The 72,089-nt window shown below is 35.7% G+C and overlaps 2 protein-coding genes across 2 annotated transcripts; both read right to left on the bottom strand.

Moving 5' to 3' along the window:
* Window positions 1-43,772: 43,772 nt before the first annotated feature.
* Window positions 43,773-48,761, bottom strand: LOC111909785 (disease resistance protein RUN1). The gene is made up of 7 exons (XM_042902084.2): window positions 47,643-48,761; window positions 47,147-47,470; window positions 46,133-47,062; window positions 45,430-46,042; window positions 45,010-45,024; window positions 44,307-44,374; window positions 43,773-44,212 (listed from the first exon to the last, which is right to left on the bottom strand). Exons 1-7 carry the CDS (start codon window positions 48,675-48,677, stop codon window positions 44,198-44,200), a joined length of 3,000 nt encoding a protein of 999 aa, XP_042758018.1. The 5' UTR covers window positions 48,678-48,761; the 3' UTR covers window positions 43,773-44,197.
* A 2,494-nt stretch (window positions 48,762-51,255) lies between these two features.
* LOC122195294 (disease resistance protein RPV1-like) lies at window positions 51,256-51,963 on the bottom strand. The gene is made up of 2 exons (XM_042896986.1): window positions 51,431-51,963; window positions 51,256-51,286 (listed from the first exon to the last, which is right to left on the bottom strand). Exons 1-2 carry the CDS (start codon window positions 51,961-51,963, stop codon window positions 51,256-51,258), a joined length of 564 nt encoding a protein of 187 aa, XP_042752920.1.
* Between the last annotated feature and the right edge of the window lie 20,126 nt (window positions 51,964-72,089).

Raw genomic sequence — 72,089 nt, 5'->3', positions numbered from 1 at the left:
CTCCCAGGTCAACCCTACTCGCCGAGCCACCCTGTTGACTCGTCGAGTTCATATGTTCAGAGTCCTTCTATTCGCGACTTGACTCGCCGAGTCTACCGATTACCGAGTCCTGACCTGTCCAACTCACCGAGTCTCCATTCGACTCACTGATTCGAGTCTCAACTCGAAGGGTTTGGGGTTTCACGACCTGACTCGCCGAGTCCAAGAACATACTCGCCGAGTCCAAGACAACCTTCAACAGACTCGCCGAGTTGTTCATCCAACTCGCCGAGTTCCTACCCAACTTCATCTGACTCGACGAGCTGTTCATCCCACTCGTCGAGTTCCTCCAAATCTTCATGCTACTCGCTGAGTCCACTCAAAGGACTCGCCGAGTCCATTCAGATCTCCATACATGCAGAGGACTTTTGAGTCATGCATGGACTCCAAACTGTAGATCTACCCTTCCCAAGCCCATTCCTCAGGTAAAGTTGCAAACTTTACGTGTAGAGAAGGAGATCTAGGCAAAATACACCATAAACTAGGGTTTAAGGCCAAGGGGCTCCAAAATCGACTCAAGGGCTGATACTTTATGCTTCTCCAGTCCATAACACACTTGGATCTGAAGTAGCAACTCCAGATCCGGCTTCTAACTCAAAATTATAACATTATGGCTAAAGAGCCCCAACAACCACACATAGATCTAGGTGTAAAAAGGGTCCAGGAACTAGTTTATTACCTCCAGATGCTCAGAATGAACTCACAATCCCAGATCTATAGTCCCTTCTTGCTCCTCCAAGCTTTAATGCACCTTCCAAGGCAACAAGTGGCTTAAATAGAGGATATGACGGCTAGGGTTTGGTATCCAGGGCTAAAGAGGCAATAAGATCGGACGATGTTTCTAAATGGGTGTTACAGTTTATATTTTTCTCACGGTTGACTATGTTTCTAAATGGGTTGAGGCCAAAGCCACAAGATCGGACGATGCCAAAATAATTATTGAGTTTTTGAAGTCTAATGTTTTTGTAAGGTTTGGTGTACCTAGGGCGTTGATTAGTGATCGAGGGACGCATTTTTGTAACAAGGTGATGGAGGCCTTGCTAAAAAATGTACAATGTGACCCATCGTGTCTCTACCGCCTACCACCCTGAAACGAATGGTCAAGCGGAGGTTTCGAATCATGAAGTGAAGTCTATTCTAGAGAAAACAGTGAATCCGGCAAGGAAGGATTGGAGTTTGAGGCTTAACGATGCCTTATGGGCCTATTGGTCCGCTTATAAGACCCCGATTGGAATGTCACCCTTCAGATTGGTTTTTGGAAAACCATGTCATCTTCCCGTCGAATTAGAGCATCGTGCATTTTGGGCAGTCAAGCAATGCAACTTCAACATTGACAAGGCGGGAAGACATAGGAAGCTTCAACTCCAAGAGCTAGAAGAATTGTGAAACGAGTCCTATGAAAACGCAAGGATTTATAAGGAGAAAACGAAGCTCTTCCACGACAAGTCCATCACCCGGAAGCATTTTGAACCGGGGCACAGGGTCTTACTATACCATTCATGATTGAAGTTATTTCCAGGAAAGCTAAGGTCAAGATGGATCATACCTATTGTTGTGATAAAGACCTTTGACCATGGGGCGGTAGAAATTCAAAGCGAAAAGACGGGACAAATTTTCAAAGGTAATGGGCGCCGGTTGAAGCCATTCTATAAAGGTTTCAGTGCTAATGCTCTTGAGATCATCCATTTGGATGTCCCAATGTGTTGAAGCAAGCCAGGAAGACGTCTCGCCAAAGACGTTAAAGAAGGGCATTTTTGGAAAGCATTGTGCTTTCATCTTTTTCTTTCAAATTCAAATAAATCGTTTTACAAAGCGTATTCAGGATTTTAAAAAAATAAATTTTTGAATGGTTTCACCCTTCATTCCCCATTTTATTCCAGCTTTTGTCGAGAATTTTGAAACTGGGCCTTACGGGGATCATTTTGAGCTAAAAATCAAGTTTTTTGGAAAAATCTCATTTTTGAAGTGCAGGAATGTCTCGCGGCCCACGTGGCTTGGAAGCATAAAGTTTGCGCGGCCCACGTAGATTAATGCTCAACCGTCATTCAGTACCTGCGGCTAGCCCACGACCCGAGTCCCACCCGCGTGAAAGATTAGGGAGTTCAGGAGCTTTTCAGCAACTAGACGCGGCCAACCCGCGGCCCGAGCCACGCCCGCATGGAGGTTGAGAAGCGATCGAAGTTTTTCGAGTGGATAGAAGCGACCATCCCGCGGCCCGAGCTGCACCCGCGTGGAGGTTCATAAGCGATCAAAATTTTTCGAGTGGCTAGACGCGACCAACCCGCGGCTCGCGCCTTGTCCGCGTGTGGTCGTTTGGCTGTGTTTTTCAGTTGTTGACTTTTATTGACTGAGTTTTAATGAGTTGACCAAACATTGACCGGGTTTGACCTTTCTTGACCATGGATTAAACATCTCCAGCCCTCATCTTCTTCATTCTAACCTAACAAATTCCACTATTTTCTCTCTAGAAGCTCAAGAACACCATAACCCAATTCTCACAAAAATCCATTTTCTCGGAGTTCTACCGGTCGGAATCTCGTGAAACCACCACCATTCTTCGCCATTTTTCATCCTCTACAAACCCCACCCAAATTCTGGTCCGATCTATGGCCGGAATTCCGGGCGCCACCACCACCTTCTTTCATGTTTTCCGGCCAACTCCGGCTACCATTGGAGATTTCGAGCACGGAGTTTTGTTTCTCTCATCGAGGGCCTTCTAACCATACCAATCTTTCTACAAAATCTCACGAAAAATTTCCGTCTAATTCCAGGTGTCGCCACTCTAGTCGTCGGAAAGTCATCTTGAAGCTCGTTTGTGGGGTTGTTTTAGCGATTAAAGCGTCAAATACGAAGCAAAATTGTAAGCTTGGGGTGTGTCTTGACGAAATCTTTTTGGTGGCACTAATTCATCCGGGGTGTGTCTTAACTTGATTATTTACATCCCAATTTCTGATTTGTTGTTGGTATTGTGTGCCTTTGGTGTGGCTTGAAAGTTATTATTAGTAAAATTTTGTCCCCAGTAAATGTCTAAACTTGCAAAAACGGGGATGGGAGCTACTTCCTCTAAGGGAGGGTCGAAAGGAAAATCCAAGGATCCCCCGTTTCATTTGTTGAAACGCGAGGACCGCAAAACATATGATTTTCTCGTTTCGAATAAGCGTCAAGTCAAGTCAACAAAATTCCTCCATATGGAATCTTTTGCTAGTCTTAGGGTACTCGATGGAGTCCAAGCGTTATTTAACAACATCGGGTGGGGTCAATTCCTCTATAACCGTGCCGCCACCTATGTTGAACCCACCTTGGAATTTCTTGCTACACTCAATCCCGAGGAGGAAGCTGAAACTATCACCATCCAAATGCTTCGCGAGAAACGGACCCTACCGCATCAGGTTGTGAATGCCCTGATGGGCACTCCAGTGGACAACCTATATTACCAACAAGACCCATGGCCCGGAAACTTCAAGGAGCATTACTTTTGGCATCAAATTACCAACGGGCCACAATATTCATCGTCTTCGTCAAAGGCCTCCTCCATAATTCACCCATGTTTGCGCCTAGCTCATGCATCAAGTTCTCACATGCACCATTTTTTCCCGCTCCGAAGTGGGACAAATTTCAAAGGCGGAATTATTTTTTCTTTGGTGCATGACTCGTGAGAACGGTCCGTGGACGGATTTTGCTTCCTTTTTCTTCACCAAATGTTACAACCTCACAACTATGGACACAGGAGACATTTTCATTGGGCGATTGACCACCTTCATTGTATCTCAGCCACCGCTTCAACTTCATCTCTCCACTCTTCCATTCGAGAAGGCTTCCGGCCCTTCTAGCCTTGACGACCACGCACTTCGCCGAATGCAACTCATCCGAGATTCGGTCGTTGGTCCCATGTTGATTCTTGACAACCAACCATACCTCGTTCTTCCCCACGAGTATATAGGGAGTTTTGAGCCAACCGACCCCGATCAATGGATCATTTCATCAGACTACCCTCCTCCTGTAGATGGTGAGGATGACCAGTTTCAGCCTCCACAGCAATACGTCGAGCCTCAATATCAGCCACAGTAGCAGGGGGGACACGAAGTCCCACCATATTTCCCCTGTACGTTCTTTCAAAAATTCGCCACAATGTTCTCCATGGTGCAGCGCATCGATACCCAAACGCAAGAGAACACCCGGGCCATCCAGGATGCGGTGACATGTGTTGATCAGCTGGAGCAGTCCTTCTGGTCCACTTCTCGCCAGGTCCAAAATATGTGGGACTACCACTATCGCCACGGACATTTCCCGCCGCCTGACCCTCCGATTTAGGTCCTTTCCGCCCTTTCCTTAAACATTGAGGACAATGCTTGTTCTTAAGCTTGGGGTGGGGCATTTCCCTTTCTTTTTAAATTTTCATGCATTTTTCTCTAGTTAGGTTTCATAACATATTAGTTTAAGTTAATTTTCATTCATTTTTTCATTTTTATAAAATTCCAAAAAGATTTTATTTTCTTCTTTTTCACCTTTTATATTTTTGCATAACATTTAGCTTAACGCATTAGCATTCATGCAGTTTTGTTGTTTGTTTATTCTCACCTCCTTGGAAACCTTGGAACAGGTTCACAGTTATTGTATCATTATTGGTCCATGATCTTGTTGTTATCTCACCCATCGAACCGGGACCATTGGCTGCAGTTTGGGATTTCATACTTGGGATCAGATGCTGGAAGCTTAAAGGGGTAAGTGATCATGGCCAGGTAGTTTCATGAAGAATTGTGCATACAATACTAACAACTGTAGGATATACTATAGAAATGGATGTTCTTAGCTTTGCGGTCACTACCGATGTGAGGATCACACTTGATCATGTTTGAACTATTAGGATGAAGCATTGGTGCTTGTCCCTGAGTAAAATCCATATCCAGTCTCTTTACATCACCATATCTTCTTGCGATTTTCTTAGAATTTTAGAGAGTCTTTTAGTCCACATTTAGACGTTTTCATCATCTTTGAAAAACCACAAGTTTGAAAAGGAGCTTACATTACATCTTTATGCTCCACACATGGTCATTTTCACACTTAGGCCATTCGGATTATATTACTACCCTTTCGGTTCCACTTACACACTTTTGGAAACCAAATTTTGAGTCAAAGGGTTTTCTTGTTAAAAATTTCGATTGTTAATACATTACCTTTGATTTTTTTCCTTTTAGACCTATAACTTTTTTTTGTTCATAAAACATCTAATTTTTTCCTGTTATTGTTACTTGTTATTTAAGACCCAACACGTAAATTAAGTTTTTTTTTTTTTTTTAAATAACTATATTTTGCACTTTTCCTGTTTAGACCTAAACTTTTTTCTTTTAAAATAAACTAATTTTTAACTTATTCCTTATTATTTAATTAATTGAGTCGGTTACCTTCTGTATCAAGACTAAAGGTGCACCATATACCAATTTTGAACCAGCTTTAGTTTTTTTCATATCTGTTTAAAACAAAACTGATTATGTCTATATTGGTTTCGGTTATGAATTTTTGGTTTTTTTGAAGTGAGATTACTTTTCAAAAACGACTTTTCGGTTAAAATCAATTCGGTTTAGTAATAGCTGGAAAAAAAGAATTCAAAAAACTTACGATAAAACAAAAAACATATGTTGTACATAGTTATTTATGTAATAAAATATAGTTTATACATATGTAACAAAATTTATATATTAATCAGCTTCTTTAATATGTTGGTAAAAAATTTCCAACTTATTATATCACTTTATAATAGATTTATTACTTTGTCTTTTATTCACTTGTTCCTTATTTTCAAAAAAAAAAAAAAGGGACATGAACAAAAAATATGATAATACAAAAAGGTTTAATGGAAAGGAAACATGTTTGTAACCAAATTGGATGATATGCGTATGAATTCTTTTTAAAAACCAAGATTAAAACGCATTATTTCTTTTTTAAAACCAAGTGTAAAAGGGTTTATTCCACTATATTACTTGGATGAGTTTCGTTTTCAAACTAGAAACATTTAATATTTATACAAATAATAAATAATGTTTACTAAAATCAAGACCATATTTTTTTGGGCCCGACATGGTGTTGTTGGTAAGTTAATAAATACCTGAATAAAAAAACCCGATCCACAAAATCTGATATCCGATTTTAAATTATCTAAAAATTCTGATATTCGAAATTTGGGTATTTTGATTTTCGAATTTTGATACGGATAGAGATTTTATAAAACTTCAGATATTTCAGATATTAGAATTTAGTATCCGAAAATTTTTGATATCTGAATTTTCGGATAAAAGAATCCACGATCTGGAAACTCGTTTTTCCAGACACAAGAATCCACTATCCGAAAATTTTTCGTATTCAAATTTTCGGATATATGGTTTTAAATATTTGTACCTGTGGAGTAGCACATCTCTTAATTCCTCAATACCCGCCCTCGATATAAATCGGTTTTTTATCTTTAGCCTTGGGACAAGGGTAACCGACTCAATTAATGAAATAAAAAGGAAGAAGTTAAAATTGAGTTTATGTCTCTTTTGATCACTTGTTCGGGTCTAAAATAATAAGTAACTAGAAAAAATTATGTCTCTTTTGAAACAAGTTTTAGGACAAAAAAGAAAAAAAAAATCCAAACATAAGGTCTTCAATGGAAACAACTCTTAATTAATTTATAAATTTTAATATTTCTAAAATAATTTTAATAATATATTGCTACTAATTTGTTGTAATGTTTGTTGCATATATATGTTCACGTATAGATGATTGTAACCATAAAATGTAATTGTCATGAATCCATTTAACCCAAAAATAATAAATGCAAGTTTATACATAATACAAATGAATTTAATATATTGCAATAGGGGTAGTTATAAATATCGTTGTATTATAAACTTTGACTTAATATTGTATTTAATTATTTAGTTATTAAAATCTTTTATAAGCCATAATATAATAAGCACTTTTTTTTCTAACTTGAACTTGTTATGAGGTATTTTTAATCCATAATTATTTGTGTATTTTACGAAATAAATTTAGTTTAGGATTCATAAATATGTCTGTGTAAAAATTAGCATAATGTAGGCAAACATTTATTTCGATGTTAAGATGTTAAAAATAAAATATTACTTTACATTTATTTTATAGTAACTTCTTTTTATAATAAATTCAATGGTTAAAATTAAAATCTTCAACATTAAACCAACAAGTTAAAACTCATTGAGTTGGTATGTTAATTAGGTCACAGAACTAAAATTAAAATCATTTTCTTAAATTTGAAATTCACTGATTCATTAATTAATTCATTATCTAAGCTTAAATTTTGAATACTGTTCATTGAGCCCAAATCTCTTGTCCAATACTGTTCATCAAGTTTGAGTCCAAAATATTAAACTGATAATGTTGATAAAGTCTCTTTGATATACATCGTCTTCATTTGTATTTCTTTCTCCATTTTTGTCCTTTGATTCGGAAATAAAAAAAATGTCAAAAATGGAATCAAATGTGGGGGTGTTTGGCTTAGCTTTTGAGAAGCCAAAAGATCTTTTAGAAAAAGATAGAAGCCAAAAGATGTTTGGCAAAACAATTTTAAAACCTACTTTTGGATTTTTGATAGAAGTAAAATCAACTTTTTTGAAAAGTTAGAAAAACCTGACTTTTTGCAACTTTTCCAAAAAGAACTTTTGACTCTTAAAAAGCTAAGCCAAACACCCCCGTGATTTCGATTTGGAAACTTGAAAAATCGCAACATTCACGTTCAATATTGACGGGTATCAGAATGTTGTTTTAATATTGATTTTGATTTTTCCGTTCATCTTATGTTTGAATCGGATGTTTGAAATCAAAAGTTTAAGAAATCGAAGGTTGTTGCTTGTAATTTCGAATTGAGTGGATGGATATTTGCAAATCAAAACTCGATTTGTGGTTCTTAGTCAAAATCAGATGGCCGATTCGATGGGTTTTGATGTTCAATGTGTATTCAGTCGAATTTACAAGTCAAAACATATGGTCAAGATTGAATGCGAAGGTCTGTTGATCTATGGTTGATAAATCGAATGGGTATTCGGTTGATTTGGATTTGAAGTTGAATTCGATTGTTGATTTTTTTGAGTTATTGAAAGCAAAGGATTGTTGTCAATGGTCGATAGTTCTTTATTGAGGGTTCATTATCTGTTAATAGCGAAGACTGTATTTGGGGTTATTTGATTTTGATGACTATTGATGAGATCATATGTGCTTTGTTGCGAAGTCTCTGAGATGAAAAGCAAAGGCTTGTAATCGTGATGTCGATGGTCATGATAGTTTTATGTCGATGGATGGTGGATTTGTTTTCAAAGGGTTATGGTTCGAAAGAGAAGGACTTGTGAATGATTATCGTTGGTGCTTCGGTAACGAATGGTTGGTTTCCAATAGACACTCGACTGCATTTGGTAGATTTCGAAGGTCATTAAGTTGATAGGATCGTTAGCGAAGGGCTGGAGTCGGTTGTTGACGGTTCGTTATCGAGGACCCGGATATGCTTCGTTGTCGAGAATCTTCCATGGTTCGTTGACGAGGTCTTGTAATTGAAAGCGAAGGGTTGAAGCCATTGTTGATGTCGAATGGTTACCTGGTAACATGAATAGGAGAAGAAAAGAATTGTTTGAAATCTCACCCCTGGTTTTTTAACGATTTGACAATTCATGCACATAGTCGAAATGGTGTAAAAAGTTTGTGAGGTGTGATGAAGTTTCTCAGTTAGTCCTTGCAGTTTTTACATCTTGGCAGAAATTACCCAAATTGGAAATTGGGCTAAGAAATGGAGAATTTTACGAGTTCAGTCCCTACAGTTAATGCGACTTAACGCTTTATACATAGTTTCGCAATTCGGGAGTGTTTCGCATTTTAGGCTGTTTTTGGCGTAGCGGTCCCTGCAGAATTTTGAAAGTGACAGTTTTTGCCCAGATTTTGAAAATTCTTGCAACTCTCACCAAAAAGTCGAAAATTTTCACAAAAAATTGGAAAATTTTCAAGACTTTTTGTGATTGTTTTTCCATGCAAGTTTTTCAAGGTTTCATTTTTCGCACACATCAAAGGGGAGTTATGTGAAGATTATTCATCGCGCGCTTCTCACCCTTAATGGGTTTTATAATCATTTTTTTACTACAAAAATGGGGAGAATGAAGAGTGGGTATTCGAAGCTTTGGGTATTCATTTGCGGGTTTGAAGACCGATATCATTTCGTGGGGGAGTTGGTCTTGATCGCGCGAACTCGTTGGATATTGAAGCAGGGACATCCAATATTAACTTTGAGGGGGAGAATGTTATGGTGCAAGTCACGCTTGGATGTATTTTGTGCTTATCCTATTGTATTTTGAATGATTTGTCTTTCCTATAAATAGGAAGTAAGTGACACTTGTTTATCTAATGCTCATTTTGGAGAAATTAGTTTCAGAGAGAGAAATAACAAGACCCATTTGTACTCTTTCTACCAAAAACTAATGAGAGCTTAAACCAAATTTTATATACTCCATGTCAGTGATGAAGCTTGAACATATATGTCACAACTAGGAATTTTGATGCTTTGTAAACATTGAACAATGATAACATGGTGATTAAAACTTGAAAGCATGTATGATGCTTAGTCAATGACAACAAAAATTTCATCAAACGCTCTATACAAACACTTCAAATAGCCAAATAAAGTTGGAAACCCTAAACATCCCGGTTTATGTCCATTTTGGACTAGGATTTCCTTATTGGGCCTAATAGACCAATACGCTTCCAATTTGACTATTTTGGGCTTAGGACCCTTAAATGAGCCCTAATTGGACCCACTTTCATTTATTTTAACATTTTGGGGCATAATGGGCCTAGAATGAAATAAAATGCCCTAATGGGCCAAAACAAAACTAAATAGCCTTAATGGGCTATAAAACTCATAATTTGATAAATTTTAGGACGTGAATTACTCTAAAAGGCCCAATGGGCCGAAAACCTACTTAATGGGCTCATGGTTTCGAACAAAATCAAGCAATGGCCCAAGATAAACTACTTCCTTCCTCCTAAGTCCAAGAATTCGGCCCAACTACAAAAGAAAGGGGGGGGGGGAGTTGACTTCTAAGGTTGCCACTTCACTAATACACCACATACTTCCATGCGTGAACCAACATGCATCTATAATGGTCACCTCAACTCTCTCTTTTCTTCTTTCTATTACTCTCGGCCGAGAACCCATCACACACACCCACACTCTTCCAAATTCTCTCAAACACTCACAAGAACACTCTTACATCTTCTCTCTAATTTTCGAGAATTAGAAGCATTCCAAGGAGGTTATTCTTCAAAAATCATCATCTTAGGTAAGTTGATGCTTGGATCCATAATCTAGACTCTTTGTTTTATCAAAAATCTCTTCTTAACTCATATAAACTCATGATCATCCTCCTAGAAACCTCTAAGATCGAAATCAACCAAAGAAAGCTTTCTAGGTCCGAAAATATCATCAAACTCTTCCATCTCTTCTTCAAATCGAAATCAACAAGCAAAGGTGAGTTCATACCCCTCTATTTTCGGTTTTCATATGTTTTATGGGGGAGAATACAAGTAAAATGTGTAGATCTACGTGTATGTCTATGTTATGTGTGATTTCATGTGTTTATATGGTAAATGTGTAACAAAAAGAATAGAAATTTCAAGAGCAATGGCTCTAAGAGGAAGATAAACATGATCAAAGTTATATTACACTAAAACAAGTCAAGAAAATTACCCTCTAAGATTAAAATATACATATTGCAAAATAAAACTCATTTTTGGACTTTAACCGTCAAACAAACAAAAGTTGGGTTGAAAAATTGCTATTCACGGTTTTCTCAAGGATTAACAGAGTCAAAACAGTAAAAATAAGTGTTTTTATGAATATCATACTCTTTTAAAGGTTAGAAATAAAATTTATGGCTTAATGGGCCAAAATTTGGGCTTTTCGGCCCAATGAGCCAAAACTTGCGAACATTACAACTTTCAAGGGGTTGAAATGATACACTTCTCAAAACAGGGGGTAAAAAGGGTGAATAAAACTAATTCAGGGGGTTAAAATGATGTATTTTCCAAACAAGGATGAAAAATGTAAACTTTTTGGATTTTGGGCCAAAATTGTAAAAATTGCGAAAAGTTTGGGATTAATTTGAAAAATTCATTTTTGGAGGGTCTGAAACTGCCAAAGAGCAAATTCCGAACCAAAAACATCATTTAAACAAGTCTAGGGGTCAAAAATGTCACGAAAATGGTTTAAGGGCCCAAAATATCTTTCTTTTTAAAATGAGGGACTAAAATTGACATTTTTTTAAGGGTTGAAAAGGGTCAAACCCAATATTTTGAAAATATTATTTTATTGTTCAGATATTTGAGTCAAAATAAAAATACCAAACTACAACTCATGAAAATGGAAAGATGAAAATATGTATAATTCCAAACATCGTTATAAATAACCGACCGGCCTCATGCCGATACGAAATTAATAATCGATCAATCAAACTTTCCAACAATTATACTATACCTAAAAAAAGTAAACATTCAAATCCTTGGGCTTGAAAGACTCAAAACATGCTTATTGGGCCTTCGTGACCCATTAACATAACTTTTGAGTCCAACGATAAAAATAAATGTTATTGGGCCTCCTGTGACCCGATTACATGTTTAAGGGACCCTCGATGGCTTTTAGGTGCTATTGGGCCTCGGTGGCCCATTAGCATTGCTAGTAAGGTCCAAATAAATCCTATGCGAGCTAGACCCTTGCATCCGTCGCATACTCGACAGCCTTAAATAACAAATGTGATTTGTAGGATCTCGTGGTCCTCTTCTTCTCGTCTGTTAGGCTCACCATCAATTCAAGTAAACAAATACAGGTCGATAATCAATAGTAATCAAATTCATTGGGATTTAGTGAGTAATAATAGGTGGCACCAACGAGTGTCAGTCGTAGTCTGTAGTTATAATCAAAGTCTCCTAGAGGGAGAGTGAGAGTTTGTGTATAGATCTATACGGGGGTGACTCCCCCACATCTCAGTTGTTCGCTACAGTTAGACTCAGCCAGTCTAGGGTCACAAAATCTTAAGATCAATTCCGGCGTTCACCAGAGTGCCAAGAGACGAACTACTCATTATCATGCATGGTTATAACGACTCACATAAATAAATCCAATGTTATTCGAGTAATCAAGGCAAATCAAAATCATTCGTTGTGATGGAATAACAATTCGAACAATTATACGATATTTTGTTATCGGAAAACATCGGGTTTTCCGGGGGAGTTCAACTTTTTCAATGGTGCTTTTAATACAAGTCTTTTCATTTATACACGTTTTGAAATCATCATGCATATATTTACGAATCATCACACTTTTATATAAACAATTGTCTTTTCAGAAAATATCGGATTTTCTGGGTTGTTTTCTTACAAACTATACAAAACATTTTCATATCAAACTTGCTTATGAACTCACCAACATTCCATATTTTGACCGTTTTCAAAATAACTTGTATTCTTAGGTAACAGGTAAGTCGAGGAGTAACACCAAGTATGTTAGGGTATTATGCTTTTGGAAAAACTATCAAACAATTTATATCAAGGATATGTAATGATTAAACAATGTACTTGATGTGAACAGTGTCAGTTGTAATGTATTGATGAATGGTGATGTTTATGTTATGATTCATGTATATTCATTGTGATGATATTCAATTTAAATCACGCAAGCCCTCGGACGTTTCCGCCGTCTGGTTCGAGGGTGTGATAGGTTGGTATCAGAGCACTGTTTATAGTGAACTAGCATATCTAATCACACATTTATATGCAACTATAAACCAAAGAAGGGGACAAAAACAACTCTGAACAAAACAAAACAAATAAAACACAACGATAAAACACCTCTACTTGTAAGATATAGGGAAAATAACATAGTACCAAATCAAATAAGATAATGTTGGCATCTCGGTTAAGTCGAGACTTTTCATAGTGGTATTAAGGGGGTGAATGTAGCCTGATCAACTACATTTCCTCTGAGGTACAACTATCACATGCCCCGAGGAAATCACGATGCTCGTTAAACTTAAAAACATACCCCTTGTCTACCAATAAGAGAACATCAACTCAAATTTATACAATAATTAAAACGTCTTAGGAGTAATAATAGTTTATTAATATACCTCCTCTCAGTCACTATGGAAGGGGAGCACCAGGGAATCCTGCGGGAGAAAATCTCTCTCCGGAAGCTGAGATTGCTGCTCTGCGGCAACAACTATTCTCCATGAAAGCACGAGCAGTGCAAGCTGAACAGGAAAGAGATGGAGTCATTGGAGAAATGATTGAGATGGCCCAATTGTTGGCACAACACTTTGGTATATGACCTCGCTGCCATCGTAGGATGCTCCTTAGAATGTTAGGTCCAACCTTACCTTACTAGTGCTATGATCTATGCTATGTACCATCGACTCTATGTTTAAGTGATTACACTACTCATAGATTCGTTACGTTGCCGAACTCACACCACTTATGTATGCTCTTTGGAGCAAATTTTCATGTATCAAAGTATGGATATTATTAGTGAAAAGTACATGTATTCTATCGTGATGTTGTGTGTTGTGTATCCATGATTGTATGTCAACATATGAAACAACTTAAGTACATGCACTACACCTAGTTTATGATGGGTTTTATTTATAAGAACATCCTATGTGCTCATACAAACCCTAATGCTTGGATCTAGGTTTCTCTATTGTACATGAAATTTATCCAAGACTATAAACCCTAATTCTAGCATACAATTAATCATATTAACATAAGAATGAGTTTAAGATATTACCTTGATTGTTATGTAGCAATAACAATCACAAATCCTCCTTGTAATGACTTTAGAAAGCTTAGAGTCACAAGTGTCACTCCTCTAATGGTTCACAAACACCAACAGCAAGAGGATGAAGAGGAGAGGTAAAGGAGGCTGCCCAAAAACGTCTACAAACCCTAGAAGGAGTCTTGTTCACGTTTTTGAGGCATAATGACTCTATATATAGTGAGGCTATTAGGGTTATCTAACAAGGAAACCCTAATTTGGATGCTTAAGCCCTAAGCAACCCATGGACTCCTTTCCTTAAGGCCTTGGACGATTTCTAATGGGTATCCCCATAGAATTCGTCCACTCCTTAATATAAGGCAATCCATAGCCCAAATTGCAATTATCTTATAATTACAATTCCAGTCCCTTAAGTTTAATTAATCTCTTTTAGTCACAAAATTAATTACCAATTAATTCTTGACTAATATTAATTAAACAATATGATTTCTCCTTTAATATATTATTCCCATAATATATTAATAAATCATATTTAATCCTTTCTCTCCATAATTCATCCTATCAAGTTGCTTTGGTGAAGGCAACCCAAAAGGACCATGCACCATCGGGTCAAGTACATGTCAAACTAGTTATGGACTTAGACACTAATCCAACAGTCTCCCACTTGGATAAGTCTAATAACTATTCTGCATATGACTTCAGATCCTGATCTGCAATCGTAGCTTTCCAAAGTCGCTGTCAACTCTGATCCTATCAGATACGCGTGTCCTTTAGATAAGGGATCATATATTCCTCCATTCTAGATATCGTATAAGATATGATTTCTAATCATTCTTTCTGTACTATATCTCGAATTTCGATTTATGATGACTGACTAATTGAACAAATCAAATTAGCCCTAGCCCGGCCGAGCATTTACGTTTGTCATCACTAAATCATCGAGGGGCCCAAAGATATCACTTTTATCCTACTTTGGATAAAAGGAACGGATAAACTTTGATTCAATGCTCGCTTCCACTCACTCACCGAATCACACACAACAATATGTTTTATGACACCAAGTTACTGGTGCGTTTACATATTATCAATGTGCAACCGATTTGCAAGATACAGCTCACACATCTCGGTTTCAAGAATATAAGATATTATCGTCTCACCAATCACTTGTGATACAATTCATGGAGTGATCCAACTGAGCGTGGGTTTAATCCAATGCTCAAATCATATTCATAAGCACTCATGAACGTTGCAGCAAACATTTGCTTATGTCTAATACTCTTTACACAATCCACACACCAATTCATGACAGTCTTTATTCATACCTACTTCCAACATATGAACGACTGTGGCCCGTTCGAATAATTTGACTGTTCTAAACCAATTAAATTATTCAAGAAGTCAAAACATGCAAAGTGAAACACAATAATAATACTAATCCCATATGGCCTCAAACCTTTGAGCATAAATAAAACACCTTTTAATTATCACCATATCAATTACTCATTATTTGTTGTTTCGGGTAATCAACTTCTTACTTGAGTTATTACACTTGTCCCATGCTCTTATCATGCACACAATGTTTACTTATGGTTCTTACTTTGTGAAATAGATCAAATGAACACATTTCCAATCATACTCATTTCACAACTCCAAATCCTTTTTCATACGTGAAAGAATATCAAGTTCTTGCCACTTATAGAATATGTTAGATTCTAACATTTTATGCACTGATCCTTTTCGTAATGTCATAGCACAAAAAGTCACAAAGACTATTGCCAACGATATTACAAAGTCCTCTATCAGAGATTGTTACAATACAATTCCTTAGATGTGATTTCTCTCTCTCAAAGTACATTCCTTTGAACATCCTTTTGCATAAAAGTTTTTAATCTAGACATAGATTTTCAATATTCAATTCCCATTATGAACACGTTTTTCCATATTTTCCATATGACAACTCATTCTTAATAGAATCTTATCTATTTATAATAATGTCGATATGGTCCATCCATTACTATACTTCCAACTACTCACAAGCGACCAATCCTCGACGAACTTTGGATTGTCCTTTGATAGTTGTTTAATTATCTTAGTCAAAACCGATTCTTGTCCTTTTTCCCTCTAAATGCGCTAGACATTTGGAAAATTTTTAGAATGGTCAAATATTATAGCAATTGCAATCGATCCTATACCCGAAGTGTATGGGACACGATGCATAATGTCTTACATAAAGATTTGATACTTTATCAATCTTCTGCCATAATATTTTATGTGCTACGTTCTCAAAATTCGAACTATGAAGAGGAATGTCGTAATCATAATCGAAATTTGTGAACACACTATGTTTCCTTGACTAAATTGTTAACATTCCACAACCTAATCCTTTAGATTTGAAATGAAGCATAATATTCTCTCCCTTAATTATAGCAAAACAACTTTTCAACTATTGCGACTTTGCAAAGTATAACTCTGGTTTTCTATAATTAATATTGCTAACTTGCAATACCGGCCTTAATAATCATAACATTTATGCTCCCACTATCATGATGATTATTATAAACATAACACTTATGCTCCCACTAGATTTGACATGTATTCAGAAAACAACTTAACTTACAGAAAAACAATACCTATTGAATTTCTTAAGTTCATGTTTCTAATACTTAATGCTTTTATAATCCTTTATCAAGCCTTCTTAATCTCATACACCTTTATCCAAGATAGCTCATATGTGTCTTAAACAATTAAGACTAATTGCCAAATCTCACAATTCGAATCATGGAAATGGATACCGTAACCATAATCGAATTCGGGAATTCAATTACACAATCACTATCTTCTTAAAATCTTTCTTAGTGAAAGCATTTCCTCACAATCACTTTCTTGAAGGAGGGAATCTTATGACACTTAGATTTTAATGCTGTATGTGTTCCTATCTATGTGAATTTGTCAAAACCAAAGTTTACGACAAATTCAAACTCATATGGACCGAACTTTCTTAATCTTGATTTCTTGCCTTATGGTAGCACGGCTGCCCACCATGTCTTCCAAGTAGTCAAACAGCTCACCTTTTCCTATCAATGTACCATTCATTGATCAAGGTGCTTGCCTTTTATGCGTTCAAATGAGAACTCATAGAACTCACATGCATAATTGACTCAATTGGAATAGCACAGAAACAAAATATTGTCAACACGATAGGTTGTAAACATCAACTCGTGTGCTAGTGATAATTGATAAGGTTTATTTTGATTTGTTCTTGAAACCTTTCAAGAACATTAAGACTCCCACTGACTCCTTGACATATAAGATTCTCTTGTCAATAAACATTTCTTGACAAACAAATATTCAAGAGTTAGTGTAGTCCAAAACACTTCATAAATTGGTCCTAGTTGGTCTTTGTCTTATCCAAGACATCACAACTTTCCTCATTTGATGAATGTTATAAACCTTCTTTATACTTACCACTCAATGTCACAATCTTGTTTTGGAACGAAGTATGATTGACTTCTTGATTTAACCATTTCTTCAATTCTTGATTCCTCTTCTTGAATATACAATTGTACTAAGACTCACTTAAAGGATCAATTGAGATATGGTTCTTAATCATTAAGACCTATCATAAAGCATAAAAGGTACTCTCCCTTCTTCTTAGAATGGATAAAATTTTATCTTTCTGCCTACTTGATTCTTCTTATTCGTTCTGCTATTGATTTAAATCTTTTCAATCAATTCAGAATTACACTTAATATTATAAGTATAATCATATTTACTAAACCTTTAGTAAATCATGACGAATATCTTGGTTACTCTTATGGTGGACTTGATCAATACGCAACTTTGTGTACTTGATCTCCTAGTCCTTCACTTGACACTTTGTCAATGAATTAGTCTAATTTCCAAATATGAAGTTTCTCATTCATCGTGCAACTAGGTTGCATGATTCCAAGTTTCTGTCTAATTGAAACTTGGGCGATGAGAGACTCTCCTTATTTGGTAAATTTTCGACATTTCCATAATTAAGAATCAAATCCATTATTGCTAATAATCAATTTTTTATACATGCCATTGCAAGGATAAATAAATAATATAAAATCAAAATTTATTTTATTGCGGAAAAATATGTCCTTACAATGCAATTCATTGAAAAACTATGCTAATACATATTTCTTAGCAATCTAATTCTAACTCTAAGTAGTAGCTCAAGAATCTAATCTTCAAGTAATGCGATCGAAATGCATTTCTTCATGGTTAGATTCTGCTAACTTCTTCTTTTCTTCGATCCTACAAAACATCAATTGTAATCTTATCACATTATGTATTAAGAATCTATAATAGGAGCTTAAAAGAGTTAGTCAATGGATTTTACCTAAAGTAGAGCCGTACGTTTTGACTCTCCCATCTCTTAGATCTCTTAGGTAAATAGGGCAGCTTCGTCTCCAGTGCCCCTTCTCTTGGAAATAAAAACAAATTGACTCTTTTGGAACAGGACATGGAACTACTTCAGACATTGCCTTTCTCTTATGATCAAACCTTTCGATCATAGCATGTCTTTCATTGCCATTGTCTATATCCATAGAGGTCTTGAAGGCAGATTCACCAATCAACTTTGCTTTTCTATTGCGCCAAACCATTGCTGATTCAGCAGCAATAAGCATATAGGTGAGATCTATAGGGATCACGTCGCAGTTCATCATATAGTACTCTCTTACGAACTTACTATACGAGTTAGGAAGTGACTGAAGAACCCAATCAACAACCATCTCCTCACAGACAACGGATCCCAACATTCTTAACCTATCAATGTGTGACTTCATCCCTAGGACGTGTGCACACACCGACTTTTCCTCTTCATGTTTGCTTGCCAAAAGGGCTTGAGTGAGCTTGAAATTTTCAAGCCTTCGAACTTGTGAGTTAAGGAGAATAATTGGAGGAGGTGGAGGAAGTGAAGCATGATTTCTTGTTCCTCGATCGAATCGTGGAATATCATCTTCATGTGGAAAGCTTGTTCCATGGGATTTGGGAAGACCATAGTTGTCGAACTTTGACATCTATGGGAGAAACAAATTCAAGTTAGTTGATCGATTGAGTCCTTAGTAAATCACCCAAATGATATACTAAGGCTAGGACCCAACGCAATACGCTACAACCTAGAAAAGGGATGTCGTAACCTAGTTGCAGAATATTTGAAGGTAAGTGAATGACGATTCACTAATTTCCACCACGAAAAACGAAAAGGAAATTTAAGTTTTAAATTTATGAAAACTCCTAGATCCTTTGAGATTCATTGAACATTTCTATGGCATGTTTAAATCTCGATATGCCCCTCTTGTTTGTGACTGGGATGCCGAGGATCACAAAGCGGGTGTGAATAACCATGCAAACTTACATGGTGCCCTCACATGTTACGGTCACCTATTCGATGTGCCGGTAAACCACACACGCTCCACCGAAATATGACAAACATTGAGTCACCCTTTGCTACCATTGCTTAGAGCCATTTATTGTGCCGATAAACCACACACGCTCCACTAACGTCTTTGCAAGGGCACAAAGTGTAATTTCATGGAATTGCATCAATTCACTTTTGCCTAAGTAACTAAGATTGGGAATTTGTAAAACATTTAGTTACTTTTGTACTTCATTATACTTATAATGGAAGGTTTTGTCCTATCCTACCCGTTCGGCTAACGACCCTCCACTATTCAAGAGTGCGGTGGGTAAGAGTGGATACCCATTCAATCGCCATTTTATAGGCAATTTCCTTAAACACCCCTTATAGACCAGCTTCGTGAATGAGGCCTACTAACGGTAAGACTGACTTTTACTCATACATATATATAATGTTAGACTTTTAATGTTATATATAGTATAGCGTGTATTTTACACTTTTAAAATACTAGGTGGTCAAATTTAACAATTATACTTTTAACTCAATTAAATTGTAAACCAAAAATTTATGGATTTATTAAACCTCTTTTAATTATACACCTTAATTAATTAATAAAACCATAAGGGTGTGATTTGAATCTTTTCAAAACATGACTAGGGTTTTAGAATTTATCATTCCTAAATTAAACCTTTTAATCAACTTTTAAATTCCAAAACTTGAGGGCAAGTTTTGAAACATTTCAAAACATTTAGGATTAGAATTTAAATATACATCAAAATTAAACTTTTAATCAAAATTTAAATTCCAAAACTTGAGGGCAAGTTTTGAAACCTTTTTCAAAACATTAGGGTTTCAACTATTTAAATTTCAAAACTAAACTTTTTGAGTTCAAATTTAAACTATAAAACTTAAAGGGGAAAAATTGAAACTTTTCATAACACAAGGATCAAATAACAAATAATATAAATTAGACAATTAATTTCATCATTATCTATATTTGACCTAATTTCAATTTCTTGCAAAATAAGTTACCCAATTAATACAAATAATCAACTTAAATCATATAAGGAAGTAAATATTTTATTAATTGATAAATATCTTTAATTAGATCAAGAATATACTCATATATATCATAAAATCGGATTTATATTGATCTAATATGATAAAGGCAAGTATCCATGAGAAAAACAACAAGAAATCCTGAAATCCCCTTTTTCTGACGCTCGAACTCGCCGAGTACCCATATGGACTTGCCGAGTAGGGGGCTACTCGCCGAGTCCACAATGGGACTCTCCGAGTCCATCAGCCAGTTCCACAAAAATCGAATTTTTTCAACTTGAACAAACATACAAGGCATCAATAAAATAGAAACCAATCTAGGCTCTGATACCACTGATGGGTTTTATTTATAAGAACATCCTATGTGCTCATACAAACCCTAATGCTTGGATCTAGGTTTCTCTATTGTACATGCAATTTATCCAAGAGTATAAACCCTAATTCTAGCATACAAGTAATCATATTAACATAAGAGTGGGTTTAAGATATTACCTTGATTGTTATGTAGCAATAACAATCAGAAATCCTCCTTGTAATGACTTTAGAAAGCTTAGAGTCACAAGTGTCACTCCTCTAATGGTTCACAAACACCAAGAGCAAGAGGATGAAGAGGAGAGGTAAAGGAGGCTGCCCAAAAACGTCTACAAACCCTAGAAGGAGTCTTGTTCACGTTTTTGAGGCATAAGGACTCTATATATAGTGAGGCTATTAAGGTTATCTAACAAGGAAACCCTAATTTGGATGCTTAAGCCTTAAGCAACCCATGGACTCCTTTCCTTAAGGCCTTGGACGATTTCTAATGGGTATCCCCATAGAATTCGTCCACTCCTTAATATAAGGCAATCCATAGCCCAAATTGCAATTATCTTATAATTACAATTCCAGTCCATTAAGTTTAATTAATCTCTTTTAGTCACAAAATTAATTACCAATTAATTATTGACTAATATTAATTAAACAATATGATTTCTCTTTTAATATATTATTCCCATAATATATTAATAAATCATATTTAATCCTTTCTCTCCATACTTCATCCTATCAAGTTGCTTTGGTGAAGGCAACCCAAAAGGACCATGCACCATCGGGTCAAGTACATATCAAAATAGTTATGGACTTAGACACTAATCCAACAGTTTATAGGACCATAAACATGCAGAAATCATAGACACTCAACGTCTTTCTGTTCCATGACAGAAAGATGCCTCAATGACCAACCCGTGGAAACCCTGGACCAACCCCACCCGAGGTCAACTCAACTGCATTCCATGTAGCTGTATTTGTTGTGGTCACCGCAACCATGGCACAAATCCACCAAGGGAGCAATGGGGGAGGCAATGGACAAGGATTTGGAAGTTCGAACAATGGAATAAATCAAGGCCATACCAAGACATGCTCCTACAAATATTTCACCAATGCCAAGCCACGAACCTTTACCCTAAAAAGATGGATTGAGAAAGTGGAATCAATGTTCAAGATATGTGAATGCCCTGAGGAGATGAAGGTGAAGTTTGCCGCATGCACGTTCGTGGATGAAGCTCTCACCTGGTGGAACGGACATGTAGAAGCCATGACTCTCCCTGTAGCCAACTCTATGCTGTGGGAGGAGTTGAAAGAAATGATGATGGCTGAGTACTGCTCACGAGGCGAGATTCAGAAGTTGGCGCAAGAGTTGTGTAACCTTACTGTCCGAAACTCCGATATTGACGCATACATATCAAGGTTTAGCGAACTGTCTCTGTTGTGCCCTGGCATGATTACTTCAGAGGGAAAGAAAATCGAACGATTCATCTGGGGATTAACCTCCCCACTCCAAGGAAATGTGATAGCTGAAAATCCTAAAACCTTCGACAGTGCCAAGAGATTGGCCAAGAAGCTGTACGACCACAACAACAAAAAGGGCGAGAAGTCGGGAGAAACCGATAACAAGAAGGAGAGACAACAAGAAGGGAAAGAATAAAAAGAGGAAGGGGCAACAAGGCCCAGATTCATCGAAGAAGCAACAAACAGTGACAGTTAATGTTGTAACCACCTAATTTTCCTCCACACCACATGCGCCAATCTCAGCTACTCCAAGTGCTCCTAGGCAGTATTCTGGAAATCTCCCAAAGTGCAACAAGTGCAATCTCCATCATAATGGTGAATGCAGGGAGATGCATTGTACCAGTTTGCAATCAAAAGGGTCACACGGAAAAATATTGCAGGACCTATCCTCCCAGAACCAGCAGCAACGAAACAATAACAACAACAACAACCGCAACAACAACAACACCAAAAACAACGAAAACAATGCAGGACCAAGCCACACCTGCTATGGATGTGGAAAGACTGGGCATTTCCGTCGAAACTGCCCAACAACAATAACCCTAGGAATGGAGGAACAGGAAGAGTGCTGACCATGGGTCAGGGAGAAGCAGTTCAGGATCCCACTGTTGTCACCGGTACGTTTCTCCTAAACCACACTTATGCATGCATCCTATTTGATACCAGAGCAGAACGAAGCTTCGTGAGCAATAAATTTAAAAACTAGTTATAACAACAACCTTAAAAGCTTAATGAAACCTTTACGGTGGAAATGGCCAATGGGAAAACAGAATCCACTTGGGAAATCTACATCGGATGTACCCTAACATTGAAACAACATATCTTTCAAATAAACTTAATGCCTGTTTCCATTAGGAGTTTTGATGTGATTATTGGCATGGATTGGTTAAGCCCCCACCATGCTGAAATTATGTGTCACGAGAAGGCAGTTCGCCTCCACCTTCCAAATCACGAAACCCTGATTATATACGGAGACAAACCCAGTACGAACCTTCGTCTTATCTTGTGCATTGAGGCACAGAAGTATCTACGAAAGAAAGAGTTGATGTTTCTAGCTCATATAGTGGATAAATCCAAGGAAGAGGTCAATATTCGAGACTATCTAGTAGCTTGCGAGTTCCCGGATTTCTTTCCTGAAGATCTTTCGGGGATACCCCCAGAAAAACAAGTCGAGTTCTGAATTGATCTTGTACTAGGAGCTACACCCATCGCCAAATTGCCCTACATATTGGCTCCTGTGGAGATGCAAGAGCTGTCCAGCCAACTCAGTGAGCTTTTGGACAAAGGATTCATCCGACCCAGTTTCTCACCCTGGGGAGCTCCAATTATCTTTGTTAAGAAGAAAGATGGATCCTTTAGGATGTGTATCGACTACAGGGAACTAAATAAGCTCACTATCAAAAATCGCAATCTTCTTCCGTGAATCGACGATCTATTTGACCAACTCCAAGGTGCAAGCTATTTCTCTAAGATAGATCTGCAATCCGGATACCACCATCTCAAGGTCTGGGAAGAGGATATCCCCAAAACCGCTTTCCGAACTCGTTATGGACATTCCGAATTTGTTGTAATGTCCTTCGGTCTAACGAATGCCCCTGCCGCATTCATAGACCTAATGAATTGAATATGTCGACCATTCCTCGACAACTTTGTCATCAATTTCATTGACGACATTCTAGTTTATTCTCAAAGCGAAGAGGAGCATGACCAACATCTCCGGCAAATCCTGGAAACCCTGAGAACCGAAAAGCTATATGCAAAACTTTCTAAATGTGAGTTCTAGCTCCGTAGTGTGAACTTTTTGGGTCATGTTGTTAGTCAAGAATGGATACACGTGGATCCTTCTAAAGTCAAAGCCATTGAAGGATGGGCGATCCCAACGACACCCACATAAATTTGTCAATTTTTAGGTCTCGCAGGCTATTACAGGAGTTTCATCCAAAACTTCTGTAAGACAGCGAAGCCACTTACCTTGCTTACACAGAAGGGTGTACCCATTGAATGGACAGATAAACAAGAGGTTGCATTCCGAACTCTGAAGCAAGCACTCTGCAGTGCACCGGTACTATCGCTCTCAGAGGGAACAAAGGACTTCGTAGTTTATTGCGATGCGTCGAATCATGGCTTAGGTTGTGTACTTATGCAGCGTGGGAAGGTGATAGCTTATGCGTCCCGACAACTAAAGACATATGAGGTGAATTATACCACCCATGATCTCGAATTGGGAGCTGTGGTCTATGCCTTGAAAATATGGAGGCACTACCTTTATGGTACAAAGTGCACCATTTTCACTGACCACAAGAGTCTCCAACATATTTTAAATAAAAAAGAGTTGAACATGAGGCAACAAAGATGGGTTGAACTGCTAAACAATTATGAGTGCAATATCAAGTATCACCCAGGGAAGCTAATGTTGTAGTTGATGCCTTGAGTACGAAGGAATACTCAAATCGCTGTGTGAAAACTCTCTCCATAACCATTCAATCCCACTTTACCTCGCAAATCAGAGCAACTTAGTCCGATGCCATGAAGACAGAAAACAAAACAAATGAAGTATTATGTGGAATGGAAAAGAATTTCGAAACGAAGGAGGACGGAACATATTATTTCACGAACTGCATTTGGATCCCTAAACATGGGGGATTCAGAGAAGTAGTCATGAATGAAGCCCACAATACACGATACTCCATCCATCCAGGTTCTGATGAAATGTACTTGGATATCAAGCAACATTATTGGTGGCCTAACATGAAGGCAGAAATTGCCACTTATGTGAGCAAGTGCCTCACGTGTGCTAAAGTAAAGGTGGAATATCAGAAGCCCTCGGGATTACTACAACAACCAGTAATTCCCGAGTTGAAATGGGAAAGGATTACTATGGACTTTGTGACCAAATTACCCAAGTCAACAGATGGATTGGATGCCATATGGGTAATAGTCGACAGATTGACGAAATCCGCTCACTTCTTGCCAATAAAAGAATCCTACAAGATAGAGAGGTTGACCAGGATATACGTCAAAGAGGTGGTGAGACTTCATTGAGTGCCAATATCTATCATCTCCGACCGAGATAGTAGATTCACTTCGTGTTTTTAGCAATCACTTCAAAAGGCTATGGGAACATATCTCGACATGAGCACTGCTTATCATCCACAAACGGATGGTCAAAGTGAGCGAACCTTTCAAAACCTTGAAGACATGCTTCGCGCGTGTGTGATAGACTTTGGAAAGACGTGGGATACCCACTTGCCTTTAGTCGAATTCTCATACAACAACAGTTATCACTCAAGCATCAAAGTTGCTCTTTTCGAAGCACTATACGAGTGTAATTGCAGATCACCGTTGTGTTGGGCTGAGGTAGGTGATACTCAGTTAACAGGAAGACAAACATCAAGAAATGCATTAACGGGACCAGAGATCATACGCAAAACAATGGGGAAAATAGTTTAAATCAGAGGTCGACTACAAGCATCTCGAGACCGACAGAAGAGCTACACTGATAAATGGCGAAAGCCCTTGGAATTTCAAGTCGGGGATCGGGTGTTGTTAAAAATCTCTCCCTGGAAAGGGGTGATTCATTTTGGGAAACGGGGAAAAATAAACTCACGATACATTGGACCCTTCGACATTCTTGCCCGAATCAGTCCAGTGGCTTATAGACTGCTGCTATCTGCCGAGCTCAGCAGTGTACACCCCGTGTTCCATGTTTCCAATTTGAGAAAGTTTTTACCCGACGAAACCCTCATCGTTCCACGTGAAGAAATCAAAATCAACGAGAATCTCCTGTTCGTCGAAGAACATGTCGAAATCATGGACAGGGAGGTGAAGCGTACTAAGAAAAGTCGCATTCTGATTGTGAAAGTCCGGTGGAACGTGAAGCGTGGACCAGAATTTACATGGGAACGCGAAGACCAAATGAAGCAGAAGTACGCTCACCTATTCTCGCATCCTTGAATTCAGCTTCAAAAAGAATTTTGGAACGAAATTCCCTCTAACGGGGGGATAATGTCACAACTAGGAATTTTGATGCTTTGTAAACATTGAACAATGATAACATGGTGATTAAAACTTGAAAGAATGTATGATTCTTAATCAATGACAACAAAAATTTCATCAAACGCTCTATACAAGCACTTCAAATAGCCAAATAAAGTTGGAAACCCTAAAAATCCAGGTTTAAGTCTATTTTGGAGTAGGATTTCCTTATTAGGCCTAATGGACCAATAAGCTTCCAATTTGACTATTTTGGGCTTAGTACCCTTAAATGGGCCCTAATTGGACCTAATTTCATTTATTTTAACATTTTGGGGCATAATGGGCCTAGAATGAAATAAAATACCCTAATAGGCCATAACAAAACTAAAGAGCCCTAATGGGCCATAAAACTCATACTCTGATAAATATTGGGCCGTGAATTACTCTAAAAGACCCAACGAGCCGAAAACCTACTTAATGGGCTCATGGTTTCGAACAAAATCAAGCAATGGCCCAAGATAAACTACTTCCTTCCTCCTAAGTCCAAGAATTCGGCCCAACTACAAAAGAAAGGGGGAGGAGTTGACTTTTAAGGTTGCCACCTCACTAATACACCACATATTCCATGCATGGACCAACATGCATCTATAATGGTTACCTCAACTCTCTCTTCTTCTTTCTATTACTCTCGACCGAGAACCCATCACACACACCCACACTCTTCCAAATTCTCTCAAACACTAACAAGAACACTCTTACATCTTCTCTCTAATTTTGGAGAATTAGAATCATTCCAAGGAGGTTATTCCTCAAAAATCATCATCTTAGGTAAGTTGATGCTTGGATCAACCCAAGAAAGCTTGCTAGGGCCGAAAATAGCATCAAACTCTTCCATATCTTCTTATCGAAACCAACAAGCAAAGGTGACTTCATACCCCTCTATTTTCAGTTTTCATGTGTTTTATGGGGGAGAAGACAAGTAAAATGTGTAGATCTATGTGTATGTGTATGTTATGTGCGATTTCATGTGTTTATGTGGTAAATGTGTAACAAAAAGAATAGAAATTTCGAGATTTATGGCTCTAAGAGGAAGATAAACATGATCTAAGTTATATTACACTAAACCAAGTCAAGAAAATTACCCTCTAAGATTAAAATATACATATTGCAACATAAAACTCATTTTTGGACTTTAACTGTCAAACAAACAAAAGTTGGGTTGAAAAATTGCTATTCACGGTTTTCTCAAGGATTAAAAGAGTTAGAACAGTAAAAAATAAGTGTTTTTATGAATATAATACTCTTTTAAAGGTTAGAAATAAAATTTATGGCTTAATGGGCCAAATTTTGGGCTTTTCGGCCCAATAAGCCAAAACTTGCGAAAATTACAACATTCAAGGGGTTGAAATGATAAATTTCTCAAAATAGGGGGTAAAAAGGGTGAATAAAGCTAATTCAGGGGGTTAAAATGATGTATTTTCCAAACAAGGATAAAAATGTAAACTTTTCGGATTTTGGGCCAAAAATATAAAAATTGCGAAAAGTTTGGGCTTAAACTGAAAATTTCATTTCTGGAAGGGCTGTAACTGTCAAAGAGAAAATTCCAAATCAAAAACATCATTTAAACAAGTCTAGGGGTCAAAAATGTCACGAAAATGGTTTAGGGGCCCAAAATGTCTTTCTTTTTAAAATGAGGGACTAAAATTGACATTTTTTTAAGGGCATAAAAAGGTCAAACCCTATATTTTGAACCAATTATTTTATAATTAAGATATTTGAGTCAAAATAAACATACCAAACTACAACTCATGAAAATGGAAAGATGAAAATACGTATAATTCCAAACATCGTTATAAATAATTGACCGGCCTCATGCCGATACGGAATTAATAATCGATCAATCAAACTTTCCAACAATTATACTATACCTAAAACAAGTAAACATTCAAATCCTTAGGCTTGAAAGTCTCAAAACATGCTTATTGGGCCTTCGTGACCCATTAACATAACTTTTGAGTCCAACAATAAAAATAAATGTTATTGGGCCTCCTGTGACCCGATTACATGTTTAAGGGACCCTCGATGGCTTTTAGGTGCTATTGGGCCTCGGTGGCCCATTAGCATTGCTAGTAACATGCAAATAAATCCTATGCGAGCTAGACCCACGTGTCCGTCACATACTCGACAGCCTTAAATAACAAACATGATTTGTAGGATCTCGTGGTCCTCTTCTTCTCGTCTGTTAGGCTCACCATCAATTCAAGTAAACAAATACAGGTCGATAATCAATAGTAATCAAATTCATTGGGATTTAGTGAGTAATAACGGGTGGCACCAACGAGTGTCAGTCGTAGTCTGTAGTTATAATCAAAGTCTCCTGGAGGGAGAGCGAGAGTTTGTGTATAGATCTATACGGGGGTGACTCCCCCACACCTCAGTTGTTCGCTACAGCTAGACTCGGCCAGTCTAGGATGACAAAATCTTAAGATCAATTCCTATGTTCACCAGAGTGCCGAGAGACGAACTAGTCATTATCATGCATGGTTATAACGACTCACATAAATAAATCCAATATTATTCGAGTAATCAAGGCAAATCAAAATCATTCGTTGTGATGGAATAACAATTCGAACAATTATACGATATTTTGTTATCGGAAAACATCGGGGTTTCCGGGGGAGATCAGCTTTTTCAATGGTGCTTTTAATACAAAGCTTTTCATTTATACACGTTTTGAAATCATCATGCATATATTTACGAATCATCACACTTTTATATAAACAATTGTCTTTTCAGAAAACATCGGATTTTCTGGGTTGTTTTCTTACAAACTATACAAAACATTTTCATATCAAACCTGCTTATGAACTCACCAACATTCCATATGTTGACCGTTTTCAAAATAATTTGTATTCTCAGGTAACAGGTAAGTCGAGGAGTAACACCAAGTATGTTAGGGTATAATGCTTTTGGAAAAACTATCAAACAATTTATATCAAGGATATGTAATGATTAAACAATGTACTTGATGTGAACAATGTCAGTTGTAATGTATTGATGCATGGTGATGTTTATGTTATGATTCATGTATATTCATTGTGATGATATTCAATTTAAGTCAGCAAGCCCTAGGACATTCCCGCCGTCTGGTTCGGGGTGTGACAATATAATTTGAGGCGGGGGGGGGGGGGGGAGTAAAAAAATCTAAAATTAAAGTTATTACAAAAAAAATAAATTTTTTTCAACATTTAAACACCAAAATACCTAAAGTTACTGTTCTTACACATAAAAAACCAAATTTGTTTAGCAATTAAACACCAAAAATACCTATAAAAAGAATTACAACTCAGCCCGATGAACTTTAAGGTCTTTAAAATCATCAAATACCGACTTTGAATCAATGTTTTCAGCAATTTCCCTTTCTATGTAAACCACCAAAATATTTGCGAGTAAGCCATCTAACATCTTATTTCGAAGGCGGTTCTTGAATATTTTTCATTGTAGAAAATCCTCTCTCTGTTGCTGTGGTAGAAACTGGAATTGTCAAGATTAACCGAACCACTCTATCAATCAAATAATATGTCTCACGTTTCCGAGTTTCCACAAGTCCTTTGTATAGGTCAGAAATAGTTGATACACCACTTAGCCTGGGATTCTTTGTCATATCAATATTAAAAATCTTCAATTGATTTCATAATTGAATTCTCTCTTGCTCTGTAAAATCTTCAGAATAATACTTCTCAACAAGAAGACAAATATAATCAATATTAATCACTTTAGGTTGTTCTTTTGAAACTAAAGTAGAACTAATACGTAACAACTCCCTCGCCTGATCATTGAATCTACTATTCAACTTATGTAATTGTTTGTCCAATGTGGATGTAAACAAATTTACTCGATAAAAATGTTCAAAAGTAACATGATTATCTGTTTTTTGAGGCCGATATCAAGTAGAAGTATATGGAGCATTCATATCTGGCATATCTATTTGATGTTTCTCACAAAAAACTATACCTGTGCAAGTAAAGATTCCCATCCGTTGTTTCTGAAATCATTTAGAACCTCCTTTGTTGATGAAACTAACTCCATGGCATTAAGAATATCTTGGGATTTCTTTTGTAGAGCTTGAGAAAGTATATCAGTTTTCCCATTAGTTCCTTCATCAAGAGAAGAATAAACGCAAACTCAAATGAATTCAGGTAACAATAAGCTGCATCAGCATCTCGGCATTGAAAATAATTAGCAGATACGTCATGACTTATTCCTTGTAGCACAACACGACTACAATCAAACTTGCTAAGCTAACTACAAATGGAACGAAGATGAGAACCCCAACGTGTATCACCAGCTCATGTTAATATCCCAACTTTATTCAATCCTTTGCCTGATACAATTTCAACAAGTTCCAAAAAATGCTCAATCTCAGTTGCCTTTTCCTTTTGTAACTCATCATGACACTTACTAGAAGCACAAACCACATTAATTATAAAATTAAGTTTGAAAAAAATTAGTGCATAGGAATAATTTCTCTTGAAGCAGCCACCAATGCTAGTTGTAATCTTTGAGCAAAGCAGTGAAAATAATACGCATAAGGACAATCCTTAAGAACAAGTGACTGTAATCCATTCCATTCCCCTCTCATATTACTAGCACCATCATACTCTTGGCCATGGATTTTACTAACATCAAACTGATAGTGTAAAAGTTGTCTCCACATATTTGTTTTCAAGGTTAATGATAAGGTATCCTTGACATGAACCAAATCTAAGAATCTTTACAGTATGATCCCTTCTGCATCAACAAATCTCAAAACTATGGTCATTTGCTCTTTTTTAGACTCATCCTATGACTCATCAACCATGACACAAAAGTATGGATCCCCCACTTCACTACAAATATGTTTTCAAGCTTTATTTGCAATAATACTAAGAATTTCTTTTTGAATTTCTCCAGAAGTACACTTTGAATTATAAGGAGCTTTCTCCAATATAACATTTGCAACTTCATCATTATAGGATGCTAGAAGTTTTAGTAATTGGAGAAAATTACCACGATTTTTGGAATTTGGACTTTCATCATTTCCTCGTAAAGCATAAGCTTGGAATGTCAACCAATGAACGTTGTCAATCGAAGCTTTTAATCGTAAACGATTCTTCAATATATGCGCGTCATTTTGCTTCATTATGATATTTTCAATGTGTGCTTCTTGGTTCATCAAGTTTTCAGCGAATGCAACTGCATTTCTATGTTGTGAACAACCAATGTGCTTCAAGAATGCACAATTTTTCCCATTATTAACTTTATTCCAATTGTTAAATCCTTTAACAACATCATAATCATGACACACACTTGGTTTATCGTTAAATATATATAAAAAATAAAATAATAAGTTGAGTGTGTTGTTGGAGAATATTCTAACTAATTAGGGAAAATTTTGAACCAATAATATTGGAATCTACGAGGGTGTTTCTTTGAACCTTTAGCTTGATACTCTTTAAGACGTATTTGGGAAGGTCCTAAAGTCATATAGGTTTGTCTTACTTCTTCTCTTAATTTAATCGGATAATCCCACATTTCTTTTCGTTTAGTAGGATCTCTTTCTAGTTGCTTAAGATCAACCTGATTAGGATTTGATTGTGTGGCTTCAAAAATGTCATTCTCTTGTTGATTTTCATGTTGTTGTGGTTATGGCTCACTTGTTGAAGCTTTTTGACGTTTATTATTTTCATTAAGTGTTTCTTCATCATCACCCATTCTTTTGAAAAAAGAATGAATGGTATTCATCTTGCCCATCGTAACACCCAAAATCAGGAAGGCCAAGAAAGGAAAGGAACCCCTAAGTTTAAAGGCCGACTCGTCGAGTCCAAGGAGAAACTCGGAGAGTCCGAGCGGGATCCGGGTCGAGGAGTAAGTGACCGACTCGGCGAGTCGGATAAGGGGACTCAGCGAGTCTGGTCTGAACAAGGAAAATCCTAATCCCGAGAGTTCTATCCTATATAAAGGGTGTTATGTCCCTTCCTCAGCCTCCATATCATCCTAGAGAGCCTGTGAACCCTAGATTTTGTGTGAGCTTCCATCATTTGAGAGAAATAGCTTTGGAGGAAGGATCTTTTGAAAGGAACTTGAAGATCAAGAGGTTTGCTTCAAGGGAGAGGTGTAGATCCGAGATCTACTTCAGTTTGTGTTCATCTTGGAGGTAATAAGCTGCTATCTTCCCTCCTTCGCATCTAGATCTATTTTTGTTATGAGATTTTGGGGTTTTACGGTTGTTTGAGACCCAATTCGGGTTTGGGGCTTAGTTATGTTGTTGCCACTTCAAATCTAGTGTTGGGATGGTCCAATATGTCATAAAGCATCATATTTAAGTAGTTGGTGAAGCCCTTTTGTCCTAAAACCTAGCCCTAATGTGTTTTGAGCCTAGATCTCTTTAGTGATACGTAAAATTTGCAACTTTACATAAGGATTGAGCTTTGGAAGTATGGATCTATAATTTGGAGCCCCTGCATGGCTCGAAAAGCCTCTGAATGGATTCAGAACAGGAGCGACTCGGCGAGTTACATGGTTGGACTCAGCGAGTTGGATGATATTGGGTAGGAACTCAGCGAGTTGGAAGAACAACTCGGCGAGTCTGTTGAAGATTGCCTTGGACTCGGCGAGTCTGTTCTTGGACTCGACGATTCAAGTCGCGAAACCCCGAACCCTTTGAGTTGAGACTCGAATCAGTGAGTCCAGTGGAGACTCGGTGAGTTGGACAGGGCAGGACTCGGAAATCGGTGGACTCGGCGAGTCGTGGACTGACTCGGCGAGTCAAGTCGCGAACGGAAGGACTGCATATGAACTCGGCGAGTCAGTAGGCAGACTCGGCGAGTAGGGTTGACCTGGAAGGTTGACTTTGACCAGGACCTTGGCTTTGACCAGGGTTGATTTAGTTGACTTTCGGGGGACAGTTAGACTAAGTGTTGCATTGGTATTGGTAGCTCGGGGAGCTAGTGGAGCAGGAGTTCAAAGAGTTGTCGGGCAGTAACTAGAGGGGTTATCAGCAAGTTCAGCAAGTGCAAGTGAGTTTCCCTTTGTGTAAATGGGTCTAAGGCCATAATGCCGGCCCATGTAGTTATAAGTAGAAGACCAGGGGGTTAGCCCTAGGCACAGTATGCTAGAATGATATTTAGGATGAGGTCCAATGATAGCGAGTAGGTGCCTAAGGAATGGTTTATATGATAGTTTATACGTGTTGTCTATGTGATACTTGTATGTGCCTGGTAGGGAGGTGAGTGTGGGCGAGGTCTCGCATCTCACCAATAGCAGAGTGTGGATGGTGTTCCACATCTCATTAGCAGCAGATCAGGGGCAAGTCCCAAGTTAGCGAAAGAGTAAAGGTGGGTTGGGCCCGTATCTCACTACCAATAGGAGCATGGACGGGGTTCCATGACTCATTAGTAGCAGGACAAGGGCGAGGCCCAGGATAGGCGAGGCCTTAGGACAAGATCCGTAGTATGTGTTTAGCTTATGTGTTGTGATATTTTTATGTGCTATTATATGTTAGCGGGCGAGGCCCTGTGATAGGCGAGGCCTAAGTGAAACGGATCTATATCCGAGCGAGGCTTGAAACCAGGCGAGGCCTAGAGCGGCGGGGCCATTGTAGCGGGCGAGGCCCGAGGTAGGGGGCGAGGCTCAGATTAGCGGGCGTGGCCTAGTATGTGCAGTATGTGGTTATGCATGGTATGTGCTTAGTTGAGGAACTCACTAAGTTTCGTGCTTACGATTTTAAGTTTTGGTTTCAGGTATTTCCGGTAGCGGAGGGACGAGCTCGGGGTGATCGCATGACACACACCATAGATTAGTCAGCCTGTGAATGTTTTACTCTGATTATGTTTTGGATTGATGATTATGCTTTAAGTAATGTTTTATTAAAAAAAATTTTAGTCTTGAATTTTGGGACGTTACACCCATAGTTGTATCTATAAAAAACAATGTATAAACAAACAATTCATTCACAATCAGCCAACTAACTTAAATTTATGCAAAAGAAAATATATAACATTGTGTGAAATCCTAATTACTTGATTCTCAAATTCCAACAACAAGAAAATGGAGGAACAAGTCACATTAATCAATAATCTCATCTCATTTAGACAAACAACAAGCAATTGGAGGAACAAACAGTGCACAGTCAACACTAAAATCATTTAACTGTGTGAAACTCCCATAACAAGCAATTAAGCATATAAGCAAATGGAGAAAAGAGGAAATTTAGAAATACAGAATTACAAGTTAGAAAAGAAAGAAGATAAAAACGGAGGCAAGAAAGTGAAAAGCATGCTTAATTTTTTGATTTTTCTTCCGTGAACAATATTACAATTTTCTGCTGCCGAATGCGCCCTACTGTGTTACGTTTGCTAGTGGAGATAGGAGGCCGAAGGGTCAAGGGTGACCCGTGGTGGCGATTATGGCATCTAGCGTGAGGCTCTGAGGCATCCGACGAGGCTACGACTACTAACAAGCAATGACGAACAGATTGGGGTTCGATTCACCATTCAGTCGTTCTCGTAATCTCGTTCACGTCTTTCCGATTGGGCACAAGGGGCCACAACCCAATTTTCAGAATTCTAGCCTATATCTAGAAAAATTTAACTTATTGGACTACTTCTGACCCAAAATTCAGGGCGGGGGGGGGGGGGGGGAGGGGAAGACCCTCCTGGCCCTATTAAAGATGTGTCCCTGCTCTATGTGTTCATGGTTTGTATGATGATTCACTAGATCTTATCAATTCCGCATATGTCGTTATAATCAACACCACCAAAAAAATTTAGTCGTATATGTATACTTTGTAGTTCTAACAATTATATATAGAATAAAATAAAACATTTCATGTTAGTGTTTGTGGTTTGATACCAACTTTTTTTACCATAATATTAATGTGATATATATATATATATATATATATATATATATATATATATATATATGTGTGTGTGTGTGTGTGTGTGTGTAGGAGTGTATATATAGTTAGTTAGTTATTTTTCAAACATTGATGTACATGCGTGCACTTCAGAAATTTTTATATTCCCATATTTAAAAAAACATTTTGTTTAAAAAAATAGAGTATTAATATCTTCACGGGTGTCTTAATGCGATGTAAACAAAAATATTAAAAATATCTTCAATATTGTTTTTGATAATGTTATTGAGTTTTACATATCTTTGGATTAATAGTCAAGTGTAAATCAAACAACCAGTTAAAATTAGCTACGTAAGATGTCCTTAATTAAGTGATACCCAAATTAAACACCTATGAGAAACCCGTGCAATATATCAAATAATTAAAGCAATGTACTCTTGATCTATTACATAGAGTAAAGAGTTTTTACATTAATGTATTTTATCAAGTAAAATATCAAACAAAACATTGTTATTTGCATGAAGTTAAAAACACATTAATTATGATGATTATTTATTTAAATCACACACACACACACACACACACACATATATATATATATATATATATATATATATATATATATATAATATTATATATATAATGTACCCAAAGAAACTATACTCATTATTCAATCTTAAAATCCATACACATGATCATATCGGCAACAATATATTGTAGAATATAGAAACTTTATAATTCATTGGATGATTATCCAATAATTATGTTAATTAGTATTTTGTGGCACAATATTAATCTCGTTTACATTGGCTCCTACAACCTTGTCTGGTTTTGCCACACATGTTTTTCCTTCCACAACAACAATATAATCTTTGTTGGCGTTGCTTACACGTCAAAGTGCTTACACGTCAAAGTGCATGTTGCAGGTTTTAAAATCCCAATACTTTTGTTGTCTTTGACTTCATTTTTGGTATCTATAAATCCAAAATCCACAATATTTCTTTAAGTATGAAAGATAGAAAATGTAAGCATATGATGATAGGTGATAGAAAGTTACATTGAGAAGACACAAGCAACATGAGAAAGCTTATACAAAAATGAAATATATGTGATTGAAGAGCTTGACCATTGTGTGGATTGCTTAGGATACATTTCCTTGTTTTGTGTATGAAGAAGATTCATTTGACCACAATTGATACCAACATTTGGGATTATGAACTAATTAATTAATGGGTTATTTCCAAAAAAAATCATTTGATTTTTATTCTTTTTAGGCCTAGAACTTTTTTTTTGTTCGAAGTAGACCCAAATGTTTCCTGTTAGTTGTTATTTCAGGACCCAACAGTTGGCCAACACAAAAATAGAGTTTTGTTTTCTTCTTTTTTTTCATTAAAGGCTATATTTTGCGAAAAAAATTTATGACTAAATTTTTTCTTTTAAATCAAACTTAATTTTCACTTATTCATTATTTTTTTTATTAATTGAGTCAGTTGTTGTAACATCCATAAAAAATCATCCCAAATTTAAACTTTTCAAAACATTTCAAAATCAATGATCATTACAAAAGTTGTTTCCAAAATAGTATAATATCAGAGTATTATATTACAGAAACAAAGTCATAAAATGTGAGGAGTTCCCCCAAAATATTGATATATAACAAATAATACACATACCAAATAATACCTGAAACCAAAACTGAAACTATAAGCCCGAAGCTTAGTGAGTTCCCCCAAAATACTGATACAAAAAAATAATACACATAATAACAACATGTGATGGGGCCATAGCTCTACAGACCGGATTACCCTGGGCCCACAGTGTGATTCTAGCTTGCCTTCCGGGCCCACAACTCACATCTGGCTTGCCTCTGAGCCCACAACATAAGTTTGGTTTGCTTTCAACCCTACAACTTATGACTGGTTTTCCCCCTCTAGTCCTAAGACTGAAATCTAACTGATCAGCCCTCATTGCAAGTTTAGCATGCTCCCTTGGTCCTCAGATGGAATGCTGCAAGACCCTCGAGCCCTTAGTATGAGTCTTGCATACCACTCGGTCCTCAACTCGTATCTACTATGCTAATGAGTCCTTAGTATGAGTCTTGTATGCTTTCCCGTCCCTCAACTCATATCTGGCATACCCCAGAGTTTGTTGGTCACCGCACGAAGCAGTACAACCTCATCCCTTCCCACACAACATGTCTACATATAGAGCTAAATGCACATACGGATAGTCAAACAGTGACACAGGTAGTCCTACAGATCTACCAAACTGGGATAACAAATCAGCATGTATAACTATCTCATACTCCACACATCATTTAACTATTGGGATATCAAATCCAATGTGCCGACATTCGTGCCTTCGACCCCTTAGTATAGTCAGGATAACTCACCTCACAAATGTCGAACTATATTGATAAGATCAAACTATTGAATCACAGCCACAAACTCCACCACCTATATTCACCATAAAACCACTTCCATAAGTTCATAATTTAATAAAATACCCCAGGAATTCAAACCGGTTAACCCTTGGTCAAAGTCAAAGTCAACAGTTCATGTTGACCGGACTCGTCGAGTGCAGCTAGCCACTCATCGAGTTACATCAGAACTCAAAAGTCACACAAAACCCTAATTGAATCGCCGATTTTCCTACCAAATCGTCAAGTCCATACGTGTCTAGATGTCGGGGAAAACCCTAACTAACTCGTCGAGTCCTTTTAGTGACTCGCCGAGTTCATGCAAAATCAAATATGGGAAACCCTCATCCGACTCGTCGAGTCAGCTAACCAACTCGTCGAGTTTGTGCAGTCCTTTACTTAGACATATGTTTTTAAGCCACCGCGAAGCTCCATATTGTAGATTAAATCTTCTAGGACATGGTTTCCACATAAAGTTGCAAACTTTATGTGCATGCATGGTCCTAAATGCCAAAACTAGACTAAGGGAAAGGTTAATTCAAAAGAAAAGGTCCATGCTTGCCAAATCTCATAACTTTATGGCTATAGCGACCAAGGGAAGTCGAGATCTGAAGTTACAACTTCAGATCTTATCCCAATACTCGAAATGTAACAACCCGATATTTCAAGTCAATGTAATCGTCTAAAGTCAAGTATTGTAACCTATTTTTGAAATAATAAAATTTAACATCAAAAAATGAAATGTTCAAACATCTTAATTAGGATGTATAAAGATAGATATCATAACAAGGTTTTCGGAAATATAAAGAACAATAAAATCCGAGTTATAACGAAGAAGTTATGACCCACCGAAGTTCCGAGTCAGAACCGGCATGACATTATGTGTCATAAAAAGTGAGTTTTCAATAGAATGCTTTTTAGGTGACACAACCTAAACGAGAATTGAAGATCTCGTCAATAGTAGTGCCACAGTAAAAATACAAACGAAAACGGATGTCGGATAAAAAAGTTATGAATTTTTAACGGACTTTTCTTGTCCCGTCCTGTTAAAAATATAACATTAAAAATAAAGTCAAAATTAGCCAACGGAGTCTAAACGATAGTTTTAGAGTATAATCTCACCTACGCGTGGATATAAAGAACGTCAGAAACAGAATTCGTATGCAAAAGATATGAATTTTTTAAATTCTGGGCACACACTTCGAAGCTTATCCAAAGGGGAACGCCCCGCATTCGCACACACATGGTCCGAAACCGACCACGTCACCCTGTGCTTCGAACGACAGCCACATTTCTCGCACATCGACACATCCGAAGTCCGGAAATCAATCAGAGGACACGTTTCATCGAACGCGCCGTGTACGAGGAAAGCCCTGCACTCCAGAACGCGTACCGCTCGTCGCTGGAACGCCCAGCGTAATCTGAGGATCTAACCAAGTATAAAAGTGAAGCGGGGTCTCTAGGTTTGGTTTACAATTTTCATCCTTTCTCTTATATTCCTCACTTTTAAGCCTCTCGAGAGTACCCCGACGCCCCGCTCACATATCCAAGTTCAGACGAAAGCCTGAAGCCCCGAAATTCTCGAAAAGCTAACTTCTTTCCAATCGAAGTGTTGCCCACGTGAAGCCCCTTTTTTCATCAAATCATCACTTTTACCAAGTGATTTCATACCCCTATTTTACATGTCTTTTCTACATTTTTAGGGGGGAGAATACAAGTAAACACACAGATAATTGTGTTAAAATATCAATCTTTTGCTATAATTTTCTTACAGTTGTTATAATTATTATATGAAAATATTAGCATGTAAAACATCTCATGATACCATTTTACCCTTTCGGGACAAAATAATGTTTATATATAAAAATATGATTTATTTTTATGTCTTTATAAACATCACAAAAATATTACATTCGAAGGGCACGGTACTGGTGCAACACCAACACTGCCACCACCACCTCCCCAATATGATCCCAACATATTGCAATCTGCTATCACTGCAACAGTAACAGTTGCACTGTCTGAAGTAAACCCTAACGGCGTAGGAAGGGATGAAAGTAATCAACCTACTAATACAACGCCGTTCCTACGATTGGACACCGCCACTTTACAAGCTACATTCATAGCTGCGGTGGCAGCCATTATGGCATATAAGAACTCTGTCAACTCAAGTACGAAAGGAAATGAAATAAAAAATCCTAATCAAAGAAACAATCGAAACCACCTACAAGTAACTACTTGTAAGAATACCCTGAGGTGCAAACCTAAGAACATGAAACGGAAACCCTGGAGCGAGAGGAGGAGCAAATCAACTCAAATAAACACCAAAAAGCAACCAACAATCCATACCCCCACATACCCTATTACCTCCGCACCGACAACACCATATCGTGGAAACATTCCGCACTGCAACAAGTGCAACTACCATCATAATGGAGTCTGCCAGATAAGGTCTTGCAATAAGTGAAACAAGAGAGGACACACCGTCAACCACTATAGGACCCCGTTCCAATACATCACTGCAACCACCAATGCCGGAACGAAGCGAACTTGCTATGCATGTGGTGAGACAGGACATTTCAAGCAAGATTGCCCAATAGGGAAGAATAACAAAGGAGTAGGAAGAGATTAAGCATCAAGATAGAAAGAAACAACCAGGAAAGCCATTAAGAATTTTGGTATGTCCCAAACAACAATAACTCTACTTCGAAGTTCACTACAATTTTTGCCAGTAAATTTTATATTTCTCTTTCAATCGAACAAAATCTCAAACTTTTAGTAAGACACCTTGTAAGTGAGTTATAAGGGTTGCGAGTATACTTTAAGGTTTTATTAATCAAGACCTTGTAGGTTGAGGGTGAGTGATTCCGCTTCATCTTTTGATCCCTGTCTAGTAGGTATATATTACGATAATTCATCATTATCTGAACGGCCGTCAGCTAATAGTCGCTTGACGACATACAAGATTCGTAATAGTAATGACAAGGATAAAACTAAAAACACACACGTAGGGTGCACTATTTCACTAATGAACTCTCTTCCCGATCGGCTTCACACCTATTAAGATAAGAAGTTCCTAAATAACTTCTAGAAATAGGTTGGCTTGGTCTTCACCACACCATTTGCATGTACTATGAAAAGACTCCTCGCATTAACCACCGGCTAATAAAACTCTTGTAATTGCACTCGATGAAATCGAGCTTAACGAAAACCTTAACCTTGTGGAAGAACCCGTCGAGATCATGGATAGGGAAATCAAACGAACTAAACAAAGTCGCATATCGATAGTGAAGGTCCGCTGAAATGCCAAGCGGGGACCTGAATTCACTTGGGAACGAGAAGATCAGATGCAACAAAAGTTCCCGCATTTCTTCCCTTGTCCATAAACACATATCTTGTAAATTAATTTCGGGACGAAATTCCCTCTAACGTGGGGATGATGTAACAACCCGTTATTTCAGATTATTGTAACGACTTAAAAGTCAACTTTTGTAATCTCTTTTATGAAATAATAAAAGTAGCGTCAAAAATAAGGTGTTCAAAAAGCTTAGTTTAAGTATACTAAATGATAGATATCGTAATAAGATTTCCAGAAATACCGGTAAAACGCTAATAAGCGTAAAATGCGAAGTTTCGATAAAATACTTTTCAGCCTTAGGTTTCTAAATAAATGTCATAGGAATCGTAAAACCATGAACGTACATAAAAAGAACGCCCAAAATCTGACTTCATATGAGGAAGTTACGATTTTTCGAAGTTTCAGAATAACAGTAGACAGCTAAAAACTCGAAATAGAGATCGAGCAATTTTTAGCCGACGCAACCTAAACGAAAGATGAAGATCTCAACAAAGGCATCGCAATGGTAAAAAGACTGACGAAAACGGACATCGGATGGAGAAGTTATGGATTTTTAACGGACTTTAATGGTCTCGGCCTATTAAAAATATATTATTAAAAATAAAGTCAAATCTAGCTGACAGAGTCTAATGAAAGTTGTAGAGTACAGTCTCACCTACGTGTGGATATAAAGAACATGAAAAACGGAGCTCGTACGCAAAAGTTACAGAATTTAGAAGCTGGAAATCCAAATTACGTCCAGCGTAACTTGGGTTACGCCCATCGTACTCAGACGCAGAGCCCCGTCCCATCGGCTAGTAGGCTAGCTAGACTCGAGTCGTAAGCGCTGACGACTCCGGAGTACGCCCAACATACCCAAGAGTGCGTCCAGCGTACGGGGGTGCTCCAGCACTGTAAATAGAGTGCATGAGCTCCAGATTTTGGCACCAATTCTCAATATCTCTCTCACTTTCACACTCTCTTGAGCTCCAGAAGCTATCCCAACACCCACGATTCCATACCTGAGCCCCGACGGAAGTTTTACGCTCCCGAGAATCCCGAAGAAGCAGCTTTCTCCAGTCGAAGTTCTGCTCGATTCTCGTCTCACCCTCTTCAAACTAATCAAGTGAGTACATACCCTCTTTTCTACCATTTTAAATGCTTTTGAATACTTTTACTATTATACGGGGGAGAACACAAGTAAAAACATAACTTTACTCGCTTGAAAACATCGAACTTTTGGGTATACATTACATGACATTTATAAAACTATTGAAGTGTTTAGTTAACATGTATACATCCTACTTTACCCACTTTTGGGATACAACTTGGTTTTTAAATGAAAATATGTTTCATTCACAAATACATTTGCGATTTCATACCAAAAGCGAACATTTCAACTACAACATTTTATATTCATGGGAGTATATACATTACTACTATGGTTTTGACAATACTATGGAAAAACGATAACTTTACGAATACAAACATACTCTTTGTGATACATGACTTAATTGAGAATTCGTGAGACAACATCTTCAATATACCTTTCGAGGTGCTATAGTAAGTCCTTTCTTATAACCAGAATCTCCCATCTGGAGAGCGTGGCAAGTGTGTATAGATCTATACGGGACTAATGATCCCGCACCCTGACTGCTAGCTACAGTCCGCGGGGTGACAAGTGTCATAACGTTTCGACGCTTGAAAAACGTCACTACAGGCAAATATGAAAGTATGGTTATTGGAACTCACCGAATATACGATTAATGTAGTATTACGTTTTTACGGGAAAAGTAATATTTCATTTTACTTTTACGTACCTCAACAATCTTCATGTAGCTTTGTTGTTATAATAAGACTACGCAACAACATTTTTAGCATGGTATAATGCTTACAGTTACGGTCTTGAACATATAAAGACTGCATTTACGGTTTAGGAAAATAAGGGATTTTCCTGTTTCAATACATACATTACATGCATAAAACGATTTACTACACGACTTGTAAGAAAATATGGGATTTTCTGGAAATACATACACGAACTTTCGAATGGCATGCATTTACTACTACATATGAACTCACCAATTTAATTGTTGACTCTTTTTCTTTGAAATAACTTGTGTTCTCAGGGAATCACTAAGGCAAATTGTCTGCAATCTTTTGAAGATTAACGCAATGACGTTACTTGCATATTTTTGAAACATGATTTGTGTAAACAACTTTTGAACTTGTATTCAATACAATCATGTAAAATTTTCAATTTATGTAATATGGTGGTGTGTACTTTTTTTACTATACAATCGTTGTGATATCGGATATGACGTCCTCTGCCCCCGAACGTTTCCGTCGTTCAGGTTTGGGGGGTATTAGACGTGAACCTAGTTGTGTTTAATCTTATTTTCTTTCTTTTGATTTTCGAGCATATGATTTAGGAGGGCCATTTCATATATAAAGTTTCAATCACAAATTTTCATTTTAACATACATTTTGTGTAATTTTGATTTTGAATGACACTTTGTGTGTTTTTATAATTATTCAACAATTTCATCCACACAATATAGAACAACAAGATAATATGGTTATTTTTTATCATTCAGCACAGTCACTCAAATATACAATCAAACATCATGGTTTTTTTCCTAATCAGTAAACTTTCTCAGACAACAACTATCAAACGGGTCCTAACCGTCGACCTTAGTATTTACACAATGTTTACACATTATGACATGTAAATTGTGATAGTATTCAAATATTTCAAGGCTATAACATCCATAATGAATGGTTGAATGACATAGAATGCTTAATTGACATTCAAAAGATTAACCTTAAAAATAGTAGGTCTATTTTTCACATACAATGGATTTAATATTCAATGCCCATAGAACAGTATAATGTGAAGAAACAATTTTTGTTTTAATATGTATAAATGCCATGAAAATATGGCTATTGAACTTTCCAGAGTTGAATGGATTGTATTAAGTAATTGACAATATTGTATGAAAAGTAAAATGTGGTAGTGGAAATTCATTGATCTTTTAGAGTTTGAATATATTGTGGATTCCTTTACAAATTGTCGTTTTAATTTTGGCAGGTATACCAAGAATTTTCGAATTGAAATTTGAGAAACAATAAAAGTAACTAATCATCATTTCCTATAATATCACGTGACTGATAGAAATCACACAAATTGCCTAATAATTTAAATAAATAAAAGCCAAAAAATATGACAAATTGAATTTGGAGCCCAAAATGAAGATATGTGAGCTTTACGGATAGGCAGAAGGTCCAACCTTATGACACCTTTGTGCGAAATACTCATTACTATGTACTTCTTCCCACCATGTTTTCCATAAATTTTGGGCTAGTTGCTCAACTTACTCCTTATAAGTTATGAAGAGAGCATTGCAAATATCATTGCAAGGTTATCAGTCTCTTTATTCTGTTACATCCTGAACCAATTAATAACCTTACATGTCAACAAAACTGGATGTGTGCGACATCTATTAATGTCATGAGAGAGAGGTTCAGGTGTCAAAAATATACCTCATGTGCGCGACCAAGTAGATGTCGGACAGAATTCCTTGGGGATAAAGCTTTAAAGCATACTTTCTCTGCATTATGAAAACAGAAAGAAAAGAAAAATTATTAAATTTTATCATTCACATACATCCACTTGGACAAAGTTCTAGCTATGGTTCTAATTGAGTTGGATGTTGCTTTATGTCCGATCCAAATATAATTACGCAATCTAACATCTCAAAAAAATAAAATGATCAACTGACCCAACAAATCAACCCATTTGGGTTTCAATACTTGGGCTAATCCATTAGAAAAAATAAAAATAGAAGTATAACTTTCTATATCTCATAATGGTTAATTTTGGGTCATGATCCATCTTTTCTAAATAATTAGTTTTTGATCTATCTATTTAAATTAAAATATTGATCATCATGCATTTCTTAGAAATATTATCCATTACTTAATGGAATCATTATACGCCTAGATGCATCATAATTCATAAATGGGTAGCAGGGTGCACAAGCATCCCCGTTATGCGAGCGCCCATGGAAGAATCCTACCACAAATGTGAATAAATTGTGATTTTAACCACTCATGGATTACTTTGTAACAAGTATTTCGCATTTAGAAATCGAAGAGATTATTAAACAATGTGCTGGTTGTATGACTGTAATTTTCTTGGCACACAAATACAAGATAAAAAAAAATGCGTAAGAATGATATTTACCTTTGAAGTTGCCATCTTCATTGCAGATGATGAAAAGACAGAAAAGCAAAATTTTATTAAAAATGACCAAAAAAATAGTAAAGAGTGTTTAGTATTGGCACGCAAATGCTAGATAAAGTAGGATTAATGGTATGAATAGGTAACCAAGTACATTTGTCAAGCCTAGGTCAACAAAGGCTATATATAGGACTAGATCGCTAAAGTCCCTACTACCTTTTGTTTAAAAAAACACCAATATTGCAAGGCTATAGCTGCTCATAGTGTTTTTAAACAAAAATAGTGACTTTAAGGATTTAGGATGGCGATAAAACCTTTAGTGACGTAAGCATTATAGAAGGTTGGTTACCCATTCACATCAGTATCCCTAAAAAGTAATACAAAAGTTACGGCAAAGTTATATCTTATAAGAATGACACTTACCTCGAAGGCTTGCGTAGTCTCCAACAAATTGATGATATGGATAGAGTTCATTGTCATGCAGCAAAAATCGCCTATTGTCTAGGACGTATTCTCCTGTTGTTAATTGAAATCCGGTTAGATCTCCACCAATGATGTGATTCCATGACTTGTAATAGCCCAACAAATCTTCTTCTTCTTCTTTTTCTTCTTCATCGGTTTTTTTATCATCATACACAAGACTCACCCCACACTCCTCTGTAAGTTGATGTTGTTGACTTGTTACACTAATTGTAATAGTAACATGGTCACCAGCTTCCATCTCATTCAACCCAAACATCCAATGGCTTAAAAATATTAGACACTCTTCGTATACACTGACATTGTCAATGTAATGTTGGTACATCCAAGTCTGGTTCTTTGTAACATTACTAATTAGGATCATTGGCATATCAGATGACTCATAATCTAGAAGAAAATATATTGTCTGCAAATAACAGAAATTTAATCCTTTGAACTTGTTAAGAGATGATGGGATGGTAAATGATACTGACGATCCCTTGCCTCTACACCTAATCCAATTCGGCATATCTTTGCCTCCATAAATTGTGCTGAAAATTCCAAATTCATAATACATCTGCCAAATACAAGCCACCTTAATTAATCACCATACAGTATATATACACATACATATTCACACAAAGACAAATAGTTATGTAGAGGAAACCTGAATTTGATACTCCTCTAATCCTCTTAACCAAAAGTTCGTTCCCATCCACCTATAGTAAACGCATTCTAAATCAGTCCAGCCCAAACTATGTAATATGTTTACATCAACACCTGCCAATGGGTGGATTTTGACCATTCCTTCAAATTCAAATGACGAGGGTGCTAACGTATCCCAACCTAATCTTAACAGGAGTGGGGACATTTGTGGATCGAATACAACTTTTCCAAGCAATTGCTCACTATAATACTTATCATCATAATGCAGGATCAACTCTCTTAGTGTGTGAGGAGGATGCTCGACTGAATTCAGCATTGGACAGTCTTTTATACTAAGTATCTCAAGTCTAGGAAGTCTTTTCACACAACTAGGCAGGGAAACAATAGGATTGCCATCTATATATAATTCCCTTAACATGGATAGTGAATTAAAGTCCATGGGAAAGGATTCAGTGGACAAGTTGTTATTTGCAAGCGACAGCTTTACTAAAGAGCTCGGAAAAGAAATCACAATGCACTTCAAATTACTTGGTATTGCCTCCAAAATGTCAGAGGACATGGTTTTCATGTTTATGTGGATGGTGTTGGCCTTGAGCATTTCCGGTGAATCCACATCTAGAATCTCGATTTTAGATTCCCCAAGATTACAACCATCTAGTAATAGTGTTTTAACCTTCTTTAACATGCCATTGGCTTTTGGAAGTTTTTCAAGCTTGCTGCAGTAGCTCAGATCAATGAGGACAAGTTCAACACATGCCTCAATTGATTCACAAACCTCAACCAAACCAATGCAATTTGTAACTATTAACCTTTCAAGTACAGGGAGCTCATCAAACCCACTGAGAGTGTGAAGTTGATCACAAAAACTAAAGTTTAGAATCTTCATTGATCCAAGCAAACTTCTTTTGACTTTCAAGCCTGACCCAAATAACTGTTGATATTGTGATAAGTTAGAATAGTAGTAAAAATTCAGCAACTGATCAACATCGAAGAATAATAACAGAAGATAAGTTACCTTTTGCCTGCTCTCTAGTCTTTGTGAATTGCTATAACAAATTCCAAATGATTCAATATTGCTATATGACATGTCGAGAGCAACTAGATTATCCATTGGTAAGTCTAAAGGTATAGACTTCAAAAGAAACCCATGCATACACAACCATCTTAACTCTTCTGGAAAATTCTCATAGGACCCATTCATTTGAACATAATTTAGTTGTAGTAGCATCAAATTATCCATTTTACTCAATGCATCTGTTTTCAGTTCAAATGGCACACACATCTTCTCTTTCTCAAGCATTCTAAGATCGAGGGCAAGGCCTAGAAGATTTCCCTTACCCTAATAAGAAAAGGATTGCCACAAGAATCAATATATATATATATATATATATATATATATATATATATATATAGAGAGAGAGAGAGAGAGAGAGAGAGAGAGAGAGAGACAGAGACAGAGAAATCAAAATACTTTAAAAGTGGAGGATACTATAAGTGTTCATGGCCTATACCTTTTTTTGTTTCAATACTTTGAATGAATCCTCATGACACCATAGACGACTTCGCTTCCAAGGCTTGTTGGGTGATTCCTGACAAACTATGAATCTTCCCATCTCTTGAAGCAACCGATGCATCATCAGTTTGTTCTTCCTTCCTATATGAAGAAGGCATTTGTCGATAAGATTTGTGATCCCAAGTCGTGTGTTTATATCACATGCCTTTAAAATTGTTTCGCTAACATCTCTATCCATTCCAACAAAAAAGCAAGCAATATGCTTAAACAATTCCTTATCATTTTTTGATGGTAACGAGTCAAAGCTCACTCTCAAGACATTATTAATGTGTGAACCGGATTCTTTCCTTAGCCCTTTCATACACTCTTCCCAATAACCCACGTCTCGATCATATAGAGACTTGCCCAAAACTTCAAGAGCCAACGGATGTCCTTCACAATATTTCACAAGATCTTCTACTACCTTTTCATAACCTGTCTTGGGATCTTGACATATGAATGCATGAAAACACAAAAGGTTTTGCGACGCAGTCTCATATAATCCTTGAAGCATATGCTTGACATGCTTGGGTTTAACATTTGTTTTGAATAGTGCACAACTCTCTGTCAACCATGAATCCTTTGTTGTTATTATTATTTTGCTTCCCGGATGAAAACCTTTGCGTCCAAGTAATGCATCCAACTGGTCGAGATTATTAATATCATCAAGAACTAGAAACACCTTTTTACGGGATACCACATTCTCTATCTTGGAGGTGTATATAGAAATATCATGTACTTTAATGGAACTTGTTTTTGAAATGTCATCATAGAGTTGTTTTTGTAAATCAGGCAGCCTGAACTTTTCATCACATCTCCTACTGATATCTTCAATATAGCTGCTTGTTTGGAATTCATGACAATGCAACATATAGACATATTTTGCTAAAGATGTCTTTCCGATCCCACTCATACCACAAACGGTTAGTATGTCTGTCATATGTGTGGATGCATCTTTTAACCATGAAGTGACAAATTTTATAGAATAGTCCATCCCAATAAGTAGTGGTAGATCACTCCTTAAATGTACTCGTAATCTACCGTAGATGTCGTTAACAATTTCCTCAATAAATTCTGTCTCTAGCCTGAAACTTGGTTTTATTAGAAGTATAAAACACGATCCAAGAAACTAATAAAGTAAATATAAACATTTAATTTATCCAAAGATAGAAATCAACATTAAATAATATTAATCTATTACTTTTAGGGTTTTTTTTTTTCTTTTTTATTCACATCAAAACTATGTCATAGTTACACTTATAACCATATAAGTATCTAAAGTGTAAGGTCCTAATTTTTATGTGTAATAAGACCACGACCACCAAAGTAATACAAAATTTCCCACTAATGGGCCACAAAACGTCATATGTTTATAGTTTGTACAAGACCATCAAACCTAAATCTCAATGTGGTTATGCATGAATATGTACATAAATTTGCCGAGTAGTTATAGGTTATCCTTCACTAATGATTTGAAGGTAGTATGATATAATAAAAAGTAGACACATAACTAATTGTTCCCTATTTGGTTTATAACTGAAATGATAATATTACTAAAACTGAGTTTTTTAGATGAAATGATTAATGATAAAAAAAAAAAGGTATAACAAACTTTATTTGACATGGTTAATGTATCGATATGAGTTATGAGTCCTCATGAGTCATGTATCGTCGATTCAGCGTTGGACTTAATTTCAGATTCTTTTTTTGAACTCTCACAGTCTCACACTCACATTCTCTCTCTCTTTCTTGGTCATCACCTCACTCATCCCTCAACCAAATTCAAGCAAAGACTTAAAGGCAGAAGCTGCATATTCTTCATATCACTGAACTTTATTATTGATATATTTTGTATATGTGGATAAACTTATTGTATTTAATAAAACACGAAACCCTTTCGTTTGTTTTATAACAACAAGAAACTTTTATTATAAAGGAGTTAGCGAGGAGCTTGAGTTACAAACCATTTGAACATTCAGTTTTAGGGGTGTAACACTAATTCAACCGGTTAATGAAATCTTTCCTAGCTCTAATCTTCATCCAATTGTAAGCAAGAAGTTTAAGCTCACTAGCTAGATCTTTACTGTTCCTCGTCTTGTTGTTGAATATATAGTCATTTCTGCAACGCCAAATAACCCAAAGAAGGGCAAGAAGAACAACCATTATACCCGATTGAACTTTCCGAGCAATTTGCATGCCAGCATCAGCTTCAAACAGTTGATATATCGAATGAAGATGACTAATGGTTCCCCACATCCCTCCTCTATCAGCAACATATATGTCTCTACCAATGCCTCCATCGGAACCATGGATAGATTAAATTTCTTCCTTCCAAATAGATCCTTGATCGCATCTAAAACTCCGCCACCATTTCCCAAGGATCCCTAATTTAAACTCCAGAAGACTTCCGATATGAAGGCCTCCCTTTTCCTTGCAATTCTACACCTTTTTCCAGGTTATCCAGGTCACCTTCTTGCTGTCATTGCACCCACCTGAAAAGAAATTATTGCGTATACTTTCAAGGCATTTAACCACGATGGTCAGTGCTTTATGATGGGAAAATAAGTAAGTGCCAAGGTTTCCACGCACTTCCTTGCGAAAGGTCAATCTACCACTGAATGGAAGATTTTTCGCCTTCTATTTAGATATCTTATTTTGAAACTTTTCGATCTAGGGCATCCAATTAATATATTTAGACATACACTCTCACCAAGATGCCAAGGTAGTCGAAGGGAATGGATCCTTCACCGCAACTTAGCCATGTATCCATGTTAGCAATTTCAAGATTGCTAACACCAACACCCATCACTTAGCTTTTTGTTAGATTGACTTTAAGACCGGATGTAAGAAGTTGATAATAGGGAAATCCGATCCGTTGTTTATTGACTGATAGTTGAATCTCATAAAATTTGATGGGTTGTTTGATTTCTTTATTTTATTTTATTTATTATTATTTTCTTTTGTTATCTTGTAGTTGTTTGTAAAGGATTTTTGTTTCTAATTTTATCTGTTAAAATTGGTTCAGAACTTTTGTTTTGAGGTGTGTTTTATCAGGGGTTTTTGGCAATCACTGTTAGTCAGTGCCTTTTGAGATATCTAACAATGTAAGCTGTGCACTAATGCTCACTTATTGGAATAATGGAATCTACCCAAAAAATATGATCATCCTTTCCTGATTTTTCCTTAATGAATGTGGGCTTTATGGACTTCTAAATTGTCTTTTTGGTTATCCTTGTTTGTGACTTTCTGGTATAGGTTTTGTAGGGTTATAATCGAACGAAGTTGGGTCCAACTCATTTATTCATTTTCATGGCTATATTTATGTGTTTGTTCTAATAAATGACTATGAATGTCGGTGTGCAAATAACTTACTTTATCACACAGAATTTGGGTGAAATGATTTGTAATAATGTATGTGTTGGTGGGATCTTGAAATTGTATTTTTAACATTAATTTGTTTGAGATTCTGAACCAATATCGCATGATTTTGACTACACACTTTGGTCAGTTAGAGGAGTTTTTTTTTCCCCTTAGCCTAAAATATGTTTTAGAGTGTCCCAGGAGTGATCACATTATTGAAGACTTAGATTCAGTTTCATGCATCTGAATATCAAATTTAAATACTTAAAAATATGCCAAGATGATATTAAGAAAACTTCTTGAAATGCAGGGAGAAGTTGATATTGACATTTCATACGTTAATCAAAGAAAATTGTAGTATGAAAATCTGGGTGCAAAGGTGGTTACCTGTCTTTTACATCCTTCCCTTTTAGATTTGAAATTTCTAAAAGTGCTTCGTTCCATCTTTCCATCTTTTCAGTCCATTGACTTCTTTTGTTTGCATTAGTTTCCTCCTCCATCATCTGCTTATGCTTAGCCATTGCATCTCCGAAACTACTTTGTTGCTTCCTGATATGGGTGGGCTCAACATGATAAAATATGGGGATAACAATATGGTTGGATGTCATACGTTGCTCAAGGATTAGCACCAATTCGTCAAGGCACCATGTCGAAGAAGCATAATTCTTGGACAACACGATAACAGAAGCCCTAGATGCTTTGATCGCACTCTCCAATTCTCGTTTCAGTTCTTCCCCACTTTCAATCTCTTCATCATCCAAGAAGGTGGTGATATTGGCACCCATGAGAGCCTTGTTAAGGTGATCTGTGAAACTATGACGAGTGTCGATGCCTCTAAAACTTAAAAACACGTCATATGTATGACCATGAGTTGATGAAGAAGGTGAAGATCCTTCTGAATGTTCAGAGAGAACAACCATTATGAGTTATGGGTTGATGACCCTTCACCCTTCTCACGATTTTGTGTAATTATTTCTTGTTCTTCCGTATGTATACTTTGAGCCTCCTCCACACATCATCATTTATGAAAGTTTGTTTCTCCGCTCTACCTCTTCTCTCTATCAAGCTTTGCATCCCATGTTTTCCTCACTTGTGCACCGTAATCTTAAGCTTCAATGCATAATGTGTCTACATAAAATCCAAATTATTAATATTTACAATATGCAACATAGGTCTTACAAAAAAGCTTAAACTTCAATAATTAAACCTTAAAGTCATCAATATAAATATTTCAGTAGTGATTGAAAGAACAATACATATTCACCTCCAAGCTTTGGGATGCGAATTAGCAAGCTGCATGCAAATTATTTAACAGGTAGTTGGTGGTTACTCAGTTAATTGAATTGATTAATCTGTTTTTCAGTTAATATAAGTTCAAGAAAATGTGGTATACCAATTTATTTAACCTTTATTGAGATCCATGGTTGTTATTGATCCCCAAAATTAACAAGAACAATCATTTCAAATTTTAAATAAAATTGTAGCTAGATCAAGTGGCAGCATATATACATCTAAAAGATTACGATCAACATTTTGATCGGCCCGGATATGATCTTGAAACCATCAAGTCATGCTATTTCTAAGCTTGATGTTTCAAAATCTATAAAAGATGAAACTTAGAAGGTAAACGCACTTTATACACAAGCATATAGATATAACTCTCGATCTTGAGTTACATCTTGTTTTTCAAAACAATGTAACAATATTGGTTTGCACTCCCCCTAGAACACAACTTTGAGTTAACCAAACTCTACTTGTAACTACAACATCCATATGAAAAGGATTTCAAGGTGATGAACCCAACACACAAATGAGGAAGTGGCCAAGGATAATCACATCTAAAGTGGATATTATCATTGGTCTCATGTAAGACAACTAAATGCATAAGTAGATCATACACAATCGACCCTGGAGCCAACCATGATGACTCAAGCAGATACAAAGGGACCAGCTTGTGCTACATCTACAATCATGTCAATCAAGGAGCGATTGTGTGACAAAGGTGACTTAATAGACAACTAACGTAGGTTTTGCTAATCAATGTTGTAGGTGTTATATCTAAAAAAAATTCCTTATCAACTTTGTACCTGAAACCAAAAAAAAAAAACTAATCCAGCGTATTTGCAAATGAATGGAGCATTACTTTACCGATTCAGGATCTAGAAGACACTGCAGTAGCAAAATCTTAATTTTATTTCAAGGAGTATAATACCTAATCGTATTCCACAAGAAGCAGATGTCTTCCCATCTGGCTTCAAAAGATCAACATGTTTTAACAATTAACATAACCATGGAATGTAGGATTATTACAATCAAATAATATTAGAAGCTTCTCCATTATGAATGATTAGGTTACAGATAAGGAACAGATGTTATCATTCAAGAAGATCGGTTAGGAAAATCGTGTGTATGAAATTGAACATGTGAAGGAACTAAGGAAGTAATTATCGAGGATTAAAGAATTTCCACATGTGCACAAAGGTTTGTTCATCATTCTGGAATGAAAGAACACGCTGGACTGTGTAGTGTGCAGTACTATCCTAATTAAAATACGAAATCGAAGAAAAGTAATTGAAATAAACAAAATATCAATCACCATGTTAATGAAAAAAAAAATGATTGTAATGTGATTTATAATAAATAAGATGAAATTATATAGTTACCTGTGAACTTGAATCATGCCCCACCGAGGTTCAAACATAAGTTAATTGTTTCCCCTTGTGTACCCAAATCGCATCTCTGCCCCCTTTCCTGCCAAACCAGTGTTTCCCTCCATCACCATCCGGTATGACTCTCGTTATGGTCAGTCCACTCTTTTTTTCTAGGTTTTTTAAGATGAACGACTTTGCAATCTCCGTCCCATTGGAGCGACATGATCTCTAACTTTGCCGAAAATTTGTAGTTTAAGTCGAAGACAAACCTAAAACCAAACTAACTGTAAAGATTAAATTTTCCCTAACTTTTTTCTATTTTTCTATATTCTATTTCGTTTTCGATATTGTCATTGTCTTTGGAAGTCCACGATGATATTACTTTGTTAATTTTGACTAAAGTTAAGAACAATGTAATCGATAGATTTTATGGTTTATTTTTGTTATGAGTGTGATGTGTACCATATAACCTTTCTATATTACTACAAGTCCATGATGATATTACTTTGTTAATTTTGACCAAAGTTAAGAACAATGTAATCGATGGATTTTATGGTTTATTTTTGTTATGAGTGTGATGTGTTCCATATAACCTCCTTATATTACTACAACTACTTTATAACCTGTAAAATTAATTAAACTTTTATAACAAAATTTATAATTATTAATCAGTTATTTTAAATAAATCATTTTAAATATATATATATCAAAATTTTAAAGTTATTATAACTTCAAATTTAACATGTAATTAAAAAATGTAAATTTGAATTTTGAAATGAGTTGTCTAATATAGCTACATAACATATGACATAATATTAATTAAGAGTTGTATTAGACTGACAGTTGATAAAAGGAGATAAAACTATTTATTTATTAGAATACAGATTCAACAAGCATAGATGAGCTTTGTGTATTTGGAATTGTTTATTTGAAAGTGTTTATTGATTTATTTTGATTTGACACCTATAATAATGAGGTTTTGGTGTCTAAAATAATAGTAAGTACTTGTTGACTTAAATAATATGTTTTTAATAAGTCACTTCCCATTTGTTTGATAGTTGTTGACTAAATATTGATTTAGATGACTGAAGCATTGATTGAGTCTAAAGCTCTAATTCATCTCTCTCTGAGTGAAACTATATTGTTTGACTATACAACAATATTAAATGTTGAAAATGACCATTTCACCATTTTGTTGTATTTTGTAGTGAGTAAAATGTATCTAGGGTTGTTACATTGTTACGTAAAAGTAAAGTCGCAATAAAAAAATTATCTTCTTATCCACATTAAACAAAAATATATAGATACAACTATGAATACATTTTGTCCATATCCTATCAATTTCACTCCAATCACATATAACACAATCGTTTTTGTTCTATTACATTTTACGTCTTTGCATGATACAATTTACATAAATAACACAAGAAACATAGTTTATATCAAAAGCTAAAACACAAACATTACCTTCGGTTCTTTACGTTCAAAACCCAAATGCCTATCTTTCATTGCAAACTTCAACTTATCTCTTTCCACCAATAAATCTTCTAAACGAAATCCATCATTTTACATTTCCATTGGAATTATCTTGATCATCAATAAACATGTTCTCCCCGTTTACATTTAAGGGGGTGTTTGGCAAAAAAAAATTATTACTTATTAGCATATAGTTTACTAGTTTATTGACTTAGAAGCTAATTAGGTTATAACCCATGGAAACCATGGTTAGAAAATTAATTAAAATTTCATAAAAAACAACTCATAATTATTAATCAATTGTTTTAAATAAATTATTAGTTAAGGTATATATTTTATTTAGTTATGCAACATTATAATCTTTGATTCAAATAAATAAATAGGTGTTTAAATTTTAATTTTAATCCTAGATTATATGTATTGATGCTTAGAAGACTTGTCATATTAAAATAGAGAAGGAATATAATTATGTTTGGCAAAATATTAATTAGGAGAATCAAAAGAGTGACAAGTGACTGGATATTAAATAGGAGATTTAATTGAGTGAAATGTGAAGAAAAAACTATTGATTTATTAGAATAGGATAAGTGAGAAGGAATTAACTTATGAAAAAAATGATTTATTACCGGTTTGACACTGATATAAGCTATTTTTTCTCAAATATTTTTTTTAGTTTATAACGGTGTGAAACTGCTAATAAACTAAAAAGTTGTTTTGCCAAGCACACTAAATTATGTTAATTAACCATGGAATTTTATAATCTTCTTGACCATGGTTTGAATCAGTAACAATATCGAACTTATTGTTCATAAAAGTCTCACTCACCCCATTGTTTAGGAAATTTCTTTTGATGATCAGATACATGAAGGAGCTAAGCAGTTAATATCGGCGATTTCCAGTGATTTCCAGGTGGGATATGGTTATCAGTACTTTTCAAAATAGCGGTGTCAAATATCGGTCCAAAATATCGGACCGCAAAAATTGGTGATATTTACCGATATTTAATTGATATTTACCGATATTTCCAGGCGATTTTCAGATGGGATATCGGTTAAGTAATTTTACTTTCTTTTTTTAGTGTTAAGTCATGGCCTTAAGTCTTATGGACTTAACTTAATTGAACCTGCTATTATGTTAAGTACTTAATTGTTAGTTTTAGGTCATAGACTCGTGTTTTAAGTATTAACCAATCTTATTTTTATGTTAATTGTTACATACTTAAGTGTTAACTTGCTAGTTTCTATAGGTTTGATCATGTTGATGTGTTAAGTACATAATTCTTAAATGATGATGATGATATTAGAGTTGATGTGAATAATCTAGATAAAATAATTGGATGCCTTGGTTGATGTGGACTTGGAGGAAGATTCCATGGCTTACGTAAGATTATGTTTCAAACATTGACTATTTTTGAATTTTGACTTTTTATATTACTTTTATATATATTTTATGTTTATATTTATTAATTATGCATGATATAAAAATACTGATATCCCACCGCAATAACCTATATCCCAAATATCGGCCCATGAACGATATTTGATTTTGGACCGCTATAACTGCCTAGTGAAGGAGAATTCATTTCCTTTTCATTCAGTTCATTCCGGTAATTAATCATTTTAAGTTTGTCCTCAGAATTAGAAATCATTTCAATATCCCTCTCAAAATCGCAAATAGTGGAAGAAGGAACCAATATGGGATTGAGTTTAGGAAAAGGAATAGATGAAACACTTTTACCAACAGAAGCACAAGAAGAGTTATGTTTGAATCGTTGATAGGGATAACATCAGAAGAAAAGAACTAAAAACAACATTTATGCCCCAACAATGCTCATAGCCTCCTTTTCATTCATGTCGACATCACTGACCCTTTTATTCTCTTCGGAGAAAAGAATTTTTTTTCTTCGGAATTGAACCTCTTAAGACTGGTTCCTTCAAAATTATGATTAAAACTTGAGTAGACTAGACCTCAAAATCATAATACATGTCCCAATTTGAGATTTCTTCATATTTTGTTCCAAGGGTTTTCTCCAGGATTTTAATTTGCGGGGATATCCTCCATGGAATAAGATGAAACTTTGACCAAATGATAAGCAAGGAGGGCCAAATCAATTGACTCAAACGAGGAAGGAAGAATACAATCCATGCGACACACCTTCTGAGCGTCTTCACAAGCTGCATTCCTCCAACCCCGCAGTGTCAGATCCTATGTTATACTATAGCATTGTCAGTGCCCTTCAATATCTTACCTTCACAAGACCCGACATTTCCTTTGTTCTTCATCAAGTCTGTTTGTATATGCATGAGCCCTGCAAGCAACATCTTTATGCTCTCAAGCACAAATTACGATACATTCACAACACCATTGATCATGGCTTTTAGATTCATATACCCATACACTCCCCCCCCCCACCCACTGTCAATCTAGTCGTATACTCTGACACAAGCTGAGGGATGTTCATCTATACATCTATTTACATCTGGGATTTATGAATATCCAGGCCTTTTGGAGCATTTGACTCTTTGGATCTGATTTAGACACCACGATGTGGTAAAGGGATACGATGGTCGGGCGGTCAGTTGAGTTGACTATTCTTGACTTTTGATCGTTTAACCCAGTTTGACCCAAGGCGTTATTTTGGGTATTTTGGATTATGTTGAGAATTGGTCTTTTGATGGTTAAGTCTCAGTTAGAGCTGAGATTCGGAGTCGGGGTCTCATCAACTATTGTTCATATTCATAAGTGAGTCTCCTCACTGTACTCGTGGGTCAAAGGCACCAACGCCGTCCCACGAGGGTATGTTATGTTAGATGTCTTTGTGACTCTTGCACGATATGTTGGTCTAGGCCCATTATATGACAGGATAGGCCCATTTATATGTTGGGCTAGGCTCATGGAAAAGGAAAGGCTAGGACCATTTCATGTTATGTAGGTGCTAACTATCTTTGTGAATTTTTCATTTGTGTGACCGGGCTAGGCCTAATGGTTTAGCAGGGCTAGGCCCATTATGTTGATTTGGGCATAATATTCGGTTTGGGTCCACTGTGAGGGCGAGGCCCAATGGTATGCATGGTATGTTGTATTTTGGAGAACTCACTAAGGTTTGTGCTTACGATTTTTATGGTTATGGTTTCAAGTACTTCCGGTTCGAAGTGGAAGGGCATGGCTTGATCGCAACGCGTCCACACATGCTTCCGCATTATGATGATCTTGGGATTTTATTCTGAGAACTATTTTCTTATAAAGTACTTTTGAATAGATATATATCGGATATTGAATGTTGTCTTAAAGATACTTAATGTTTTGGTTGAAATAAATTGATTTTTTTTACCTCATAATTTTGGGTCGTTACAAGTTGGTATCAGAGCCTTGGTTTGAGTGATTCAGGCACACTCTCGGGTATGTCGGAACTGAAACTGAGGAATTGATAACATTTTGAAAGAAAATGAGTTTCTAAAAAGATTTGGTAAAAATGAGCAAATTTATAAAAGGGTTTGATGAAGACAAAAGGGGTGATGCGTCCAATCAGCCGAGCTTAAGTAAGTGATTCCCAAAATACTCGTACATGTTTGCTATGATTATATGTTATCAGAATTCCTGCTAGGATAAGGCTAGGGATACTTTTAGGAATTGCATGATAGATTGGCCTGATATGTGATGTCTTGTAGCCTAGAGACGAAAAGACTCGATGATAAGTGAGTAGGGAATTTTCTTTATATATTGCCTTTAATTTTGTATTTTGATGATAAATGAGGAGTAGGGCTTTTTCTTTATATATTTTCTTTAATTTTTATTTTTTACCATCATTTATTGATTTTTTTTACTTTTATTGACCATTTTATTAAATTTCACCTTTTAATTTTGTTGACTGATTCGGTCCGATATGTTGGGGGCGACCAAGACTAAATATGATAAATAGGTCTGAGTATCACTTATTGTCAGCGGTTGGATACTGCCTAGCGTCTAGGCGCCGATTTATCGGCTACCAAGACAGATTTTTACAAAAATGATAATTATGCTAACAATTTATTTATGTTTCATGTATCAGGAAGATGAATCGATGCAAAAGATGTGTAATTTCTTTGAGAAAATGAAAAATCTAGACGTTTCTCGAGATTTTGTTTTGGTTAGTTGCAATTTTTTTCTTGTTTGGAGACAAATGATGTATGAAAAATCTAAATAGTTTGTCGTCTGGAAACAAACCGTGTATATTACGATTTTGGAATAAAATTTGTGGATGGTTATAGTTTTGTGTGTTTAAAAATGAAAGTATGCAACTATTATGTATTTAAAAAAGAAAGTAGGATGCTATTATAGGTTAATTTTGAAAGTAGCCTTCAATTTCAGGTTAAAAATGAAAATAGGTTGCCATTATGGGTTAAAAATAAAAGGAGGCTGTCATTATAGATTAAAAATAAATTTATGCTGCCATTATGGGTTAAAAATGAAATTTGGATGCTACTATGTGTTAAAAGTAAAAATAGGATGTTGTTATGGTTAAACGTAAAAGTAGGATGTTGTTATGGTTTAAAGTAAAAATATATGCTATTATGGGTTAAAAATGAAAGTAGGATGCTATTATAGGTTTAAACTGAAAGTAGGCTGCTATTATGGGTTAAAAATAGGCTGGTCTTGTGGGTTAAAAATAAAAATAGGATGCTATTATGGTTTAGAAATAAAAGTAGGATGATGGTATGGGTTAAAAATAAAAGTAGGAAGCTGTTATGAGTAAACAACAAAAGTAGGATCCTATTAGTCAACTATGTAATTGTTTTACCCATATTGAAGTTTGAACAAAGCGCTTAAAAAAAGAAATGTCAATTATGACCCTATTACTACAAAACAAGCCTATTATTATTATGCATACCAACGGATGATATATATCGCATCTGCTACATTGTTTAGTAGGGTAGGGTTAATGACCTAGAAAGGTAACCAACTTTGGTCTTTGTTCACATTTAGGTAACCATGTTTTTTTTCATTCACATTCAACCATTGAACTTGTTTGACCTGTTCAAAATAATGTAATATGACTGGTAATTACGGTAATACTACCTTATTATGAACAAGTCAAACAAGTTTATTGGTCAAATGTGTATGAAAAAAAAAATATGGTTACCTAAATATGGACAAAAACAAAAGTTTCTTACCCATTTTAGTAATACCGGACAAGAACCATCTCATGGACTGAGCCCTAGAATCAGACTCCGACACTCAATGAACAATTAGGTTATCCAACTTTGGTCCTTGTTCACATTTAGGTAACCATGTTTTTTCCGTTCACATTTAACCATTGAACTTGTTTGACCTATTCAAAATAATGTAATATGACTGGTAATTACGGTAATATTACCTTATTATGAACAAGTCAAACAAGTTTATTGGTCAAATGTGTACGAAAAAAAACATGGTTACCTAAATATGGACAAAAACAAAAGTCTCTTACCCATTTTGGTAATACCGGACAAGAATTGTCTCATGGACCTTGACCTGGAATCAGACTCCGACACAAATTGAACAATTAGGTTAGTCATGGGCTAGGTTGTGTTGCTAGGTTTTTAAAGCACATACAATCTAGCCCCTTAAGCGTATACAACCTAGACCCTAACTAGATGGGCCTAAACTGGGTTAGCCGAAGACTTGACTATCTCCTCATATACAAAGACCGAACAACCCAATTTCATGACACATCAATGGATCTTATGACTACTTGCACTTAACATAAAGAATCAAATATTACCAAAATGGGTAAGGAACTTTGGTTTTTGTTCATATTTAGGTAACCATGTGTTTTTCTTACACATCTTACCAATAAACTTGTTTAACCTGTTCATAATAGGGTAATGTTACCGCTAATTAGCAGTCATACTACATTATTATGAACAGGTCAAACAAGTTCAATGGTCAAATGTGTACGAAAAAAACATGGTTACCTTAATGTGAACGAAGACCAAAGTTCGTTACCTTTCTAGTTCATTAACTCAATGAGGTATGTACAAACACAGGGAATAAGTACAACCAACTAGGAAATCTAGAAATTTAATCAGTTAAATTTCATTAAAAAATCTAGAAATTTGGAATGTAAATGAAACAATCAAATTTTATTAAAAACCATATCAATATATATTCAGGAACAACAAAACTTCAAGAAAGTAGTATTTCCGCATTATACTGGTATCATGTAATCTTATGAGGAACTGATATCATCTTTGACATTTATAATGGTAAAAATGCCATGGCAACATGTTGTTAATTACCTTATAATACCAGTCTAGGGGTATCAGTGTATGAAGACATAAAAATAACTCAACATAAAAAACTTCAAGGAACTAATAATTATACCAATATATATCTAAATGAAGAAATGTCAAATGTAAACTACCTCATAATACAAGTCTAGAGGTATCAGTTTATAAATACATTTCATAGGGTGATATTTTTAGCCGCAACCTCTTCTGCTGAAATGATGACTTGTACTTGTCACAATAAATTCTTTATCAACAATAAATGAATTGACCAATAGAAACAAAATCAATAATTAACCTAAAAAAAGCATTCATGCCATGCAGAAAAGGGTTAAGAGCAAACCTACCACAGCTTCAGAATTATATGGGAAGTGAAAAGATACAAAATTTCCTCCATCCAAACAACTCAACTGCAAAATTAAACCCCATAATGAGAATCTAGAAGATAGAACAACAAAAAAGATGAACCAGTATGTGGTTAATTAGCTTGGTAACTCATGTTATTACCATAAAAACTAGAGAGAGAGAGAGAGAGAGAGAGAGAGAGAGAGAGAGAAGAATACTTCTTATACATGTTAATACAACTAAATATGGAACAATCATAATGCATCAGGAGGAGCTGGCTATAGGCCTGGTCATATGATCTGATGGCCAATGTTTAATTAACATTGATTCATCAAATCACAATCAAACATCTGGTATAGATTAGCTGAAATATTATCTCTGAAAAGAAAATATATAAAAATTACCCTAGATATAAACCTGGTATGGATCAAACGCCTCAATCCAATGAAACTAGTATAAAAATTAGAATCAATCTAATTTAATTTCACCTGATGTGCAACTAGAACAAATTGATCAAAACAACAAAATCGAAAAACGACCTCAAGTAGTTATGTGATTAACCAGAAAAAATTAAGAAAGATGAAATGATAAAACACAAAACCTCGATTCGAAATATGATGGATTGTTTTTTTAGGAGTCTTCGTGATTGAATATGGTTGGGAAGAATCAAAAGAATAGATATAATCAGCAAAGCTCTAACATTAAAGGATTCATAGCACCTCGATACTATATAAGGAAAAGAAGCTCTGACATTGAAGGACTCACAGCAATGTGTAGACGTAATCATATAATTGTCAAAATAGGAAGGAAGATCTAGGAACACGATATATGAGGAAGAAGATGAGGAAGGTATAACTTAAAAGTTAAAACCACGTAGTATAGTTCGTTGTGTACCTAAGCTAGTGCATATCTGTTACGTATATTCATTTTTTCCAATATATATAAATAATATGTATACACACACACACACATATATATATATATATATATATATATATATATATATATATATATATATATATATATATGTGTGTGTGTGTGTGTGTGTGTGTGTGTGTGTTATGTATACAGATGAAAGAAGGGCCAGAATCAACATAGAACCAAATATTAACCATAGAATCATAAGACCATATAAAAATGACGAATGTTCATAACTGAATAGACATGTTTTCTATATATGAACAAATGTTTGTTCAGTTATGAACATACAAAATGTTCAGAAATGAACATAGCTATTTTTGTGTGGCTCTTTGTTAATCCTGGCCCGATTAGAGAATATGACTAAAACTAAACCCTACGATCCTTTTGGGCCTATTTTGGGGAGCTGGATATAGGGTGATAGATTGAAGCCTATTTGCTACCAGCCAAGCTGAAGATTAAAAGGTTATATTAGTAATTTAAGAAAGCTAGCTGCATGCAAAAACAGGCAAGAAACAACTACTTAAAACAATTGAAGAAAACGGAAATTTACCAAACAATGACAAATGCAGTTATCCGCAATACACCTATACAATCCACTTCCATATTATATAAGTTTTTCAAAATTTACTTCACCTTTCTTGGTCCAAATGTCCAACAATGCACATAGTATTTGTAAGTAAACTATAGAAAAACAAACAACAAACCCCTAAGAAGAATCTAATGTAACAACTTAATTCCAAAGTATAATGTGCTAGTGTACCTTACCTAATTCCAAGGTACTATTGTACTGGTGTACATTACCTACAGGTTCTAAAATACCTAATTAATCTCGGGCTAATCATCCGCATTATACACTACAAGAATAAGTATCTATAGTGACAAAGCCTAAAGGAAAGATGAAGGTCGTCGCTATAGGAGGAGCTATGGGGACGACTTGTCGTTCCAATAGGGTTGACTAATTTATTTTTGACTTTGAGATTTGTAGACGACTTGTCAGGTCTCAACTAGTTAGGCGGGAGATTTCCCGGGTTATTGAAAATTTATAGGGACGACAATTCGTGTCAAATACAACAAAATAATTTAATATTTTTCTTTAAAGCACTACAAATCAGGAAGCTAGGTTTCATCCATCCTTGACAATTCCATACCAATATTCACCCCTTTCTCTCTATCGAACGACCGAGGCCGACCACCACCACAACGATGTTCGCCAGTTCCTTTGATACCTCCGGCCTCCACAACGATTTCGGCAGCGGGTTCTGTCAACTGCTTCAATTCCCCTTATTCCAGCTTCCTCTCTCTATCTAGCAGCTCCCATTTTCTCTAGGTATGTCTCACATAATCTTAAGAAATCTAATATGATTTAGGTGTTATTATATGTTGATTTCTGCCATTGAAAATCATAGGTCAGTATTCATTGCAAAATTTCAATTATTTAGTTCTTGATTCGGTAAAAGGAATTTTAAAGAGCAAGCCCTAGTTTGGTTCGATTTCTTGGAGATGTTTGTTACAGGGATTTGGAGTTGTTTATTATATGGAATTGGACCTTGTTATTTACTGCTGAAGATTCCGTTTGAGAACCGGTTGAAACACAATCTAACAAAACAGTAGTGGTCCAACTGTTTTTTTTCTTTTCCTTTTGCTTTAAAACCCAGTTCAATGGGGGTAAACCACTGCAGGTCTTGGTCTAAGGAGTTAAAACTTGATCGAGTTATATGACTTTAACTTTTTAAACACACTTGTCACTTTGACTTCCATTAAACTTCTTTGTTCTTTACATGCTAAGTAAGCATACTCCCAACACCATTTTAAACCTTTAATTCAAGATTACATAATGGGTAATAGTTTAAATATTTACCAGACCCATGAATGATGAATCCTTATGGGTCTTTCTGTTTTTTTTTATCAATTGTCACCTTATACCTTATCTTGATTTAAACCAAGTAAATATTATTTTAATTTAATGATAATGATCAAAGTCAAACAATGAAATAGTTGACATAAATGTTAAGATAATTATGGGACCACTTCATATATATGTAATGTTATCTTGAAATCAATTTATTATGGTAAGAATATAAATTGTTGATAGACCGATTTATAGAATATTTACTTACCATGTGGGTTGAGTTCCCGGTTTGACTCAAGATCCTCAAGATCCCTTCCATCTTTCACATTAGGGTTTATATCCATCTATAAATATATGTGATGAGGAGCAAATCAATACACACGAAAATACACTAAGAAATTCGTATGGTTCATTGTTGAGGGATTTTAGAGAGAGTTTTTGAGATCAACTGGAAAGCTCTTCCTAGTCTCTAGATCCGAAAATCTCAATGGAACAAGGTTTTCTTTTAATTAGATTCGAGATTAAAGATCTTCGAGATTAATTAGATTCTTTTAATTAGATTCGAGATTAAAGATCTTCATATTATGCTTCCGCGTTTATGTTTTTGGTTATCAAAAATAACCAACAATTGGTATCAAAGCCAACTCGAATCTTTTATCAGAAACTTGGATTGGTTTTAGTTCTTTTGATTTTTCGAACTAAAACATACCTTTAAGATATATGTTATTTTACTATTCTCGATCCTGCCAACATTTTATTAAAATCAGACAACATAATATGGTGATTTGTATGTATTTCTTTGTGTGTATATATCACGAACATTAGTGATTTAGCAATCATGGGATATAGCTTGACGTATTTTATGTTTTGGTTTTGGCAATATTAGCTTGAAATCTTTTCTTTTATTGTGTGTTCTCATAATATGAGACAATACAAATTATGAAGCAGCCAAGCCATGATGTAATTTTATCATAATAAAATATAATAACACATGGTTTGAAAAAAATAAACTGTAGTTTACTCAAGATTATTCATGTGTTCTATTTGTAATTATGATATTTGCAAAAGTTACGAAATCAGTAATTTTAGTACCATTAAATTTATGTATGGAAAAGGCTTTTAGCATATTCGTTTTATCTCTTAAACAAATCTCTTGTAGTTTTGTAAAGATTGATTTATTATTATTATTATTATTATTATTATTATTATTATTATTATTATGTGTTAAAAGCCTGGAAGAGATTTGAGAATTGATATATATTAAGTAGCTATATCCCATGCACTTAAACCCCATTTTTGGCGTTTTATGAGGTTTATTGGAGTAATTCCTCGATATGGTATTTTTTTAAAAAAAATAACATTTGAAGAGATAAAATAATTTGTCTAAAGAGTTTTGGGGTGTTTAAAGAAATGGCTGGACCTGATCAATTTATATCAGGTGATATAGATTAATTTGATAATAATATGTGAAAATTAATATACATTACAATATATGGTTTTGTAAAAAGAAACCATATATTTTTAATGGAATACTTGAATCTTTGGCTTATGAACATCATTTTTTTGTTAGTGATTGACATAATATCGTTACCAAAGTAACCTCTATTATTTTAATCAATTTGGTTATACGATATTGCTTATGTGAACTGTGTTCCACCTAAAGGTATACCTTATACACAATGTCACACATTGGCAAATATTTTAGGTTGTAAATAAACTACAATTATGACATGTTTATTTATTTTCATAGTAAATTAATTAACACAATATATCGCCAAAGCCATCTCTTTTGTGAAAACTGATTTACAAAAACTTAAATTTTGTGGTTTGTGTGTATTAATGTGAATATTAATTGACCCAAAGGTGGATTAATATTTGGCCAGATGAACGCATGTTTGATGATAAATATGCGGCAATATTTAGGTTACATGCCATTAATAATTCAATCCAAAGAGGGGCTTATTAAATGACATGATATATTGTCAATTCTTATTATCAAAATTTATAGTTTATGAGTTTATTAATGCGGGTATTAGCCGACCCAAAGATAGACTGATATTTGGCCGAATAAACATATATGTGGTAATAAACGTGTGACGATTTTTTGGTTCCATGTGATTAATAAGTCAATCCAAAGAGGGGCTTGTTAATTGACATGATTTATTGTCAACATTTATCTCTAAAATAAGGATATCTCTTGCAAGTTAGTATTACTGTTCAAAGACTTGGTATCAATGTTGTGTTGATACCTTGTAAAAATGTCATAAATTGAAATTATAGATTACGGTTTATGGATTAATGAGCATAAAAGTAGATTTACCTATATTCTCAAAACAGAAATTTGAATTTTGGTATTATACCTGTTAACATTGATCACATTTATGATTCTTACTCAACGAGATTAACTTTAAGGAATGCAATGAGGACATTATGTTAGTTCTCAATTGTGTGTATATTGACCATTCATTTTGGATAGAGCAACATTCTTTGAGGATGTTGAGTTTGGGGGAGAAACAAGGTTAAAACATTGTCCTTAAGGAGGAATCAGTTTTGATTCCTATTATTGCTTTCGATAGTATGCAAATTATGAATCAGTGATCGACAATGTTTTTCAATCTCCTATTTTGAAAACACAAACTCAACAAACTCAACTTTGGATATCCTATGCGTGGTACCACATTTTTCATCAATTTATTATCTCTTTTGGTTTTGGGGTAAATACAGTAAATGATATTGTGTATCACATATTAAGTGGGAGTAAATTTATCTTTCTGGTTTTGGGTCGATATCTATGCAACCCAATTTTGGATCATAAGAAAGTAGCCAAATGAATTTTGAGATATCTATATATAACAAAAGGCTATATGCTCACCTATAGGAAATCAGATGTTTTGGAGATCATTTTTATTAAAAATCTGATTTTATTAGATGCCAAAATGGTTACCGATCCATATCGGGATACTTTTACATTTTAGCATGATGAGCCACTTCATGGAATAGACTTCGGTAGCTTCTTCCATAATTGCATCATAATTTATAGCATGGAATATGGTTGCGAAAATTTGTCATGAGGCTACACATTATTGGTATTGAAAGACCATTAAAGTTGTGATAATAAATCAGCAATGTTATATTCCAATAACAGAAGTTCTATAAAGTCAAAGCATATTGACATCAAGTTTCCTTCTGTTAACACAATAGTGCAAAATGGAAATATATATAACACATATGAACAAACTCCATGAAAGCGGATCCGCTCATAAAGGGATTACCTCCCTAGGTCTTTCATGAGCATACTACACACGTTGGTGTGATATTTGGTTTTAGTGGGAGTTTTATAGTCCGTTATGTCTTGTTTAAGAATATCTTTTTCTGTACAGAATTAAGAATTCGGTTAACTCCATTATTAGTTGCACTTATTTGAAGTTTGATCTCACTTCAAGTTAAAAAGGAACTCGTTGGAAATCTATTTAGATTTTAAAACCACACTTCATGTTTAATCTATGTCGTTAGTTATATATGTATATGTGACCATTGATAGGTTTAGTTACGTAAATTGTAACGAAGACCGCTTTGATCCTATACTATTATGATTAGTGGATGAGATTGTTTAAGGGTACCAATATTATGATAACATTCACTAAAGCGCTTATATAGTTATATGTATATTTATATATTTGTGGTCCAGTGGGAGATTGTTAGATAATTATGGGACCATTTCATATATATGTAATGTTATCATGAAATCAATTTACTATGGTAAGAATATAAATTGTTGATGGACCGATTTATAGAATATTTACTTACCATGTGGGTTGAGTTCCCGGTTTGACTCAAGATCCTCAAGATCCCTTCCATCTCCCACATTAGGGTTTATATCCATCTATAAATATATGTGATGAGGAGCAAATCAATACACACGAAAATACACTAAGAAATTCGTATTGTTCATTGTTGAGGGGTTTTAGAGAGAGTTCTTGAGATCAACTGGAAAGTTCTTCCTAGTCTCTAGATCCGAAAATCTCAATGGAACAAGGTATGTAATCATTATTTCATGTTTAAGTTTTCTTTTAATTAGATTCGAGATTAAAGATCTTCATATTATGCTTCCACATTTATGTTTTTGGTTATCAAAATAACCAACAATAAAATCTGGTCTTTTGATGTGTTAGCTTTTGACAGAGATGGATGGGTTTGAGAAGGGTGCTATTAACAGACCTGATGCTACTAACAGACCTGAGTTACTAGATTTTGCTTTGATGAGACCGGTTCGGTTTTCCAGGAAAGTGGTTGTGGGTAAACCGGATGAAGATGGAAGGAGAAATATTTTTGCTTTGTGTTTACAAAAGGTGCCAATGGAGGAGGACAAATAGGTCATTTGTGACCTTGTTGCTTCAAGTACACCAGGGTTAGTTGGGGCTAATATTGAAAATATAGCTAATGAGGCTGTAATGCTTGCTACTCGTAGAGGTTTGTGCTAATTGCTAAACATAACATTCACTTAAGTGTTTAGATATAGCAATGTCTTGATTATGTTTGTGTATGTTGTTAGGTGGTGATTTTATGACCAAGAAGGATGTTCTTGAAGCTGTTGAGAGGGCTACAACGAATATTTGTAACAATGATACTAACGGTGAAGCTAAATCACCATATTTGTTTGCACAAATGGCATTAGAAAGCATGTATGCCTAGGGATGATGATTTCCAGCTAATCATCTACAGGATTTGTTCAAGATGGAGAATTCAATTTTGGTGTTATTAGATTTCATATATATTTAGCTTGTTAGTACATAGATCTTTTAGGATAATTAATTCTATTTTCATAGAGGCTATATTTTGTTTTTCACATTTTTTGAACCAAGCCAAAACAGAGGCATGCTAAAGGTGCAACTAAAGTATGTTTCCTTAATTGTAAAAGTCTAAAAAAGTCCAAGTTTCACATAATGATAAAATGCCCCTGTATTGATAATCTTTTGTTCCATCTTTTTATATGTGATTCATTCATGCTTCCAAGTATGACAAAATGATAAACTATCTTTTTATAAGCTTTTGATTGTATGATGTTGAAATGTTTTATAGTTAAATTTACTATTTGTCTGATTTTATGTAAAAATTCTGGAAAATTAAACAAACAGTAGGGACAGGATGTAAATTGTGTCCAAACACCTATGGGGACGACAAGTTGTCGCTATAGGTGCACCTGTAGGGACGACATGTCGTCACTTTAGGTGTACCTATTGCAACGAAGGCTATGGTGACGACAAAATGAGCTAAAGCGACGAGGCCTATGGTGACGACATGTCGTCCCTGACATCTATAGCTACAACTTTGCACCCTAAAGTGGCGATTTTTTTTGTTCCTATAGGTCTTTATTCTTGTAGTGATACCAAGTGCTGCAACTCAAGTTCTGTTGTTCTTCCGCACCATCTTCCTCCCTCGCATTTGTTGTTAGAATAATTTGAGGATGATCACTTTATGCATAATATTAGAGCCTACAATTCCATGTTCGTTATGACCTCCTTTGGTGCACAGGTTGATGAGTTGATCAATAAGGGTCGTTAACCTTATGTCTTTAAGGTTTCTGACCAGATTTCGCATTGGATTCGGTCATTTTGTGTGGAGCCAAGTCAGCGTCCATGTTTTTTGCAGTTATATATGCATGACACGGACAATGAGCTATCTAACAGACTTCATTCTTTCTGTAGTGAGGATGATGTCCACTTATCTCCGGCTGTTGTGGAATCTTTAACTCATATGTTAAATACACATAATGAATATGTGCATACCTTTAGAACAACAAAAGAAATAGCTCACTCCATGAACTTGGATTCGTATGGTGTTAGGTTATTTGCTTATGTCCCCGATAGAAGATATGGGCCGCCGGTTCCCAGTACTTTGGGTTGTATTATTTGCGGTGATGATGCAACTGGAACCACCTATGATATCATCGTCTACTCAAAGTCAGGCCTAGCTCACCGTTTTAGTAAGCTTCATGTAAGTTATATGCCCTTGCAATATCCGTTGCTGTTTCCATACGGGGAAGATGGTTGGTCGCCCACATTACATCTTCGTACTCAAAAACAGGGGATAGGAGTTTGACTAACATGTATTATAGTTATCAGATACATGAGGGTCATGCCATTTACTCTCGTATCTTACACGGCCGTCGCCTTTTCCACCAATATTTGGTTGATGCTTACACCTGCATTGAGCAATCTCGTCTTGATTTTATTGAGCACCACCAACAACAGCTACGTATCGAATACATAAGTGGCGTATATGATGCCTTATCCATGGGCGACACAGATAGCAATGTCATTGGTAGGAGTGTATTAATCCTCCTTTCCTCTTTTGTTGGTTGACCCAGGTACATGTATAAGCACTACCAGGATGCATTGGCCATATGTAGGGTTCATGGGAAAACGTAGTACTTCATCACATTCACTTGCAATGTTAGATGGCCCGAGTATAAGAGATACATGGACTTCGTTAGTCAACATGATATTCAAAATAGACCAGATATCATTGCGCGAGTATTTAAGATAAAAGTACGTGCTTTTATTAATTTTCTTAAGGAAGACAAGAATTTTGGAGAAGTTACTGTATGTACGTTCCTGTCTTTTCATTTCATTCTTTGTTAAACTCTTATTTTTTACTATTTTTCTGCCTTATATTTTATTCATGTGCTTTCACTTGATATACAGATCTTTATACCATCGAATTTCAGAAGAGAGGTTTACCTCATTGTTACACCCTCCTATGGGTTGCATCACCTTTCAAAATACACGAGGGCAGAGATATTGACAAGTACATTACTGCAGAGCTTCCCGATCCGATCCTCGAACCTGCACTGTATAGGACTGTTACCACGTGTATGCTACATGGTCCTTGCGGTTTACTAAATACAGATGCTCCATGTATGCAAGATAATAAATGTAAGAAACAGTTTCCAAATCCATTTAACTAATTCACAACATTTGATGATAATGGGTACGTCCATTACAAAAGGCGCCTCGGTGTGTATCACGTGTTACAAAGCAGTGTACAACTTGATAATGGCTATGTCGTGCCGTACAACAAAAGATTGTGCAGTCGCTTTGATGCTCACAAAATGTTGAAAACGATGGTTGGAACATGATGATCAAATATTTATTCAAGTATGTGTCGAAAGGGGTTGATCATGTTCGTTTTTCCCTTCAATCATCTGAAGCCGAAAACACCGCCTCCTGTTCTACAACACCTGTCCCTATTAATGAGATTAAATCTTTTTTAGACGATCGCTACATATGTCCGCACGAAGCTGCATGGAGGATCCTAAAATTTTTCATCCACGAACGTCATCCACCTGTACAAGTTCTAGCTATGCATTTGGAAAGCATGCAACCTACTGTTTTTAAAGAGAACAACAAGTTATCGTCTTTGATTGACAAACCAGGGTTTGGCTTTACTACATTAACAGAATCAATGCAAAAAAATCAACGAGATTCTCGTGGGAACGACCTGACATACATCGAGTACCCCACAAAATATCGTTGGGACACGAAACTTAAAGGTTGGAT

This window comes from Lactuca sativa, chromosome 1 (genome assembly GCF_002870075.4).
Source record: "Lactuca sativa cultivar Salinas chromosome 1, Lsat_Salinas_v11, whole genome shotgun sequence".
Classification (NCBI taxonomy): Eukaryota; Viridiplantae; Streptophyta; class Magnoliopsida; order Asterales; family Asteraceae; genus Lactuca; species Lactuca sativa.
The sequence above is the reverse complement of the archived record's forward strand: the minus strand, read 5'-3'. Positions and strand labels throughout refer to the sequence as shown.

Excerpts from the sequence above, each read along its gene's own strand:
- LOC122195294 (XM_042896986.1), bottom strand. The coding sequence starts at position 51,963 with ATGGTTGTTCTCTCTGAACATTCAGAAGGATCTTCACCTTCTTCATCA. Across the intron at positions 51,287-51,430 it reads GGGAAGGATGTAAAAGACAG|ATGCATGAAACTGAATCTAA; the intron begins GTAACCACCTTT and ends TTTGATATTCAG.
- LOC111909785 (XM_042902084.2), bottom strand. The coding sequence starts at position 48,677 with ATGGACTATTCTATAAAATTTGTCACTTCATGGTTAAAAGATGCATCC. Across the intron at positions 47,063-47,146 it reads GACTAGAGAGCAGGCAAAAG|TTATTTGGGTCAGGCTTGAA; the intron begins GTAACTTATCTT and ends CAATATCAACAG. Across the intron at positions 46,043-46,132 it reads TAGAGGAGTATCAAATTCAG|ATGTATTATGAATTTGGAAT; the intron begins GTTTCCTCTACA and ends TGTATTTGGCAG.